This window comes from Anarhichas minor, unplaced genomic scaffold, assembly GCF_050575085.1.
Source record: "Anarhichas minor isolate MPS153535 unplaced genomic scaffold, ASM5057508v1 ptg000018l, whole genome shotgun sequence".
Classification (NCBI taxonomy): domain Eukaryota; kingdom Metazoa; phylum Chordata; class Actinopteri; order Perciformes; family Anarhichadidae; genus Anarhichas; species Anarhichas minor.
This window is the reverse complement of record NW_027466464.1, coordinates 8,685,750-8,757,073: the sequence shown is the minus strand read 5'-3', so window position 1 is coordinate 8,757,073 and position 71,324 is coordinate 8,685,750. Positions and strand designations below refer to the sequence as shown.

Genomic DNA, 71,324 nt, shown 5'->3' with positions numbered 1-71,324 from the left:
TTCGCCTGTTTTCCCCCCTACCGCACTTGAGAAATCACTTGAACTACTCACTCAAGAACGACAATCAGCACCCAATCAGCTATTTTGAATATGATTGGTTACTATATTAAATTACATTACATTACATCTACTGAAGGATTGTAACATGTATACTCTACTGCTCTATGAAAGAAAGACACACTTCTATAAAAGCCATCCTATGAAGGGTTAGACATGTTGGTTTGCCATTTAATCTGGCAGACTTTGGCCTTTTATTAAATATCAGATGTCAGTATCACATATATGATGGATGCTCTTCCCTAACCACAGCCGCATTAGAAGAGTCTGTAAAAACCTGCAGTGCAGGTGTATTTTCATTGTGAGTCCATATCAGTTCAACCGTCTGGATTTTTGCTCATTTTCGTCTTCATTTAAAAAGGGTAGACGGCGTGCGTGGCGGGTCACCTTGGCTGATGCAACTGCAAAGCTATCAAACATGAAACGCATTAGCTCGTGTCGAACTGAATGAATGAGGAGTTGCTGTAAATGTTCATGTTTTCAAGACTTTCCCGCCCAAATATATCCCCATCTACACGAGACTATAAAAAGGCTAAGTAGACTAAGCGTCCAAACAGGATGTGATGATTGAGGTCTGGTAACTTAGTACTGTGCCAAACGGAGAATCGCTGACAATGTTTGCTGTGTTTGAACACATTGTAGGAGGCCAAACAACTCCAGGAACAGAAGTTTACGACAACAGTCAAATGCGAGAGTTTGTGAAAGCTGCGATAGCGTGCGTTTGACCCAAAATACAGTCCACTGCTCATCTTTTACCAGATTTTGTTTGTGGACGAGGCTGCTACAATCACCAGCTCCTTCTGCTCTGAACAAGCCCTGCCTTTGGTCAGCCCTGCAAACACACACACACACACACACACACAAGCCTGGCCAGGGCACGTGCACACCTGCAGATGCACGCATCTGCACGCCTGAGGTGCGCTAATAAGCACTAGTCACACGCACACACACGCGCACAGCTGATGCCATTTGGGAGCAGCGGCCTTGAGACGCCCAGCGCTCTAATTAAGTAAATGAGAGAATCGGAGGGGCAGATGGTGGGAGAAGAAGAAAAGGCAAATAGCCACACTTCCTCCTCTTTCTGTCTGGGTTGCCCACAGGGCTGCAACGGTTTCCCTTCCTCTCACCTCTGACTTTTTTTTTTTATATATACACTTCTGCTCGCCTGCCTTTCTCCAGTGATTCACTCCAGAGGAACACACTCGCTTTCTTGCTGTTGAGATCTCTCCATCTGCCATCTCTGTTTCTCGCCCTCTCCGTTTGTTTCCCCGCCTTCGTCAGTGTGCGCGCGTGCTTACTGTACCTCCAAGTCACATGGCCCTGAAGGTAGATACGGCGTCCCAGGGGAAGGAAATGAAAACTCCCCCGTACATGCAGGGAAATGAAATATGACTGCCTGCGCGTGTGTCCGTGTATCTAATATGTTCCCATGTAGGACAGAATATCTTTCCCCCTTCCACTATTTCATGTCTGCAGTCATTTATGTGCCGCTTAACCCGACGGTGTGTGTGTAGGTGTGTGTGTGTGTCTCTGTCTGGCGCTACGACAACGTCTCATCTTCACTTAGAAAGAGAAATGTCTCTGCACAGACTCTGCTTGCTGGCTTCACTTTGAGTGGAGCATAAAACCGCTTGGTGCTCTGGGCATCCTGAAGGCCAGTGAAACATTTGAAATGATAAAGTTATAATCAAACATGAGGAAACAAAAAAGATGTGATGCATAGGTGTCTCCTATCACCTAATAGGATTTACAGTGTTTCCTTGACTGGAAACCCCTCTAACAGCAGCATATAATCCACCACAGAAGAAGAGAAGCTATGACAGACCACAACAATGAGTTTTGTGAGTGAACCTGTTTGTATGCCCCGCTGCCCCGCGGTTGAAACACCATTTCAAGGGAGCGCAGGCCTTTTCAGAATTTCATTTTCGAGCGGGAACACGGGGGGGCTCGCAGAGGGCAGCAGCATGACGGTACGAAGCGCCGTCTGGACCGCCGGGTGTGTTTCGACTCTATCCGTCCCTGCATTTATCTCCGGCTCTTCTAAATGTCTCGCTGTCCGTCCGTCTCTCACGCTCGCTCCGTCTCTCCTCTCAGGATTTCTCTCACGGCGCTTATCTGCAGGGAAACACATGAATGCACGCGGCCGCTCAGGAATTCAATGGACTCGGAATGAACCTGGGACGGAGCATTTCTTAGTGTCAGTTTGTTTTTGTTTTTGTATTCGGATGAATCTCAATCGCGATGGTCTTCATTTGCTGGAATAATTAATGTATTTCAAGTCGTTTATCCGGCATGTGAGCAGCTTTCCTCTGTAAATCTCTGTTTTTTTTAGACTGCTGGGCGGAAGAGACGAGCAATTCCAGGCCTTTGACGTTCCCTCTGGGGGATCGATTAGCAGAAAAATCAAGATTGTGACTCATTTCTTTTGATTAACAACCCTGTCAGCTACGAAACTCATCTATGTATGCGAGGATTTATTCTTTGTTTTGGAGGAAATAGCGTGACGTTGTTATAGAGTCACGAAGTCCACAGAGGGGGGACATGACGGGGGACAGATGGGTCAAACAAACGTCTTAAACCGCTGTTTGCTTCCTGTTTCCTCGCCGGTTTTAAACCAAACCAAACAGTGATTTGTGATGAGTTTGTTGGTCCTGACCACTATTTTCTTTCCAACCTGAAACAAGGTTATGTTATTCCTACCTTAGTTGTCATGGGCAGACAGTATATTCCACGGGAAATAAATGAATTATGTTGACAGTTAATGAGCATTTTGTTTTGGCAGTGAATGGTTTGCAGATTTGTGCAGAATCCAAGTTGGCACTAACCAACAAAGCTAAATATATTTGCCAATGCAAATGAGTTGTGTATGATTTCATTTAGAGGACGCGTGGTTGTGAATAGACAAACATATGCACATCCAGTATTTGTTCTCCATCGTTCTCTCTCCCCTTCAGGTAGAACCAACACACGTGACCCCATTAGCATTACCCATGGAGACAAGACAATGTGTGTGTGTGATGATGATGATGATGATGATGCATCCCACTGATGCAAATATAGATCTTGACACACTTCGAATATCACACAATAGATACTCTCACATAAGCACACACACACACACACACACACAAAGTGAGAGCCTGCATGGCCCGGGCTGATTAATTGGAGCGTTTATCGGCGGTGATAGCTGTGCTCCTCCGAGACAACACACTGTCTCTCTCACTCCACCTTAACCTCTGCCACACACACACACACACACACACACACACACACACACACACACACACACACACACACACACACACACACACACACACACACACACACACACACACACACACACACACACACACACACACACACACACACACACACACACACACACACGCACACGCACACACACCTCTTCCTTTCTCAGCTGAAATTAGAGCACCTCCCTCGCTTTTCTATGTCTCCCGTCTTGCAAAAACAACCCACCGGCAGCTCGCTTTCACCTTGCCGAGAGCAACTGGGTACGACGCAGGGGGAGCACTCAGGTGTGTGTGTGTGTGTGCGCGTGTGTGTGTGTGTGTGTGTGTGTGTGAGTGCCTGAGAGTGTGTGTTTAGGCCTCTCGACCAGTTAATGGGCCGACGCACAGATTCTTGTTTGGGGTGCCCTCTCTCGTCTTTCTTGGCGCTGAGGGTGGCTCACGTTCACGAACACACACACACACACACTTCTAGCAAAGCCGTAGAGAGGCCAGCAAAATAGCAGGGAGGACAGGGTTATTTAGGATAAGAAGAACAAGTGGCGGAAGAGAAAGAGTCCCCACCTCTAGTTAAGGTATTGTTCCACAATCTCCTCTCCCTCTCCTCTCCATTGTCTTCCCCTCATCCTCTCATGCTCGCCCCTTATCTACCCTCAGAGACTTTCCATCTCTTTTACCTCCGCTTTGTCCCGCTTTTGTCTTTCCTCTCTCCCTGACACACACACACACACACACACCTCCACCTTTTCTCCCCCTCTCTCTCTCTCACTATTCCCTCCCTCCCCAGTCAGCTGTCACAGCTGCCACTTTCTCGCGCCCACTCATTTATTACAGGTCGCCATCGCAGGAAGGGGGCCGTTTAAAAAGGACAACGCGGCCCCATCTAAACACACACACACGCACACACACGCACACACACTCGCAGCCTGGAACTCGTATGCATGGATGTGCAACTGTACACAAACACAAGCTCTACGAGCTCTTCACACTCATCGGTTCTGTAATGTATTGAGCCTGCTTTCTGCTCTACACACCATGAAAGGAAGCACTCGGGTTATAGACGTCATTCGGGATAACAAAAAAAAAAAAAAACAGGCTATCTGCCACAATATATCACAAGAAAACCCCAAAATGATTGCAAAGAATTGCATTTTCTTGAATAAGCCAGTACAAACACACACAAAACAAATGCAGAGACGCTAAAAGGCATTGCATGTAATTTAGAAACACACGCACACGCTGCACTGTATGTGCACAAACGTGCTTTGGCTGCAGACTGCTGCCATTATTTTGCCTCGACAGAGAACGCAGCGTGTTTCCATGGCTGGAACACGGTTTTAATCTTGTAGAATTAGCTGAACATGAGTCTGAGTCAAGGAGACTGATGCTCGTCGGTCCGGGTTTGCGTCCTTTAAACTCTGTAGCAACATCTCGCTGATGTTACAATTTAATCCTTGTGAAGTTTGCCTTTCTCTGTCACCATACGGCACAACTGGAAAAAACACAACAATCTCTTGTCTTTTTTTTTTCTTTATTATTGTGGGCAAATATTCAGAAAAGAATTAAAGCCGAGCGATACAAACAGACTGGCGGAAATAGCCTGTGCACAAAGGCGCACATGCCGAAGCATACAGAGTATCAATCATACACTCACACACACACACACACACACACACACACACACACACAGAGTGAGACATGCTCACACAGTGCCAGACAGATTAAGGCCCTGATTAAGGCGGGTGTCGCATAAAAGTCTTGGAACAGTAAATATCCTTAATTTGTAGTGTAATTAAACAGATTAGCTGCCGTGAATATCTCAACAGGGATTAGCTGACACACAATACACCAGGCGGGCTCGACTACAAACACATGGAGGCGCACACACACACACACACACACACACAAACACAGAGGGAGTAAACTCATGAAAAACATCCAAAATAGCTAGGTTTATAACGACCGTAAGATGCAACTGCAAGACAGGCGAGTTGGTGTCTGTGTGTGTGTGTGTGTGTGTGTGTGTGTGTGTGTGTGTGTGTACATCACATAAGAATGAGAGAGGATGCAGTGAAGGTAATGACACAAATCTACAGGTTGTGGTTGAATTGCCGGATCAACACACGCACAGATGGGGGATTAGAGATCGTTCCTCCTTTAGCAGACTTTCATTAAAAACGCCAGACTTTGTCAAGGTTACAGGGGAAAAAAAAAAATTGTTATTCTAATGCTCCTCTATTGTGCTGCGCCGAGAGCCAGAATAGAAAGCAAGGGAAGCAAGTGAAAGAAGGCAAAGGAAACTCAAAAAGGGAAAAAATACCAGACTGGTTGTGAAAGACGGAGTCGATGGCACTTGATCCTGCTTCGCCAAGGAAGTGCTGCCAATCAAAGGAAGCGGAAAACACTGTCCCACTTCCTGTGTTGGCCTCGTGCCCGAGCACAGCGCTGCAAATGTGAATCCAAAGCCAACGCTTATGCACAACGAGCACAGATACACAAATGGATGCACATGCACTGATATATTTGAACAGTTTACTCCAGTTATGTTTAGATGCAGCTTTAACGATCTATGATTTGAAACTGCCGATTTTCGCCATTTAATTAAAGACAAATTTGTACTTAGCAACATATCTTCTCACTTTTGAGGTCATCCAAGTATCCTTCTTTTTTTTTAAATGATGCACCAAAGGACACGTGTAGGATTTTGATCTGTTCCCTAACAGCCTTAACAGCTAACTTGACCCATGTGGATGCTGTGAATCTAAACCTCCATCCAAAAGGATTTAAAGAGGACATATCACACTCATTTTCAGGTTCATCATTGTATTTCGGGTTTCTACTAGAACATGTTTACATAGTTTAATGTTAAAAAAAACACTTTGTTTTCCTCATAGTGTCTGTCTGAATATACCTGTATTCACCCTCTGTCTGAAACGCTCCGTTTCAGCGACTGTCGCTTTAAGGCCTCATCCCGAAAAGCCCAGTCTGCTCTGAGTGTGAGAATAATATGGCGAACCTTTGCAAAGGTATGTTCTCAAGTCTTGAAAAAGGAATGGGAACCAGATCTAAACAGATTGTTCATCACATATTTTCTGATCAAGGCAGCTCTAAAAAAAGCTAAGTAGGTTGTCTTGTTTCATAATTTGCGGATTGGCAGACACTCCAGACGGTGAAGAAATGAGTATTTCATGATGTCCCCTTCAAAGCTCACCAGCTTGACAGTACACACACACACACACACACACAGAAACACATACATGTGTGGAAGCACGTGTATGACAGTCGGAGTAGTGTATGAAGGAGCCGCCGACAGTGTTGTCCACGAAAACAAATTGGGTGTCGCAATTAAAGAGGGAGAAATGAGCTGCTTTCCATTCGCCCTGTGTGCTCGGTGACAGCCTCACACACACACACACACACACACACACACGGCTAATGAAAGACAGAGGGGGGGAGTGTGCGCGAGCAGATATGCGTGTGTGAGAAGGAAGGGAAGGAGAGAGGCGAGGAAATAAAACGCCGTTAAAAAGAGGGAAGAAAAGCAGACGTGCAGTGAAAGATGAAAGAGAGCAGGGAAGTGAAACCAAGGCACAATGGAGATGTTAATGGGTGAGAGCGGGAGGGAGGGAGAGGCAGAGATAAGGAACGAGATGGAGTGGGGGGGGGGGGGGGGGGAGAGACGACGAATGTGCGAGAGAGAAAGTGAAAGAGAGCTAATGAAAGAGGAGTCAAATAAAAGAAGAGAAGTGGTGCGAGCTGACCGGCACTGCAACATTGTGTGAGAGTGTGTGCGTGTGTGTGTGTGTGTGTGTGTGTGTGTGTGTGGGACGCCCCTCAGTCGCAGGATGGAGGCATTTGTCTCTGAGTGGAATCACAAGTGGCGGGCCGAACAAACCCTCCAGTGGTCTAGAAGAAACAGAAGAGGGAGAGAAAAAAAAAAAAAGATGCCTCTGTCTTTCCTGTCCTTTCTTCTCCTGGGTCATGCCTCGCTCACGCTGTGCGTGTGTGTGTGTGTGTGTGCGTGTGTGTGTGTGTGTGTGTGTGTGAGAGAGAAAGAAAGAAAGAAAGAGAGTTGAGAACAACCATGAAAAGTAGATTCAAGACTTGTGCTTAAAGCAAACAACGAGGAAGCCGCCTCACACTTAAAAGACATAAGGCATTAACTTCCATGAGTGTGTGTGTGTGTTTGCATGTGTGCACGTAGGAGAAAAATAAAGACAAAATTAGACTAAGAGACAATGCAGAATCACCATGCAATTAGGAATTAAAAGGGAGCCTGCAGATTCGGGGGTGTTTACAGTAAATCCCCGTGCATGGGTGAACTGTGTTTCCTGTGTGGGAGTGAGATCTCAGTCCTCCCTGAAAGGCGGCATCTGTGCCAGGCTCCAAACGTCCGACCGGCCAATCTAACTCGCACTAGGAGTTGGCACCTGACGCCTCGGCACAACCGAAGCCAAACCCTGCTCATCATTAGGCAGCACGAAAGGCACGCGGGGTTTCGAAAGTCTGTTCCTGCCAACACAGCGCCGGAGACGGAGAAGGGACGAAGAAGCAAACGGAGGCCAACAAAGCCGCTATTTTGCGCCCGGGCCTTGGCCGTGTTCCTCCCCCATGGTGTGCAGTTGTGATTCCGCATGTAAATATTTGGGTGGTTTCGCAAACTGGAGGAACAGAAGCCCCTCTGTACAGCCGGCGGCGAGCGAAATGTCAGCAAACAGGCTCGTGACGTCGCCGGATCGCTTCGGAATGCCTGGGAAGAGGAAAAAGCCGGAGACAAAAAAAAAAGACACTGCTTTTTTTTCCCTTTATGTGAACAGCGTCATCTTTGTTTGCTTGGCCTGTGCGGATGATAATCCGAAACGCTGATTCAGACGGCGAGAGGTATAGCGCACTGCTGTCTCAGGCCTCGGAGAAGCTTTCCATCACCCCCGCGCGGCAGGCGGCCATTTGTAAGGCTTTCCCTTACGGCCCGCTGAGACTGTCCAGTTGAGACAGAGGAAGCAAATAACACTTCTATGTCGCCCTCACTGAACTGCAATTATTACTCTTTTGTGCAAGCGGCCATATTTGATCTCCCCCCCCCCTGCTTGTCTCTTTCACCGGAAGACACCGACAGATGCACAGGAAGCACGCAGATCTCCATCAGCCCGTCAGAAACGATACAGATCCCAAGTTATGATAGCGCTGTTGACTAATTTAGAGCAAGATTGAATTCCTTCACCTCCCTCATCTCTCATGCTGTCACATAAAGGGCTCGCGGTCTAGACCGATGCTATCAAAAAATAAAAGAGAGAGAGAAAAAAAAAAAGCTTAATTAGCTTGTAATAAATTCTCATTTCCGCCAGCCTTCTACAAAGCCCAGGCCGGCTCCGTGGCTCCGCGTGTGCCAGCTGATGGACGGCCAGTAATTTGATACTGGCATTCAGCGGGTTCCCCTTTTCCACTCCCCCCCCCCCCCCCCCGGCTATTTCACTGGAGAGCACGTCTTTAAATGTCACCCAAAAACACACACACACACACACACACACAAGTGAATGCAGCATTTGTCGTACACACAGAGCTGCGGCGATTGACATGTTTGAGTCGTTTGTTTCGGTAAGCAGACACACAGACAGCTCGACAGAGGAACGGTGGAACTACTGGCGTGCAGCTTCATTTAACGGGTTAGCATTTCAAGCTAAAGGTTGTCGTCCATGAGAACACCAATCACCTTTGACCTGAGACAGCAGCTTGAACCTAAAGAGCAAAATCAGCTGACTCACAAACAACTGGAACACTGCACAAAGAAAGCTGGATTTAAAGGCATTCAGCACTACAGGGACGATATAGACTGAGCACGAAAGTTCCTCATTGACTTTTTTGAACAGTAGCTTTGACAGTAAATAGCTTTCAACCACACTGCATGGTCTTCCTCATGGGGATTGGAGGATCTAGGGCTGAGGAATGTTGTAGGATGCAGTAACCCCGAGATCTGCAAAGACCAAAACGAATACATCCAATGTGTCATGGAAGTAAATTTACTTCCCTCAGCTTCCCATTGAGTTTCCCTATTAACGAACCCTTGAACGCATCGGCAGGGTCAATCCTCAGCTCTGAATCACTTCTTGTTTTTAATGTTTTTTTTAAATTAATACGAGTCTGCGGACGGACACAGAAACACGAACATCTTCTCGCTCTGCCGGCAGTCAGTCAGACAAGTCATCAATCAAGTTCATGGTGCGAACATCTCCTTTTTTGGCATGTGGTCGCACTGTACACAACACACTATACACACACACACACACACACACAGAAAGTAGTGCATACAGCTCCACAGACCGGCTGACTGGCAGGAATGCAGCAGACATTTGTCTCGCAGGAGCGCACAGACAGATTCGATCACCATGTTAAACGCCACTGAAGCGAACATTTTGACTCATTCCAACCTGATATGACTTGATGGATGGTGCTGGGTGGGACTTTTTAAAGCCACAATAATGCGGGGGGGGGGGGGGGGGGGGGGTCGGGGTTAAAAGCCAAAAAGAGTGGACGGATAGCATACAAATATGTACTCAGCATACACCCACACGCACCATGAACGTCCCCGGGAGGCATAGCTCGGATTCTTGGGCTGAATTTGCATCACAAATGTCTTGGATGGGAGTGTGTGCATATAGTGAATAAATAAACCACTTTTCTTCACTCATTCATCCCCGCCTGACACCCGAGACCCACGCCACAGCCAGCCGGCGGTGTTTGTTTCTTCAGCTCTGCCTCAGAACCACAAACCCCCTCTGGGAGGTTGGGCGATGGCCAAGTTCACCTCTGAACATCAATCCACAAACTCTCCACTATCCCACTTCCTGAGTCTGCTACTATTTGGCTTCCCCCCCGGTTTGGCATCCCTTGCCAAAGCTTGATATCAATTATCAATTAAGACAGGAGATTCATGGCATCATGAAGTGCTCATCGGCCCAAAATGCAAACACAAAAAATATGACTCTGCATCTCACAGTCTGACATTATTCCAAAGCAGACATTACACCGGGAGCACATTAAAAGTCCTTATTGATCAGTGAGTCTGTGAACAAAGTTCAACAGCACAATCTCTCATCATCAAAGCCAATCATTTGCTCAGATGTGTTGCAAAAAATCATGAACAAAACGTCACACAGCAAACGTGGCATGTTGCAGCAGCGAATATACCTACAGGGGTGCCAGAGGAAAGCACAGCACATGGAACTCCATGCATCAACAATTGCATTACAGTATAGGAATATTGCAGGATCATTGAAGTGATTTTCGACCCCACAGGGGTCCCAATGAGGAAAGCGAGATGTGTCGTGCTACATCTAAATTATTCAAAGACAGTTAGGAGGAATAGAAACTGCACCGACCAAGCTCAATTCATATGAATCAGTCCTCGGTCTATCAATGCCCCGCTTAGGGGAATTCAATTAAAACGTTGGCGCATTTATTCATATTAATGGCACAATATGAAGCGGCAGGCTCATCTGAGCTGCGCTATCGTCACAGACTCGCTCTCTTCACTGGATTTTGAAAAGAAATGTCTTCACCTAAAGATAGATCCAGGGCACACACACGAAAATGTGTGAATTTTTTTTTTTTTTTTAATCTGATGAGCGAAATAAAAGGTTAAACCACACGGAGAGGAGCTTGGAGAGATTTTTACGCAGAGCCCGACACGGGCTGCTGAGTCCCACAGCTTAGGCGATATACTGCAGGTGTGACTCTCGGTGCGACGACTCAAAACAGCATCAGCGCGCTCGGATATGAAGTTGTGTTAAGTTTGTGACAGCGTGATGTAGAGCTAACAACACGGGGTGTTTCAAAACATGTCCATTCATTATCATTCGGCACACAAGTACAGCAGATTCGCCGGTTGCGCGTGAAGGAGTTCGGACCCTCACTGAACCCCCCCCACCTCGCTTTTCAAGTCTGACCTGACAGGGAGAACCCAGGTGCAGAGAGACGCGCATCCAAGCAACTCACCTGACTGTGCCGCACTCGATCGGATCACCAGCAAAGTGACGAGGAGGCAAGCGAGGAACTTCATCTTGGAAAAGGGTCTGCTTGTCTTGTTAACTCCCGTAACTCACATGTCCAATCAAGATATCCCCATTCTTTTTTTCTTGCGCACAGAAATAAACAACCACAACGAAAAGGAAGGAAAAAAAACCCCAAAAAACCAAACAAACACGTCGGAGTCTTCTTTGGCTTCCTGGACCGCTGAGACGGTGTCCGTGCGCACCCGCAACCAGCGCCGTGGAGAGCTTTTTACGCACCGCGTTATTTGTTGTGTTTGTTTATCAGTTCCCAGGCCAGTGTTTAGGTCGGTTTCCGCCGCGGATACTCAGAGCCATTCACTCCTCACGCTGCCATAGCGCCGGTGGCTGGGGGGGGGGGAGTAGGGGGGTGGGAGGGGGGGTGGAGGGTGAGTGGAGTAAGTGTACAGGGCTCGGGGGTGGGTGGGGGGGGTCTGAACACGCCTCCTTGCTGTGATTGACACCTCCTTCAGCCTATTAAATAGGCTATCCGAAAAGATTAGGAGCGTTTTGTCTTCTGTCTTTTTTTTTTTTTGGAAGTCCGCCCACCTCACTTATCGCCTCTTCTGATTGGCTTACTCGGCGTCATCGCTGCTGTCAACACACCTGTCAGGAGCATATACTCTCTTTTGGTTTCCGAAACAACCCAGGAATTCTTCTTTTATTGTCACGCAATGATCATAATTTAAAGTCATATTTCATTAGTTGCTTTAGAGCCTATTGGTTAACATGGCAGAGATATATCCTGTCTTTAAAGATAAAAAGGATACTATCACAAATTACATTGACTTTTTTTTGTTACAGACTATTTTACAACTATCGAACTACATAATTGGTGCTGGTATATTGAATGGAGACTTGCAGAAAGTTCCCTGCGGTGCCAGCAGGGCCATCCTCTGCAAATATCCACCTCCAGCAGATCTATAAATTGTGGATGATGCCGGTGTAAAGGGGCTGGCTCCGGCACTAAACCATTTTCAGGGCCGCTCGTCTTACAAGCCAGCGTGGCCCATTCCGCCCCCGTGGCTTCGTTTGTGGACTGATGTCAAAGTGTGAAACCATCCGGAAGAGAAAAAAAAATGAGCGAGGACGAAAATATATTGATTTGTGATGCATGTAAAGCAGAAAATCGGGCATGAACTGGCTCTATTACCAAGTGGCTCCACAACTTTAGGCAGCAAGGACCGTAAGGATCCCTCATAAATCCCCACAGCGCCTAAATAGAGGCTCCATTCAGCGTCCTCTGCTGCTCTCTAGGGGAATTTAGAGAGAATTACTCGGTTTCAAGCCCCTGCACCTTGCATGAATCTGTTTTTTTTTTGAAATACAATTACATTTGGTTGTATTTTTCACAAACATTGTGCTCACAGCACTGGGGATTCAACCCAAAGGCCAAATGATCACCTCAAAACCTAGTTATCATCATGCTGTGTCCAATAATCAACAATCGCTTGCTGAGACACTTTATATTTGAATAGATTCTTTCTCTAACTCATGTATTATCCTCTTTAGTATCAACACAGAATGACCAGAGCAGGGTTTGTCTTCGCACCAAATCTGTTAGTTAAACTGAAAAGTGTCGCAATCCCAAATCACACTGATGCATGGACAGTAAAGCATTTATTGGAGCTCTGGGACCAGTCTCACACCAGCACAGACAGCCACACTGGGTGGCAGCACAACGCAGAGCAGCCTGGAGAATACTAATGAACGTCACTCTGTTCCTGTACAAAAGAAAAGAAAATCTGCAGATAAAACATTCAATTAATGACATTTCTGAGCTGCAGGAGATGCGAGCAGATATGAATGTGACACGGAAATGTGAGCTCTGTCTAATGGGTCCCTGTGTGAGTCCAGAGAGACATTTGATTGGAGGGCTGCAGTCCATTACAAATGATCAATAAGTGATGGGGGGTGACTTGACTAATTAAAAACCCATGATGAGTCTAATGATGTGTTATCTCACAGCAGGCCTCTGCACTGATGATGGTGCAAATTAGAGCAAGTGGCATTCAATTCATAGGTTATGAGTTGTGGTAATTGTGTGTTTAAAGGCCTCTCCTGTAGAATACCATGTTCAGTTCTAAATAAATAAGAGATATTATTGGTATGAATCTAAATGAACTCATACTTCAAGTTCATTTCATTTTAGCTTTGTTTATATTTGTGTAACATGAGTGTGCATCAGAGGCTGTATGACTCCCGGGTTCGTCATGACTGGCACTAATTTGGGTGTCTGACTTTGTTGCGTCCCCTGTGAGCGGCTCCACGCAGGATCAGATGACAGGCAGAGCTTCTAGGATTAGGGCTGCGCTCCGAGGGGGAGGGAGGTAGCCTGCCCACTGCGCCAGGTCAATGGGACCTTTTTCTTTTTTTTTTTACGCGCAGTTGGCGCCTTCTCGTTGCGCTGCGGTTCATTTATCTGTAACGTTGTTGTGCGTGGGTCAGTGGCTTTGGTACATGGAGGAAGAAGGGAAAAGCTACCGTTGACCCCCAGGGGAGTGAGCGGAGTGCGCAAAACAAACGTCCTGGAGGTATTCGGCATGGCTCTGGAGAGCCTCCTGAAAGTGGGGCTTGTGTTGTTGGTGGCAGGTGAGTGTTTGTGGGAAGAAGTTTCTAAGTGGCTTCAACACAAAATAGTTTGATCCACTTGATTTTGGTGTATTTTAGTTGTTTGGAATGGTGTGTGTGAGCATTGCATTTGGTGGAGTGGAAGCTATTTTACAAGTACAAGTACATCATTGTACTTAATTACACTTCTTGAGTGGATGTACTTGAGTGACATTGATTCTGTTTGAGTGGCGTATACACAGTAAGTCATCAGATGCATCCCTCAGCTCTGCACAGGTTTTACAGCAGCAATGCGGCAGTTCAACAGAGACGGCTTCCATTGATAACATGTGGAGAAACATATCAATATCTTTCCTGGGTAGCATTACTCTAGATGACATGTCTGATCGAGAAAAACATGAAGACTCGGCAGCTGGCTAAACATGCAAGATGGATGGATCCTCATTCATGAGCATCATTTGTTTTTTTAAATCCATAAATATTGAGTCCTGGGGCGGCGGGCAGAATTCATGATTCCTGTTAGACTGATGTGTGTTTCCTCTGGGTTATACCCAAAATATGGGGAAAAAAACACTTGAGGGCAGGAAGTCGATGGAGTGAAATCTTCCAGCGATGCAGCATCTGTCATGGTTTGGCCGTGATTAGCAGCCAAGTTAGCAGGCACCTTTCAAACGCCTGGATGTCCGATTTCTCCAACAAAAAGACAGACAGGCGAAACACAACATCCTTTTAGCGGAAGGGCATTTCATTTTCTTTACAAAATGTTTAGGTTTTTTTGCGTGTGTTTGGTGCCTCTTCTCCGGCGGGGTATCCATCATTTTTCACATTCTCCTTTTCGGTATAGCATCTCTTTCAAAAATCCCACTGTCAACACATTCGGTCTTCCTTTGAGTCTTTTCAGAGCCAGCTGGGACAGAGCAAACACAATGGGCCCACTGTCGGCCCTTATCAGGCCGCGCGCAGACCGAGATCCGCCATGTTTTCTTTCCCGATCGTGACAAGAAACCTGTTCGTTCCACGCGGGTCTTTTTTTTTTCTTCCCGCCAGCTTAAGCTCCCACTCCCACTGTACTGCTCGGGGCGGCGTCACACTCAGCTCCGAGGCCTGCGTGACGAGCAGCGGTCTGCCTCCACGCTGTGAAGCCTGTTAGCACGCATCTCTGAAGTAAACAAACAGGATTGGGACTCCGAGTGAAAGTAAAGGCCTACTGTAGGGAAGAAATGGTCCAACAGAGATAACCGATGCCAGAACACGACATTGTTTGTTACACCAACATATTCCTAATTATCAAGAAGTGAACACAACAAGAGAACCTCTGCAGTGCTTTAAAGTCCTTCCTGAGCTGCAATCACCCACATCCATTCTCATATTCACGCCTCGATTAATACGTTTATTTTGATTCTTTCTTTTGCCTCTCTTCCTCTTCTGCGCTCTAGCTCAGGTCCTTCCGTCAGTGTCCGGCTGCAACGGGGGTTTCTACGAGAGGATGATCGGCGATCTCTGCTCCGCCAAGTTCAAATTCGACATGGGAGGGCTGGACCGAGGCCTGTGGTGCAGCTGGCCGGACACCATGGAGTGAGTCCGCCCGCCGAGTCGTGCAGAAAGAGAGTTGGATTTGGTGTAAAGAGGCCTCATTCTTTGAGGTAGCTCTCAAAGAATGAGAATCTTCTTTCAGTAAACACTTGTAAATGTAGTATATTATACTATTAATATGCAAGCCTGTAGTCTTTCTTATGGTAACAAGGCCATCTTCTGAGCTTAATGGTGTAAATGCAGCACATATCATCACATATGTAAGCTGTTCTCCCTAGAGGACTTGTTTGCCTTGACTTAAGCCGGCCTCGATATGTTGCTGTGACTTTAGCTCATCGTCTGATCCGGATGAACGACATCCTCGACCTGCTTTCGTGGTTGTTTGCCTTGACGGCCAACAACTCCAGCCTGTGTCTCCACTCACCATCACATCGCTTGGTCGCGCCCTCTTTACTGTATCTGCTGCACATTAACTCTCTCTCTCTCTCTCTCTCTCTCTCTCTCTCTCTCTCTCTCTCTCTCTCTCTCTCTCTCTCTATATATATATATATATATATATATATATATATATATATATATATATATATATATATATATATATATATATATATATATATATATATATATATATATATATATATATAGTGTGTGTTTTCAGTGTTTTTCAGTCAGGGGATGAGTCAGACAGGAGGGTGAAAGGAGCTGGGAGGCCCACAGGAGAAGCTGCTGTCAAAACTGTGATTTCCCTCCTGGCTCACTGTCCTCTCCTGGTCCAGCACATAATTAGTGGCGGTGTTCTTTGTGTGTGTGTGTGTGTGTGTGTGTGTGCAGTTGTAACACAACATAAAAGATGTGTACAGGCACATAGGGGGTTTGCAGTTGCGTCACAAAACTCCTGGCAGTTTGACGCCGTCGCCGATGTCCTTTGGAGAGCTGGCTGTGCAGCAGATTAATAAAACATATACGACAAAAGGAAATTAGGAATATACAAATTATATAAATTATTTGTATATGCTGATAAAGGCATATACAAATGCCTTTATCAGGGTCAAAAACTTTTTGCAAAAATAATTCTGTTTTTAGTAAGAGCCAGATGGCGTCATTCACACACCGCACATCCCAGAGCTATAAAAAACACTCCAGTCTCTCCTGACTTGTGTTTTTATTTTTAGACCAAAACAATTTCACTGAGTGGCAGCTCAGCACACATTTTCTTCGTCCAGTTCTCAGACACATAGGGCTCCACAGGGTTTGGAAAAAGCTGCGCTGTGGCTCCGCTGCGTTCTGGCTGATAGATGCAACTGTCATTTTTGGGTGGTGGGCGTATTTTGAAGTGTCCTCGTGTTGTTTGCCCTGTTATTTAAAAAATAATAATAAAGCGAAACGACACTCTGAACAATAAATTGCAGCCATCTGAAAAAAAAAACCAGGATGAACGTTAGAGTTGTGTGGACTTTTCCTTTTAAGGGACTTTGCTTTTTCTGCCCACTTGCCCACTCGGCCTCCGGCTGTGCAGTTAAAGTCAGCGGCCAGCCGGAATGGTGCAATGCTCCACTGAGGGTGCTATATCCCGTTGGTATGCATCTCCATTTCCCCTGCTCTCTACCTAGCAGCTATATTTAGCGGTGTTGAGGCCGACTGGTAATTCTAGACACTCATTTCGCCTCGTCTTTCCTACCAACAGGAGTCCCTCCTCTGGTTCCACTCTGAAAGAACGTTTCAAGGACAAACCCAGAGACTAATTATACCTGTGCAGTGTATTTCTAAAGTTCTGTAACTCATGGGAGCTATAGGAGGGACCACCTTAAGATCATCGTGGAAATACGGCTACTAACCTTCCTGACACAAGCTGCACATTCCAATACTCGTACCACCATACTATGTAGTGTGCCAGGAAAAGCTTTAGTATGCCACATGCAACGTGCCAAAAATGCCAGGATGTCCTCCTGCATCTGGTCGCATTTTGCCGTATACAAGCCTGCGTGCTTTTCTGCAGACGCACAATACTCTGCGTAGCGGATATGTGAACAAGAGGGTCAAAGTTCAAGGTGCAATATGATGAAAGAGGATGCATACTACAAAGTAGACTACTAAAAGTAAAAAAAAAAGTATTCAATCTGGATTGTTGTGATGGCATTTGAGAGTTGGGTCACGTTTTTTCCTCGTGTTGCTCTGCAGGATCTACGAGGGGCTAACAAACTGCACCTACCAGGTGGCCTTGAGGGTGGACTGCTTCTGGCCGAATCAGATAGTCGACCGCTTCTTCATGCAGATTCACCGGATCTACTTCCACGACTGCGCCCTGACCGGCCGGCTCCTCCACGACCCGCCGACCAGCATCCTCGCCCCCTTCATCGGCGTGCCGGTGCTGGTCACCCTGCTCATGACTGCCCTCGTGGTGTGGAGGAGTAAACGCACGGAGGGGGTTTTATAGGGACTCGGCCCCTTAAGGCTTGTGAATACACGTGGACTCCTGAGGGGCAATGATGGAGCATGTGGTAAAAGATGTCTTTACTCATTTTAGTATGAATATCTAATGAAAAACAGCAGACTTTAACACCATATTATGTTATAAATGCTGTTTGGTTAGATATAGAGAGTGTCCGAGTTTGGGAAAAGTAATAAAGGTGTTTGGGATTCAGGGGAATTGGAGGCCACGCATGTTAATTACCATCTGCTGTCTTGGCCCTAAACAATCTGTGAGCACGTTAATAACTGAAGAGAGGATGACACTCAGGGAGACACCAACGACTTGAATGATTGTTATACATTTGATTAGAGAAGAAAGGAACAGAAAACGGAGGAAATTCGACTAAAGCAGAAAAAGGACAAGGAGGTTTTGCACAAAGACATCAAACATGATGACTTATTCATATTCAACGCATCTACAGTGCAAGCATTGGCTGTCTCCTTTTGATGCAAGTGGATTTCTCTCACCCCGGTGATGAAATAGGGAGTTCCTTTAAGAAAAGTGTAATTTTAGGACCGTAAAACCTGTCCATCACGTGTGTGACAGGGCTCCATCTAGTGTTCACTCTGGAAGGCTCTGACTTTACACATGTTAAGATCCGTAGGCCTGGAGTTGATTTAAATGTTTGTTCATAACGTAATTGTGTCGAAATATCTTTATATAAAAATAAACTAAACATGACTCCCGACAAGAAGAAACAGGTCAACTCTGTCCAGAGACAGAGAGCAGCACACTGTGTGTAGTAATTAAATACTATGCCGTGATAATTAAATACAATGTCATACTTTCTTATCCATGTAAAAGTTATGGCTCAGCACTTCCCGCTCATATATTCTGCTTGCTGGGCTCTTCTGTCCTGTCGGTGGGGAATTAATGGTGGCTGTACTATCAACGCAGTTAAAGCCTTCAACAGTTAAGCTTAGTCGAGCAATGTTTGGCTTCTCTGATTAATGCTCAAGACTGTGACAGGATTCAAAGAAGAATTAAAGCCGGTTCCGAGCGTGAACAATGAATTTAGGTGGAGATTAAGAGATCAAGCTTCAGTGGCAGGCAGGTGGAGGTGAAAGCTCAGAGCCAGAAGTTAAAGATTAGACTTATTGATGAGATGGAGGTTAGTATCTCACTTGTTCCTCGTGTCACTAGAAAGACGTTCAGCCTCAGCTGGATCCTTTTGTAGCAGGTTCTGGTAGCTGGAAAAGGTCTCCACCATGCCGATGTATCCGTTCAGTGGCAAGATCCTCTTTACCCTCAGACACTCATTCCTGGACACAACGGAGGGAAAGATTGGGGAAAACTAGGCTGAATAGTGGTTCAGAAACACTCTCCTCTCCCTTGACTATAAACTGAGATGCCCCCGAGCAAGACATTTGACCGCCAACTGCTCAAGTTCAAGCTGCTCTGTGCCAGTTAACTCCCAGCTGTCAGAGTGTGTATATGAACCAGATGTAAGATAAGTAAACTGGAACACTCACCACTCTTTGTCTAAAAAAGCACACAAAGTGCTGCCACTATGAGTAGCCCTCGGAAAATGAAATGTTTCTTCCGAATACCGCCAAGAGAAATGCGGTGATTTTCCAAAATCTCGATTTTTGAACATGCACTTGGTTTCAAACAGCAGCAGATGGCAGTAAATGCACATATATGATGCTCTGTGCGGAGCAGGAGAGAGCTGCCCAGTGTCTCAATGCTTGGATGTCACATGTTAGTTGTAATTCGTTAACCCTCAGTGCAGTAAAATGTGATAAATGCTCTAATTGGTATGAATATGGAATGTATCCGTACAATCGTTTTAGTGGATAATGTCACCAATACGAGGGTGTCAAACACTTGGCAGGGCAAGGTAACAAAGTGTTTGAGATTCAGGGGATTTGGAGGCCGTGCATGTTAATTAGCATCTGTTCTCACGGCCCTAAACAATCTGTGAGCACATAAATATAAGTAGAGAGGAGGACACTCAGGGAGACACCGACGGCTTGAATAGATCATTCGGAAGAGCGGTGAAGGAAGAGAGGAAAGGAGTGCAGTAAATGTACTTTTATTGTGTAACGGAGACAAATCACTTTATACTGAAGGAGAACCAGCTGCATCTGTGCTCTATAAAACAGGACGAGGCAGTCAAACGTCAGTAGAGTCAACAAGCTCATCAGGAAGGCTGGCTCCGTCCTGATGGTGGAGATATGGTCTTTGGTGGTGGTGTCAGAGAGGAGGAGGAGGGAGCTGCGGAGCATCATGGGAAGTGACTCTCACCCTCTCCACGATGTGCTGGTCACACACACTCTCTTTTTCTCTCTGGATTACTCTCCCTCCGTAGACTACAACCACAACAACTCTCTGATTTATGGGACATTTCGTGCAATATCACGATCCTAATCATGAACATTCTGGATGAACCGTATACTTCAGATTTGTATATACAGAGCTATGACACCATGTCGTTCATATCTGGGATCATTGCTGAAACCTTAAATTAGACACTTATCCATCATTGTGCGACAGGGCTCCATCTAGTGTTCACTCTGGAAGGTACTGTCTTTATATATGTCAATATTCATAAGCCTAGTGTTGATTGAACAGCAGGTTCACTATATTATCTTATTTAAAAATTAAATATCTTCATAGAAAAACGAACAAAGGACGAGCATCCGATTTTTATTTTTCGAGCGATTAACAGAATTGAGTCACTTTTGATGACACTTTGGGAAACCTACAGCTGTGGTTTCCAACCCGGGGGTCTGGATCTGCGTGTCCAGGATTCAGCCGGTCAGAGTGGTTTGCGGGCCAGCCAATAGAAATACTTCACAACCACCGTGACTTCTGTGTCAGGAGAGGACACCTTCATGGCAGACATCAACCTGTTGGAGGACAAGAAGGGACAGAGAGCTTTAATAGGATCATTTAAGTGAAACCTTAAATGACTCCCGACAAGAAGAAACAGGTCAACTCTGTCCAGAGACAGAGAGCAGCACACTGTGTGTAGTAATTAAATACTATGCCGTGATAATTAAATACAATGTCATACTTTCTTATCCATGTGAAAGTTATGGCTCAGCACTTCCCGCTCATATATTCTGCTTGCTGGGCTCTTCTGTCCTGTCGGTGGGGAATTAATGGTGGCTGTACTATCAACGCAGTTAAAGCCTTCAACAGTTAAGCTTAGTCGAGCAATGTTTGGCTTCTCTGATTAATGCTCAAGACTGTGACAGGATTCAAAAAAGAATTAAAGGCGTTTTGGAGCGTGAACAATGAATTTAAGTGGAGATTAAGAGATCAAGCTTCAGTGGCAGGCAGGTGGAGGTGAAAGCTCAGAGCCAGAAGTTAAAGATTAGACTTATTGATGAGATGGAGGTTAGTATCTCACTTGTTCCTTGTGTCATTAGAAAGACGTTCAGCCTCAGCAGGATCCTTTTGTAGCAATTTCTGGTAGCTGGAAAAGGTCTCCACCATGCCGATGTATCCTCTCAGTGGCAAGATCCTCTTTACCCTCAGACACTCATTCCTGGACACAACGGAGGGAAAGATTGGGGAAAACTAGGCTGAATAGTGATTCAGAAACATCTCCTCTCCCTTGACTATAAACTGAGATGCCCCCGATAAACACATTTGACTGCCAACTGCTCAAGTTTAAGCTGCTCTGTGCCAGTTAACTCCCAGACGCTACCGCCTGTATATGTCTGACTTAATATGACCGTGTTCAGAGCATTTACGCTCCTTGTTTTGCAGGGACTACTTTAAGAACGAGATGCAAGATAAGTAAACTGGAACACTCACCACTCTTTGTCTGGGTACGAGCAGGAGTCAAACATGTCTGAGTAGATCTTCGCAGAGCTTTTTCCAATATAGGGATTTCGGTAGGGAAGCAGGGCAGCGTAAAACTGATCGAAAAACAAAAAGAATCATTACCAACTAACCTCGCATAGGCCAATGGAATTTCAAAAATAGTGGGCAGGGTTGTGCCTTGTCAGCAATGTTATTTTAAACCCAGAACATGCTGGAGAAATGATATATCTCGTCTGCCCTGGGAGTACCTCAGGGTCCCCCAGTGAGAATGCCCTGCTTAGCCTGCTGCCCCTGACACCTGACCCCACATGAGCGGGAGAGAATGGCTGGATTTTGACATGTTTACAGTCATCCATACTTTTGAAATTCTAAATAACACGTTCCAAGAATGAAGTTTTTTGATTTGCGATGAACCTCATTACAGATGTCGTTGAGTGTCCCGTTGGAGACGTCCCCATACTCCAGCTCCATCTCCATGGTGTAGCTCAGCAGAGCCAGGCAGCCTCCAGGCCTCAGCACCCGGTCAGCTTCCAGGAGGAACTTCTCACGGTCGAACCAGTGAGCCGCCGTCATGGCCGTCACAAGGTCCACCTCACCACAAGCAGACGGTAGCTTCTCTGCCGGACACTCCCTGGGGCCCGAAGGAAAACACATTACAAAACTCGCAGCTTTTTGTACAGAAGATGTGGGAAATGTATATCACGATATATTGGTAACTTTACTCACATTCTTGATATAGTTGGAAGATACCCTGGAAGATATTTTGAACCACCATTGCAGATAGACAAACAAAAAAAAACCCAACCTTCCCTCCAACTCACCTGTATGATACATTTGGAGGGTTTTTTTTATTGGTCAGAGCCATCTCCAGCTGAGCCGGGCTGACGTCCGTTCCAACAACCTTGGTGAAGTACGGAGCCAAAAGGATCGTCCCTTGGCCTGAACCGCAGCCCACATCCACAGCAAGATTGACCTGGTTCGGTGTCTAAAAGCAATGGAGTCAAACCTTTTATAAACTTTGTTTGCTTCTGAATCTATACATGGTTCTGCAGCTCTTCTATTACAATAACATTCATCTCAGGTATTTCAACATGCAAAATGGCCCTTTTTTTCTGTGCATGAATGAACCATATTTAGAGGCATTCGATGGTGCATAAAACTTGGTCAAACACACTTCACCTTTTTCTCCATGTAGCTCATAATCCTGTTGATCAATTCATCAGGAGCCACTCTGTACTGCAGGTAAGCGGCTGCATGATCTCTACCCTCAAAGGCGCGTACAGCCATGTCTCTGTGCAAGGTGCTCCTGTCTGACAAAGCGGCTGACTAATACTATGACTCTGCACTATGCGCTTGTCCTTCTTCAACCCCCCGAGTTACACATTAACTCCCGGAATTAAAAGTGTCCCGCCCTCGTGAGCTGCAGGCCCATAAAAGCATAGTTCACACTGTATTGCTTGGAATTAATGGTAACGGTAGGATTTAGGTGGATATATATATATTTATATGTGTGTATATATCACCAAAAGAAATCCTGCGATCCAGATTCCTGCACATGCACTTGGTTTCAAGCAGCAGCAGATGGCAGTAAAGGCACACGCATGATGATCTGTGCTGAGGAGGAACACGTGGGAATGCTTGGGGGTCACATGTTAGCTGTAATTCCTCATCATCCTGACCATCGCCCTTATTTAATCTGCAATATCATTGTTTCTTTGGCATACCCATGAATCAGACATGGCCTAAAATGATCATGTTAGTATCTAGAGAAAAGGAACATGTGGCTAAAGATCTCACCAACTATACTCTATCTAGAAAAGCCAATTCTTATAATTGTGAAACTTGTCTTTTTCTGTAAGCACTCTGACCTCACACTTTTGTTCTAAGTATATTTAGATGGTATCACCCAAACAGGCCTGAATCTGCTCCGGGCGGCTGGTCTTGTTCTTGTATTTTCTTCCCAATCAACAACATTGATCCTTCCCGTTCACCTGATCAATATCCATTGTCAGATATGATTTGCAATAGGGCTTGTGTTAACAAAGGTGGGTGGGGGTGCAGGGTGCCCAGGAGCCCCACCCCTTAACCCCAGCATGTTGCGCCATGCGCGGGCCTTGCCTCGCGTCCTCCAATCAATCAGCTTTGATCAAACCTGTCAACGGCGCTCGGTTCACACCGCCGACCTCTGCTGCAGTGTGTGCAGCTGAGAGCGTGATAAACACATTGTCATCCACGCAGATGATGTGACTACCCAGACGTAGCCGCTTTATCGCCCAGTCTTTACCGCCAAGTCTTATTACAGTGTCCTCACACGTTTCCACAGACGCCATTAAAAACACAAAGTCAATGGACTCAGACAAGCGGCCTCGTGTATTGCTTTAATATCTGTAGGCATTCCCGACACGGTAAAAAGAGCTATGGGAGTACTTCCATTGACTGTGACGACCAGTGTCGCTAAAGCCGCGTGGGGAATTCTCCTGAAAGGCAATCACACAGGTAATCCATGCTAGGAGAGGAGAAATATGAGAAATATTGCATTTTAAACCTGGTTGGGTGCATGTGAAATCCTTGATTTGGGGTTTTCCAAACTGGTTGAAGAAGATTTTGTGTGAAAGCGAGTCTGGAATTGTGGAAAAGGGGATAAAACACGTCAGACCGGGGCTATTTCGTGCACCGGCTGTATACAGTTTAAGATGCATTTCAGCCTAAAGTAGGCACACGCTAGTAAATACCTGTGCATCATTTTCTTCGCTCCTCTGTCAGTGTGAGTGCAGACACATGCAGGGAAGGGGGATGGATAGATGGGTATTGAGGATAAAATCCCACTTCCCTGCGGAAATCTCAGCAGGTAAAAGCAGATTGCAGCTGTTGGATGAAATCCGTGATTTTAGAAAATAGTCCTGTTGCCACATTTAGAGCCATGCAATTTCTTTTTTTGGGGGGGGGGGGGGATAAATTCATCATGGCTTCCCCTGGGTCCTTAAACACACCTTTATTTTTAACAAAGTAGCACGAAAACCTTTAAATGAAAAAAAACAACAACCGTGCACTCAATAAGTTTGAGTGCACGGCTTTTTCTTTCCGTTGTGAAAATCAACTCGGCAACCTTTGAGGAGAAAGGGAAAGGGAGAGGCAAATCCTCCCTGTCTTTTTATCGCGCCACTGGTGCATTGTGCCAAACAGCGTTTGCAATCTCTGGTAGGATATGAAGATCTTAAATCTTTACCCATTAAAACTTCACTTGAGACACTCTGTGTTCTCCACAGCCAGTTGTAAAAGTACAAATATGGAGGAGATCTTAGTGACTCCGCTGCGTTTTTATAGCCGAGATGCTCGCTCGGAGATACACTCGGAGGGCTAATCCCACTCTCCGAGGAGAGAGGTAGGTATTGGCTTTGATGCTAGAAATGGATTAAACAGATTACATTAAAGGCCAGTCTAATTGAACCAATCTATCCTGATTCTGCCGCTGTAAGATAAATGATGAGAGGGCCAGATAGTATATATAGGTCGAGTGTTTGGCTCGGGGTTTCGTCTGTAGACATTTACAGGCTCGCGTTATATAGACAAAGGTCCATATCAAAGAATGAGTGAACTGAACAAACAATGAGATTCTGCTGTGAATGTCTGGACTATCCCACATCCTGAATAACGTTTAACTATGTCTGTATTTGGCCTGTATTGTCACTGTTATTAAAGAGTTGCCTTTTTGCTGCATTCAGGTGCTTTAGGGAAACTTAAAACTGACCCTAGTGATGGTAATATTACTAAGAAGTAAAGGTGAGGCTATAACCACACTGATGCCAGTCTAAATCAAGTCTTTGCCAGTTGGTGTTGATGCGTTTTTAAAAACTAAATGTCTGCTTGGTTATGGGTAATTTAATAGTTAATGGCCTGAAACATGTAAAACCAGCAGCACCCTTGAAGTGCTGCTAATACACACAAACTGAATTTGGTTTAAGTGAAGAATATTAGTGTTTTCAATGAATGTGGTCTTATAGGATTAAAATTCAAAGGCATCTAATTGAAGGAGAAACGCAGAAAACGTAACATAAGTGAACTGAATAGTTTTGCTACTGCTCTCCCAAAAGTGACGCTTCAAACAAATCTCATCCTGAAAGCTGTAAAAGCGACAAAACAAGTGAAATCTTCCCCCAGCACATTCCGATTCATCTTTCTTTCTCAATACGAACGCTTCGGGTCTTTCTTTTTGGGTAATTACCTCTGTGTGTGTGTGTGTGTGTGTGTGTGTGTACCTGTCCTCCCAGACAGGGTCGTTATTGACGGTGTCCATAGTTGAAGTGAGCGTGATGGGGTGACCTTTACTTCCAACCTTGTTATCAACGGGAACTCGTTAAGCCGGACTGTTTAATTAGCAGCGGAATGACAATCAGGGAGGAGCCGGAGACCTCTGTGCTCATAGACACGGATCAATGGTCTTCAGGGAGCCTTTGCACTCAGCAACAAGGCTCCTTTGCACATGTGTGCGTGCAGTGTGCTCATGCATACATACACATGCAATTACACACAATTTACTTCTTCAAAGTTGGTCTCAACATTTTGGATTTGGTGGATTTCCTTGTTAAGAGCCCCTAACAGGCCCGTCCAAGTAAGGCCTGTCCACATGCTTTAGGCCCTTTAGTGTAGATTTTATTCCAGGTTTTACAAACAACATGGAAACCCTGATATCCCACTTTTAAAACTGATAAAACAGTCCAACCCTGGTTGACGTGCACACATGCTTCAGCACACGAGCATATGCACCCGCTCTCGGAAGTGTGCGTGTGTGTGTGTGTGTGTGTGTGTGCAAAGCGGGAGCCAACAGCCGCTGCAGCTGGTGAGATCCAAGTGAAAGTGAGAAGCATAAAAACAAAAAAGAGCTGAACGCTCAGGTCTGTTGATCTATTTTTACCGCAGAGCAGGGGGCAGAGGGGGAGAGAAGGAGAGAGAGAGAGAGAGAGAGAGATTCCTGCATAATACATGGCCCTGTAGAGCAGCAGTGGCTTTTACACTGCTGCTCTCTCACTGGGCTTCCAGGTGTCTGTGCTGTCTGTCAAGCAGGCAGCATATAGGAGAGCCAGGTGCTCTCACACGGCGCTCCGGTTGATCTTTCTCAAAGCACAAGACCACCAGCCTATCCGGCTGCTCGCTCTCTCCCCGAGCACAAGATCTCGCCTGTAGTCAAAGCCATCTCTGAAGCGTAGGAGCACTCAGGAGCTGGTGGGGGGGGGGGAGTACAGATACATCGCCCCAGTTGGAGTGGGAAACCGCTTTTTGTTCTTTAGGATCTGTGGCAACGACGAGTGGCAACTCATGAATTGAGTTCACTACAGTTTGGATCCAAATTTAGCTCAGAGGATGTTTCTTTAAGGAGATAAACACAAAGCAGCATCCACAGTGTGCTCTTCTATTCTTCTCTTGTGAAATAACATTTTAAAAGCCACTTTATCTGCTCATTGTGTCTATTGTCGTGTCCCAAATGTACTGTTTGAGTGCAATTTTCTGTTCTATTTCATTTTTTTCTTTTGTTTTCCTGCTGTTGAATTTGGAAAATAACTTTTAATGGAACACTCTCACACCACTAAATGATTGGATTTGGTTTTGGGAACAGGCGATCTGAGCATTCCCTGAGGGGGTCGGGTTGCTGCTGGGCATCACAAGGAGGGAGACTAATGAAAGCTTGATGAGGATGCTTCTCTGAATCCACCAGCATGATTAGGCTTTAATTACCGAGGGCCACCTCGACATATTCCCTATAATTGGAAATACCTAAGCACTTGGCCGCTCATGGCATAAAACCAAAGAAATCCGTGGTTCGCAACCCTTCGTCGGACAATCCTCACTCTCACTCTCAACAGCGGGCGTCTCAGATTGAAGCTCGTCTCCATGCAGATGACTTGCTAAATTGTTCTATGTGATGTCAGTGAGGAGTTGGTGACAGAGTTCGCTGACAGTCTAGGCATGGAATAAGATATTGCGATGGAGGCTTTCAACTTGTAGCTTTGCTTCCCAGAATGCTGGCATCGCCACGTTGCCAGATGTGACACTAACATCCATATATGGCTGCCAAACGCCTACAAGACACCCACCGGCTTTGGCAGCTCCCCTGGTGAAATCTTCTGTTGCACAACCACATGAAAAAAAAAAAAAAAGGAGGCCTTATGTTCTGCCGGTTAAGTGAATCGCTGCCTCGCCTGAAGAATCGTCCTTTCTTTCATTTACAGTCGCTTCGATTCAGCGCGCCGTCACACCATTTGTACCCTCCGTCAATGGCGTTAGCTACGGCTGAATCATTGTGCGAAAAACAAAGACAACATTTCTGAAATGTGCTCAGGTGTTGCGGCGGTGAATAGCTGAGTGGAGACAGTAGACGATTCAAGGGCAAGCTGATAAGCCTGCAGGATACCGAACAATGAGACAGTATCTTTGAAAAGTCGATGTGGGGGGGGGGGTTGGACTGTCCTGTGGTCTTAATTGTTCTGACCATTAAATATTCAATTTCGTAGGACCATCATTTGTCGCTTTCCTGATTCCTACAGATACATCCCAGTGCTTGAATAGTGTTGTCACACGTGCAAGGTGTTAATATCATGTACACACAATGAGGTCAAGTCCTTCTGAATGCTATAAATGCATGTGTAGAATACCATAACAAGATAATATCACAGGATGTTTTAATCCTATTGTCCTAGCAGATTTACATAGACGCTATCATTTGACGCAGATTAATGGAAACAACAGAGGAGGACAGGGTGACTGAGCACATGTAACCAAGCATGCAACAGCCGTGTTTATCAACTCAGCTTTTCTATTATTCAGATTATTCTGCTTGGGATCCCCGGTGTAATTAGCCGGATAACAAATCCGCCGCTTTCCACAGCGTGTCTGTGCTTTGATTCTATCGCATTCACCAGCTGCCAAGTGCTGTTTGAAAAGAAGAACGTGTGTGTTTTCATTTTGTGTTTCAATCCTGTCAGACTTGGTTCAGAGACATATTACGTTCTGCGATGTAAGAAGTGAACGTAGTCACTGTCATGTCACCCATTGGGTTGATGTCTGCGGTTCTGAAGCGCTAAATTCGGCATTTTGGCCGTCGCCATCTTGTTTTTTTGCAACCCAGAGGTGACAGGAGTGGGTGGAGCTAAGTAAAAACAAACTTTTAAGAACTGAAAACACCATATGAAAGGGTTAAAGTTATTGGACGAAAACACGGACAACTCCCAGACCGGAAAACGCTGTGGAAACGACCCGCCAACCGCAAGGTAGACGGCTTTGGCTTTAGCCTTAAAGGGACTGCTGCTGCTGCTGCAAAAATAAATAAATTGCCTGCAGACGTACATGCACGACACTGCATTTGTGAATGTGTGTTAACCTTTGTGTGTTGATGTGGATGTGCTCCCCTTCTCTGCTGAAACACATTAACGGCGACTCGTTCCGCTGTGAACTCACATACAAACTCATCTCCATCACATGGAATGGAAACGACGATCGGAAAGCGCTCATGGGACGCGCGACCTTTACTGACAAATGGCTCCATCGTTTCTAATTTCATAATGTGTCTCTGTGACTGACGTAGTAGGTGTAGTTAGGTGGATAATGTGGGGCTGTCTGTAATTACAGATAAAAGAACATTAAGTTCGACAGATACATGTAAGCTTCTTGATGAGGGTGCCCATTTCAATTAGGGAGCATTAAATGAAACAAAAACCCTTATGGGAGTTTCTCACTGCCAGACCCAAGGAGAATTAATACACTGCATAGGGCCATTTACCAGGGAGTAATTACTCCCTAATTAGCCATTAGTTATTCGATTACCCTTTTATCAGCTAGTCATGGTCAAAAGGCAGGAATAGCGGATAAGTCATCACCTTGGTTGGTAACAGATGTAATTAACATGCCGTAGCTCCCTGAGAGGGAGACAACGAGGGAGTGCATCCAAGCAAAGTGAAGGCATTCTGGCCTATTTCCTCCGTTTGATCAGCAGGAGCGATAAATCAGAGGCTTTTTTTCATCCAATTCATCCAAGGGTGGGTTGCTGCAAATAGCAGAAACAGGAGGATGTTAATTCATTATCCTGCCCACTTTAACCCAAGAAGGTTTGCACATTTAACTCTAAAAAATGCAGTAGAGCTAAACCAGCCCGTCCTTTAAGGTTGTCTGGTCAGTGGGAATAAAAGCAAAAGGGTATGTGGACGTACTCTGGGCCGCTCATTGTTTGCAAACTGAATGGCTCTGTGATTGAGACCGGATAAGAAATATTCCGTGAGAGGACCGACGATTAGGTGCATATTGTTGCCGGATGAAACCGCCGTTAACAGACGAGAACAAGAACCGTGAATACTCCATGCCAAACTGCTTCTACCATTTATTACACATAATTACATTCTTAAATAAAAACGATTCACCGAACAGTTCCTTGCATAGAGATATTACAATACCAATTTAAAAAAAGGAATTATGAAACAAACCGGTAACAAAAATAAATCTTTCTCATTTTTCCATAATAAAGAACATTATCGTACCCATACATCATAATATACAAATGATAAATTTGAAACACTTTGTACAGCGAAATAAAAAGGAGAAAGACAACGGAGGAAAAAGGTGGAGGGCGGGGAGGAGGAAGGGAAGGGGGAGTCGGACAAGGGGGGAGGGGGCGATGAGGGAATGCTGGTAGAAAAAGGGGGTTCGTTTGATTTGAAATTCAGACCTGGTGGAAACAGAGGTGGTGTCACACATAGTAATGAGTGTCGTCCCCCCCCCCCCCCCCCCCTCTGCTGAGAGCAAGAGCTGCAGTCTGGATCTCTGACTCCCACAAGGTGGCATGAAAAACGGTGAAATACACATAAGAAGGATGGACAGAGTGTGTGTGTGAGTACGTTCAGAATGTGCTTGTGCGTGTAGGTGTGTGTGTGTGTGTGTGTGTGCGTGTTTGTATGAATCTGTGTGTTCAGGGAGTGTCTGCATGCATGTAGTTTGGTGTGTGAATCCGTGTAGCATGAATGTGTACATTTGTGCTAAAAAAACAGCTACTATACAGACTTCGTGATCAGTGTTTCATCACCCGGGGTCGTTGGCGTGAAGTGTTGCGCACAAGCGGACAGAAAACATCAGATATGCAAGTGATCTTTCCAAAAAATTGCAGAGTGCAAATACAAACAGACGAAGAACACACAGGCACAGCAGAATTGACAATCATTCATTAAGATGACACCGAACTGAACCGCATCCTCTGGGACGACATGAAACAACCTTTTTTTTTCCAGAAAAAACACGTTCACATTAGAAATCCCAGTCTTTGAGCTTGAGAAAGTCCAAATTTTGAAATTGTCCCGTCACTTGAATATTTCCCATGAACTTGGCTCCTTAAAAGTCTCAACGAACATGAAGAACACATTCAGTGTTTCCAGTCCAAAAATCCTTTTTCATACAGAACATGAACAAAAACGAAACAGTTCTGCACATTCCCACACATTCGCAAACATTCAGTCCAACAGGAGAGCGCCCCGTTCAAATACTGAAACACACAAGTAGAGCTGCCATTGATGATGCAAATTTTACCCCCTGGGTTAATTAAACTGCTTATTCCTCATTTTCTCCTCCACGTGGAGAGTCGGGGCTGAGCAAGAGAACCACAAACCTGCACAGACATCCCCACCTGAACCCTTCTGCAAACCAAATGTTTGTCACTTTCTACGATTTTTATGAAACGCAAAGAATGGTAGCACTGATGTGTGTTGTAGCTGCAACCCGGATGGCCAGTGAGAATTTTTGGTCTCCTTGAAAATAAACCAGCAGTTCAAACTTGTACCCGTGGCTTTCTATTGTGGCCCCTCCCTCCCCGTCTTTGCAAGTGGAGGCCTGTCACCTCGGTGTTCAATATAAAAGCCAGCCTGGCATATTTGCACGTTTGGACAGAGAGAGTTCAATATTTATGCGAAGCGGGAGCTTCTACTTCCAGAGCCACAGACAGATCATGTCTAGATATGATTGAGCTGGAATGCATTCATACCCTAAATTGAAATGCGCCTCTGGTATACAGAGTGAAATCAATTTACTGCCTCCCTTGCCAAAAGGCAGACTGCTGTGTGCCTCACTGCGAGTATTACAAGTCTTGTAAAATAAAGAATAAACACCTTGACATAGTTTTTTCCAATCACGTTCGTAAGAATCCAACTGCCTGTTTGTTTCATGTGCGCTTGAGTTGAGTCGAGGATCATCCAAAATCCATTTGTGGATTAAAGACGAGACACAGGGCCAAAGCTAGATGTGATGCGTCTCTGTTCTGTCGGGCAAGAGTCAGACCGCCAAGGACAAATGTTGATTCCCAGTTTTCTGGGAGTGTATGTATGTGTCTCGTGTGTGGGTTTCACTCCGCTGCAGTTTCATGAGCTGATGGGGCAGTTATCGTTTGCTGACGGAGCAGACTGTTCCTCCGCTTACCCATTACAGCTGCCCACTGGAAACCTGCACTCGATGACCTCCCCGCTGGTCCAGTGCGACCAGTAAAATGCCAGAAGCTCCCAGCCGTGACTAGCTAGTTATTCCAAGTCAAGCCATTCATATCCTAATGTGAAAAAGAGAATCTACCCTATCAACACAAATGGTCTTTTCATGGGCCTAGCAACATGTACAGACTTACAACAGATACATTCACATCGATTTGCTCGGAGAAGAGACACCCAATTGATTGAAGTTGTGTCTTCCTACGAGTCCTTCCGCGCCCATCCATCTGCATTCAGACATACATGTGTGGTCAGGAAGTCAGCAGGATGCTCTTGGATATGCATAGGGGTCCGATTAGGAGAGCTGAATGCTGCTTTTCTTTTCTGAAAATTGGAAGAGTTCTGCATGGGTGCTGCGGACAGGACAAAAAAACCTCCTCAGCCCGGTGGCTAGTTGGGTGCCAATCACTCTCAAAGGCCAAAGAGATCATTTCAGGCATCAACAGTAGACACTTCTTTTTTTGGCTGAATCCGTTTCCAATGTGTTCTTCAAAATGGTCTTTTAAATTGTCAGCTTTGAACAAAAAGGAGAATCTTTTCATAGAAACAATACAGCCTTTATTATACATAGTGATCTTGTTTGTGTTCGGTGTGCTATCGCAGTCAGCTAGCTGCTTTTTCGACTTGTGCATGTGGCTGTCCGCACTTCCGACGGCATGTGGAAGCCAGCGTTTGGTGAGTACCGAATTGTCCAAGAGTCCAAGACCGTGAGGGCATTTTTACAAAACGTTTGCAAAGAGTCAATTGTGCAACAGTTCCTGACAACAATTCGTAAGGAGCCGAGATGTTGGAGAAGAAAAAAACGCTCGTAGGAGCCATCCAGCACCTCTCGAGACGCTCGGTGTCAGATGACATTCTCGGAGATGAACAGCCTTACCCAGAGTAGATTAGTTAGCCTCATCCTGTGGAAACGCTCAATGGATGATGTTCATAAAGCAAGCCGGTCCTCTGGATGACCTCAATCTGTCTTCACAGCACATCAGTGCGACACAGTCCCGTCTCGAGTCTTTGAGAAATCTAACGCTCCGTTCAAACAAGTGCTCCGATGCCATTGGACCAGAAGGATTTATAAATGGATCCAGTTGGCAGATGTGACAAAGGTCGGATGAAAAATTGACAAATTATTATCCGTCCTATAGATAAAATGATCAACCCTTTGGCGATTTGTAAAGGCTGTGGCAGGTTTTGAGGGAGAGAAAGTCTGCTTTCTTGCTCGCTTACCCTGTGAGATGATGCCGTTTAGCTGCTGTTAGGAAAGTAACTGCTCTCCTCAGCTCAAGGTTCATTCTAAGAAGAGGAAATATACAAAACAGCAGTTCTGCTGTCAGCGCACGGGGAAATGACTGTACAACTGGTCCAGTGGTGAGCTCGCTGGGGCGTGGTGCGCTGCCGCATGAACAGGGCCGACATTTTAGAAGCGCTTTCGACCAAGGGACGACCGCAAAGGCCGCGAGGACGACTGCGACAAAGAGCTGCCAACTACAGGCACGTGGTCCACCATTCATCGCGTGACATCCCCTCTGAGACGCACACGATGGGGTGGGATGGAGCGTCTGTGTCGCCCATGCGAGACATTTACGAGGTGACTGTGGAATCATGGACCAACTGGCTGAGCACAGATTGACAGGGCCGCTTGGCGTGCGTCCGTCTGCCCGTCTGTGTTTCTGTCTGTAGTCAGCGTCCCTGTGTGCTGCCTCTCCCTCAAGTCCAGAATGACCAAATCTGGTGTTCTTTTGAGTCCATCCCGTCGTCTCTCTCTCTTACATCCATGGTGTTATTTTTCTGCAGATGATGCTCCCTCTCATTCCTCCACTCCGCCTCCATCCCCTTTCTCCCGCTGACCTCTCTCAGATGTGCCTCTTCATGTGTAGCGCCAAGTGATCCGACCGCGAGAAACACCTGCAACCAAAGAGAGGGAAACAGAGAACAGCCGGTTAGGTTGTTACCAATGCGAGGGGGGGAGCAGTTTGTTCTGTCGATTGAGCTAAATGTTGTTGTTAGCTAGTGAGCGCTGAGCCACCAATGCACACGCAATTAGTATATGTGTAACTAATTCATAATCAGCATTTTTCAGCAGCACTCCTAATGACTTCAGCTGCTCCATGAATAACTAGAGAGCCCGCAGATGGATATGGTAAAACAGCGAGGGGGGGGGGGGGGGGGGGGGGGGGCAAAACATGTTCTGCAAAACGTTAGCTGTATTAGATGAATCGAAGCCTCTCTTCTGAAATCAGGCAGCATTGCCAGCGCAGAGCTGCACAGTGAGACGTTGAATTGCTCTGGAAGTGCACTGGCCTATTTCTCTTCCATGAAGGGCTTTCAAAAAACGTTTGATTATTTCAACCTGATTGCCACAAATTGGCATAATGTATGCCTTCAGCTGGTGTTCTGTTTATTCGACGCGTGCGTACATAAAGATGCAGCCTTCATAGGAGACCTAGCTCAACAGTGTTTCTGTTGCACGCTTGCTGAACAAATACTACAGCTCCATTTCCCCAGACGAGTGCTTTCTCAAAAAGGCAAGTGTTGCTTTCTTTTAGGTAATTGGGAGCCGCAAGTTCTGGTGATTAGCGCGTTAAGAAGTATTTGAGATGGAGACTTGTTTTTGAGAGTTTACTAAAGTGGTTCAGTTTAATAATGTTTGGGAGGGGGAAAAAAAGAAACAAGACTCAACAAAATTGCCCCCAAATTGCTGCAGGAAATGTGTTTGAAATTAAGGTAAGTGCAGAATATATTGTGTCTGTTTATGCCAAAATGAAAAACCACTACAAATTGCAGAATTAGTGTTAGATTGCCATTTATTTAAATGGCCCTTTGTGAATACTCCTAACACAAAATTTGGTAACCATTCCTCAGATAAAATAACATTTAAAACGAGTAAAAACGTGCATTAAATCCAAAGCATTTACTTATGAAACCCGTTTGGGGGTCAGACTCCCTTTCACAGCTCTGCAACTGTTGATTTTCATGTTCTTTTTGACACCAGTTTCAGATTGGCTCTTTCCACTGAGACAGAGGCAACTGTCTGAGATGTCTAGATGAATCAGTGTTTGGCCAAGAGGGGGGGTTACACTGTGATGAGCCACCAGTCATCTGTCTTACTGTCACACCTGCATATGTGTCCCTGTTTTCTGCGTCCACGAATTGCGTGCACGCTAACAAACACATGTGAGATCAATGGATGGCTCAGGAGACGAGCAGGGCTGTTTGTGTGTGTGTGTGTGTGTGTGTGTGTGTGCGCTCGGAGAGACAGATGGTAAAGTATGAGTCACGACTCGGGGGCACGACACCAGCTGGCACACCGTGGGTCTGTCCCCTCCTCCCCTCCCCTCCTCCCACCTCATCCTCAATCTTCCACCCTGTCTTCTCCGTCTCCCCTGTTTCCCCTCTTTCTTCATCTCAGCAGGGTGTGTGTGTGTGTGTGTGTGTGTGTGCGTTGGGCTGGAGGGGTTGGGCGCCTTGTGACACATGACAGAGGTGGGCCCGAATTAAGGATGTGCCTGCAGGGGGGTGGTGGTGGTGGTGGTGGGAGGGGAGGTGGGAAATCAGGGGTGAGAGGTACTGTATTTACAGTCTGTCCAGCTGAGACCCGATTAAGTTGACACTGCCTGGCTCTCTGCTGCCACACACACACACACACACACACACACACATGCACGGATGACTCACACTCTCACATACACATGAGGGCAAAGTACCCCAGGTGACGACTCCTTTCTTTTTGTCCTCTCATAATGAAGCTACACATGATTCAGGAGGTCACATATTCAATAACGTGCTGCCAAAGAGGCTGCACACGCATATAGCACATTGCTGAAGCCTTTTTTTCACATTGCATGTCATCTTTGTTAATTTTAAGCTTCATTAATACCTAAATACTGTTGTATGTAATGCACTGTTTGACTTATATTGACAAAACTGCATGCAATGTGGCATAATACAAATATTAAATGAAATAAATGAAAATGCAATCATTATCTTTCATGGACATGAAATGGCAAAATCTACCATAAAAGCCTCTGTAAATGATGAGGTGTTCGGGTTTGGGCTTTATTTAGTAAAAGCACTTAGTGCAACATGAACACCGATGTAGCATATACTAATAGTTTATAAAACTAAAGATGTGTATTAGCTTGAAATGACTCATTCGCCCACGTCTTCACCCGGGCTTCCTTGCCTCAAACACTGAGGTGTCCCAGAGGTGTCAGCGAGGGCCGGATCACAGACAGAAGGGGCGTAATTAAAATCGGAGTAAAGATTTTTGTGTCTGAGTCAAGCTGATCTTTTCATAATGGCCGTTGAATGTTTGATGATTTTTGCCACCGGAGCCCTGCAAATTAACATTTTGCTGTGGTTCATAATTAAACATGGAGCCAGGGTGACTAATTAGGACGCAGAGTTGCGGGCACATTGCGTCCGATCAGCTTTTCAAAGTGACAAAGCCGTGCACTTTTAAACCTCCGCTAAAGATTACGGGGGGGGGGGGGGGGGGGGTGTTTTCTCCTGTGTAAGGCTATAAACAGGAAGTGGAATAGTTAACGAGCTAGAGATGCATTCTTGAAAGCCCTTTATAAAACCATCAACCCCATCCACTGAACGATTACATTTCCCGAGAATGTTTTTTTTAAACGGATATCGTGTGTGTGGCTCTGCTCAAGGACACTCGGTGCTTAGGGTCACAGGGATCAGACCAGGAATCATCCGGTTTACAGGATAGTCCCTCCAATCACCGGGCCAGCTGAGGCTTTATTTACAGTAACACACACACACACACACACACACACCTGTATTCTGGCTCATGGTGGCTTCGGAAAATCCCCAAAAAATACATTTCTCTTCGCACAAGCACTGAAAAGGTGAGTTTTTAAATGATAAGTCCCCTTCAAATTAATATTCTATACCAGTGATGTGTGATAATGGGTTCTACAGCCTCCAAATCAAGGCCATGTAGCATGATGTGTGGAGGAGCACTATTAATATGCTGCACAGGGCCTAATGTGGGTAGAGAGCAGAATAAGCAACCTTCGGATTCCCATTGAACGACTGAGCAGGTTGAGTCTGGCGCGAGTTGCAGAGGAGCACACATTAGTAATCCTGCCAGCACACTTTGAAACTGGGTCAGTACCAAACACATTTGGGTGTGTTACCAGCGTCTTGTAGCGCTGCTTTACTAAACCAAACTGTGTACAAATCACAACGGGAAAACAACCCGCTGTGCAGGTGGAAGTACTTCAAATGACACTTGGAAAACACATACAAGGGAAAAGGAAAGAAGGAAGAGTTGTGTTTTGACAGACCTGTCACAGTGGTTGCACTTAAAAGGCTTAGCGCCGGTGTGTTTGCGGTAGTGCCTCGTCAGCTCGTCGCTCCGGGCGAATCGCCACTCGCAGCCCTCCCACGAGCACTTGTACGGCTTCTCACCTGGGGGAGTGAAAAAAAAAAAACCATGCATGAACACCTGTTTCATCGCTCATCCACCAATCACACGCGTATTTGTCATGCAAAAACCCCTCTGTGGTTCTGTTGTGGACTCATGAATCCAAATATAAGTTGTCTTCAAAGTGATGTTTGATACATTATGCTAAATATACGTGCAGAGATTCTTATTTAAAAGATTATTTCCTGTATATTTTTGAGTTTGCGTTCTATTTAACCGATAAAGATCCCATATCTCCTTTTTTTGGGGGGGCTGAAAAATGAGCAAGGCGATGTTTAACAGTGAGCTGGAGAAGCTCCCACTGGTCTCCAGTCTTGCTGAACACGCAGAAGAGGAGTAGAGGGTAGAGAGAAGTGGAGCGGGATGAAGAAGTGGAGAGGGAGAGGATGAGGGATTAGAGGCAAGGTGGATGAGAGAGTGAGAAGAGGAGGTGAGATGAGACCAGGAGGGAAAAGAGGAGTAGGAGAGGAAGTGCTGCAGAAGTGGATTAAGGCAGAAGAGGCTGCAGATATGCCGGCAGGGGAGCGGGGTGGTGATAATTAGACCGGTCATACGGCATAATGGCAAAGGAACCCGCAATCTGCCAGCTGCGTCCAGCTCCGAAGATGTCACCTGCATCAGTCATATCCCATCTGGACCGGTGGCTCGGCGTGGCTGAACGCAGACACGCTGGCACACTGACCGGCTCTGCTTGACTGGCTTCGGCACAAAAACAGGCTTAATTTGTTGAACGTGATTAGCGAAAAGGGACACAATCAACGGAGCAACTGCTTTGTGGAGACAGTCAAGATTGAGAGGAGCGAGACTGAAATTCACCCGTCGTGCACAGATTCGTTCGTGAGGCAGAAGGTGAAAAAAAATCAATAATGTATACTGTATGAATGGACTGCAATTTCATGGCAAATTTGTCCTAAAATGCAAAGATGAACGCGTGACCTGCTCAAGCCCTTTCTATCAGACATACTGAGCGAGCAGCCATGTTGCCTGTTAACAGGAATCTTGCACGGTTTGATGGTGAGAAACAGAGGTGCATTAGGTGGCATCCGAGATGACGCACTAAATGAATAAGTGAGAAAAGAATGTCCTCCAGGAGGCAATCTTGAAATGGCAAAAAACACCAGTGATGAATACAAATTGATAACACGTGTAAGTCATTTTGACTTTTTTACACCGTTAACTACATCATTTTAGTATCATTTGCATCAATTTGACACAAAAAACCTCAACTATGATGTATAAAATGAATTTGTTCCAGGTATAATATGTTGATGGCAGGTAAACACTGCCCAGTAAACTCATTGCTGGAGTAAAATTTAAGTGCTTTTGGTTTGGAGACCCAGAAATGAGCCATCTATGCATTTCCACATTGTGAACACGTATCCCTTCATACTGCCTCACTTCCCAAAAAACACACAGAGCAGCAGGTCTGGGCCATCCCGCTCTGGCCAATGAAATTCCCGAGAGGCAGGGATGCCTGAATGTGTTTCCTAGCAACGGGAGTGAGGGGGCGGGGTGTATATGTGTGGGTGTGTGAGGAGGTGGAGGGGGGGGGGGGGGTGTACACTGAAAACATGAGGAGGCAGTAGTCGGTGCAGCTGGCTGGATCTGGCAACGGCACGCCGCCATGCCACCGGCCAATTACTGAGCACGCTGGCAGAGCACGGAGGCAGTTGCCTAGCGACGATAACCGTAGAGCTGTACGGGGCAAGATGGGGGGGAGGTGCTGGTAGTAGTAGTAGTGGTGGTAGTAGTGGTGGTGGTGGTGTAGGAGGAGGAAAGGGAATCGGGGGGGGGTGGGCACTAACAGACCAGAGCCTGCAGCGGTACATAACCACTCAGCTACCGACTCCTCCAACGATACGCTGCCCCCCGTTGCCTAGCAACAGAGCCCCCCCCCCCCTTCCTCCTCTCTCCTCAAGATGCCCTCCTGCAAACAGGCAAGTAGAGCAGGTGCACACACACACACACACACACACACACACACACTCACACAAAAAAATGTTTTTAAATGTTTCACATGGAGTCCGACTGATTGGCAGATTGAAAAGGCAATCAGCAACCTAATCCACCGGATTAGCCCCAACTCAGCAACATAATCTGATTATGCTCTGTTACTTTGGGATTACTTTGCCTGTAAAACATATAATGTAGATTATGAACCTATAAGTGGATTATTTCTTCTGATTTTTAAAGAATCAGGATTGTGGACAGTGCTGTTGTTTATTCTGCGTTATTTGATCAAATCCCCATCAGCTGACACCACTCACTCATTTCAGGCAAAGATGTTGCACAATCACAATGCTTTTCTCCCCTTGAAAATGTTTTTCTTTTCTTTTTTAGTAATCAAATAAGCAATCACATATTTCTCACTTGTAATCTGATAACTGGGTGTTTCCTGAGTCACTGTAATCCCATTATGTGTAATCTGTTACTTCCGAATGCTCTCTCTCTCACACACACACACACACACGTGCGCGCGCACACGCACGTGCACACACTCACTCACTCCAGCCTCTCAGGTGCCAGTGTTGAAGTTAATTGCATTCCCTCCATTAGCTGGAGCTGAGGCAGGGCATGCGGGTCTCAGAGGTCATTAGAGAGGCTCTCGGAGAACGCTTTTCAAGGCTCCTGCCCACAACTACAGAACCGCTGCATCAGAGACGAGAGAAAGGGGGAGGAGGAGCGAAACGGGTTTAGAGAGAAGGGTGATAGATGGGCTAGCTGATGCAGGAATAAAGAATGTTGGGCGAGAGACATGAAGATGATGGAGAACTGGAGCTGAAAGACGAAGGCTTCATCATTGTTACCATCAACTATGTATCAATAAACTCTAATTGCACTCGTGAATGTCATGATTCAAATTGAATAAGACTGAGTGAAGTCAAGTATCCCATTAGGAGAATACAGCATCTTTGTAAATGGGGGAGAAGTTGGTTCATTTGTAGAGAAAACCAGCCAAGTGTACTTAAAAGTTGTATTTTATCTGACATTATTTGTGCAGAAGAAAACATAAAAGACAGGGCCTTAATGGATGTCTGAACATTATATCGCAGTTTGATATTTTCCTCATTGGCCTCGGTCCTAAAATAGAGAGAGCGAGAGAGGCCAAAGAGCAGAGCAATATAATAAGAGCGTGAGAGAGAAGCACATACAGAGGGATGTTACGAGAAGACTGATATAAGGAGAGAACTAGAGAGAGAGAGAGTCGGACTGAGAGAGAAGAGCAGAAGAACCCAACAGTGCTTTACCCGTTCCCTCACCCTTCCCAAAATCTAATTGTACCATTCTCTTATCTGCCATAAGCCTATTCACAAAAAGCTCTACAGGGCACTGTCATTTCAACTCAGCCCGTCTAATTCCAGATTAAATCGTAGCCTTTTCTCCGTCGGTAATTTATGGAAATAACAACTAAGAAGAAGAGGATTTGAGTAATGACATCTTTAAACTTGTCAGGATAATGGCTCAGTGAATGGGGGAGCCTGTGGCACTGCTGTCTCTTTCTGAAGAGGGTCGCTCTACTGTACCTCCCCCATTCCTGTCTTCTGTCTTCATCTCCTCTTTGTTTCACCCCACGTCACTATCTCCCCTTCTCCTGCCTTTTCTTTAGCTTCTGCGCTTTCTTTGTGGCATCTTATGTCGACATTTCCCCCCCCGTCATCATTCTGCTTTCCTAGTTGGAATAACAAGACAGATGGCCTTTGGGTGGCTGCTTTTAACAAAAAGCACCTTCAGTGACAAGGATGAGCTCGCGGGTGGGGGGGGGGGGGGGGAGCAGGGGTTCCTCGAGAAACTGAGCCCCTTACGGTGCTATATGTAATATTGTGTCATTAAAACATATTAATATCTAAACAATTTGGTGGAAAGAGAGAGAAAGAAAACTGCATAAAATACGTACATAAACAACGTAACATAAATACGGAAACCATGTCACAAACTGAGTTTGTGCAATATAATGACTTATGACAAATATGGGACGCTTCAGATGATCGGCAAATTTCTGATTCACTTGTTTCAGCCTTCTGGTCCATCCCCCTTGGCTTGTGTGCGCATTGTGACTGGACAGCATCAGTGGCACTGGTCTCCCAGAGCTGGCCCAGTTGGCATAGAGTCCAAGCACAGACATGCCACACTGGAGAAATCAATGATCGCGTGTCTGTGCCCGTTGTGCTGATGGCGAAACCTGTGGTGATGCGCCACCGAGGGTGTGATCACACATACGGAGTGTTTTCTTCATTCCCGACATATAGGCGTTGACAAGTTGGATTTATTTATATTCACACCCTCCCACCCCCCCGAAAGATACGAGCGAGCCACAGCTTGTAAACAAGCCGTGGTGTGGCCTCTAAATTGGACTTCTTTGGTGATCCGTCAACCTTTAAGTTTAGATGGTGGGGAGCAAGACAATTTAATAACAGTCCCTGTAACCTCATTTAGCATGATGGACGCTCTCTGCTGTACCTCCACGGGTTGAAACACGTTAAAAACAGCTATATATTAGCATCCAGATGGCAGTCCACCACACATTGAATGTGTTATTCTAAGCATTTCATACCCTTGAACACCTCTCTTAGGAGGACGGGTACAGACCTACACTCTTTAGCCATTGCAGCCCAATTATTTCCACCAGACTCCATTGTCTTCACCTTCCCAATGAAAACACTCAAACAAACACCTCTGATGTGTTTGGTGCGATCGAGACCTGAAGGCAGAAGGGCGCTGAACCCTAACCCTGCTAGTTAAAAAACGGCAAACGGCTATTATTGTTTCCCTTTTCTTTCGTTATCGGAATAAGCACACAGACGGAATCCCTCATCCCCTGCCTACTTAGATAATACTACACCATTACATTTGACACATATTTTCCTGGACCCTATTGCTGCCCCTGTGAAATCGGACAACCCCAGACCAAGGACCACTGACCTAGACTTACAGTACAGAACGCATAGAGGACGGGGAGGGCCTGAAATAAAGCGGGGAAACGGCAGCCTATCCAGGTCAATCCATCCATCACTGTGCAGTTACTCACACGGAGGACAGCTCCCCGACAGGGGTCTGAGTGGTTTGGGATTGAGATGGAAGAGCGGGAGAGTTATAGCTCCTGAACCCTACCCCCCCTTCATTCTTGAGAAGAACCTTGACTAGGAAGACCCGTCCTGGTTTGGCACAGAAGTACTTTGAGAGGTTTCTCTGAAATCATCGCATTTTTATCTTACATGCTGATATTTTTATCTGGCGACACGGCGGCCAGGTTTTAAGCCTGTTCTATGATTTACTTGGCTGTTTTTTTTTTTTCCTCTCTTTACATTTCTTATCACTTTATGTGCATTTTGTACTTGTTCCAAAAATGTGAAGCAGGGAGATTTTCCTCAATTATCTCAAGTCAGGTTATCTAGGAATTCAGGGATTTGGCTGGCAGGCTGAAAGGGTGAATAAATGAATGACTGAATGAATGTAGTGCTCACATAAACAGATAGATGTAGGTAGATGTAAATGTCAGCGTTTTAGAAAAGTGCCAACAGTTTATTTCCCCTCACAGACCAAAGAAATTAAGCAGAAGCAAATTGTCCCACATAGTATTCGTGTGTGACGGAGAGGCTGAGACTTCAAGGAAACACCACAGCAACACACTCCGGCTGTGTCTCCGTCAGTGTGCAAGAGCCATTTAGCTGCAGGATTGAGTCTTTTCAGTCTTGTCGCCAACAATGAGTGTCAATCAGTTTTATTACCCGCAGGTGTATCAAGTGGCTACCTCTGGTAAGAGAGGCGTCCTCAGAGCTGCCTGGCTGAAAGTCTCATAGGGGCACTCATACGGACATTATACGGAAATGTGCACCAATTAAAGTGTTCATATTCACAAACTATACACAGAGTGTGCAACCTTGTGTCTCTGTTCAACTCCTACCCATATAAAAACATACACATTTACACTTAAGGAGCGTGTGAGCTGTGTGGCCAATTCCAAATCGTTTTATTGAACCAATCTTGAAGTTAATGAGTATTACACATTGGAATGTGCGTTTCACTCCCTTGTGCAAACTGAAAAAATAGAATTATTGATTGAGTTGATGAACTCTTATTGTGCTTGCAAACCCAAAATAGCTGCACAATATTCCATCTAGTGCTGCTTTTTTTCTTCCGGTTATAGCACAATGTTGATTATAATCTAAACGTTGTGAATAATTCTCACCTGTGTGTGTCCTCTGATGGGCCTTGAGGTGGGAGCTCTTGGTGTACACCTTCCTGCAGCCGTTGAACTGGCAGCGGTGGATCCTCTTCTTGTTCTCCGGCAGCTCCCCCACTCCGATAACACACGCCGCCCCCTCATCTTCGTCCTTCATCCGGACGGGGAGTGTGTGCGTCGCCACCAGCCGCGCCGCGCTGAGCCCCACCTTCCTGGCCACCAGCTTCAGGGTAAGCGTCCCGTCCGCCGAGGCCGTCAGTGTCTGGTTGGATTTGACGAGGTGCCGGCCCAGCTCCGGCGACGACGGGGGCGTCAGGGAGGTGACGGCGCTCAGCTGGGCCTGGTGGACCCCTTCCATCACTTCTACGTTTTCCAGCCCCTGGCCCTTGAGTTTGAGGTCTCTTTTCATTGCACCGGTGGAGGGGAAATTCTTCCGCGTTGGGCAGAGGATGAGTGGAGGTGGGCTCAGGGGCTCCGGGAGGATGGGCAGGCTGGGGAGCAGGGCATCTGTCAGCTCCTCATCGCCGTCCTCCTTCAGGTAGGCCGGAGTCAGGAGGCCATCCAGGTCTTTGTCGAAGAGCTCTGACAGACGCTTGGGCTCCGTCTGCAGATAACGCTCCAATTCTAGGCAGGTCTACGGGAGAGAAAAGGGGAAAGGAAAGGCTTATTTTAGACACATTTGGGCATCAGCTCTGAAAATGCCCTTCCTCACTCTCATAAATCCCACTTGACAATCTCAACAGCCACCAGATCCTCTGATGTGCGGAGAGAGAATCTGCATGGTGCCATCCACTCACCCACAGACAGGCAACTTAGCAGCTCTGCCAGCTGTCACATGCGCGCATGCACAGATAGCCACCAAGACAGCCAGGATTACCTGGCAGCTCCAGCTAGACGGCTGATTACACACTGATTGATTGCAACCCGCTGCAGCGCGGAACGAAAGCGAGCCGCCCGGATAGCAGGAGGAGAAGTCCTAAACTGAACAGAACTCCTATCAAACAACATTTTATAGAGCTTTGACAAGCCATGTGTGCACCGGCTTCCACTGAGCCAAGATAGGAAGATTTATTCAGCTGTAGTTATGGTCTGTTTCATCCCTATTACACCTCTCCCCTCGGAGGGCAAATAAAAGGCTACATCCCCGATTTGTGTGAACTGGCATCCCGAGAAGTCTATTACTTTACAGCAAGCTGGCAAGGTTCGAAGAGGAGGGCCGGCGAGGGAAAGAAGACGCTCCGTGTCCATGGATGAAGCTATTATGTTTGAATGGACGGCGCCAGTTTGATCCCAGGGATCGTTGTGTTTCGCTTGTAGCCACTAACACATTTTGACAGCTGGAGATGGAGGCTAGCAGCTCCACTGGGCGCGCGCTACTCGCCACTTCATTTGTGTGTAAATAGGCGCTGACACACAGAGCAGCTCCTTCCATTATCAGGAATAGGGTTGTACAGACTGAACACATCAGAGACATTTACACACACACACACACACACACACACACACACACACACACACACGTTGCTTGTTTGCACCTTCTAAAAATAAACCCGCCACATTTTTTTTTCTTTCTTTTTTGGAGGGGGGGGGGTGACTGTTGCCAAGGGAGTGTAATTTCTCCTCTAAGTCGTCTTCTTCCAGGAACAAAAAGGGATTTGGAGTTGTTGTATTTTTTGTTGTTTTTTGACTGTTCACAGTATTTGCATACCAGATATCAAATTAAAAAGCTGCTCCAGACCACATCTACAGCGTGAAAGTGACGATAATGTCCTCCACTGCACGCCTACAAGCTTTCTTTTTTTGTTGTTTTTGACTGTGATGGCTTTCAAAAAAAAATAACTTCTTTCATGCGCTATGCGAGAGGTCTCTACTGTCTCCTTGATGGCTGAGGCCAGTAAATCGTGAATTGAATTCTTTATTTCAGAACGCAATTAAATATCGAAGGCGTTGAGAAAAATACAAGAATTTTATCTTTCAACCCCTCAACCTGCCCACATCGCTCCCTTTCTCACTCATCCTTCTACTTCAGTCTCACCCCCTATCAATTCCCCCAAATCACCCTTTTCTCTCTCCCTTTTCTTCTCATTGTCATCGCCTCCTCTCCCAAGGTGAGGACTAATTATCCGCTAAAACCAGCCAGTTAAAGGGGACTTTATTCAGCAAAACGCTGAGGACTGCAGACCAAGGTGAGTGTGTGTGAGGTAGAGATAGTTCAAGGGAGCGGAAAAGAGGATAGAAACGGATAAGTGAGAGGGGGGCTGAGTGGAAGGTGAAGAAGAAGAGGGAGGAGGAGGAGGAGAGTGGTGGAGGGACAAGGTGAAGGAGGCAGGAGAGGAGAGAGGAGGCTTGGTAGAAAGAGCGAAGGAAGGCGTCGACTCCGTTTTCTCCGTGGGGGGTAAATCCTTTTTTGGAAGTGTGACATTTGGCATAACAGGATCCTGTCGGCGGGCAAGCCACAGGCCTCACGCGCAGAAAAGGGGTTCATGCACACCGAATGTTAGGCTGCGACCCGAGGCCGTGCTCGGATGCATGCTGTACTTATAAGTGTGCGAGTGTGCATGCAGAAGGGAGTGTTTGACAAGGTAAGAGTGCTGAAGAGGCTGCAGGTGAGGGAGGAGGGGGGAGGCGCTCTTTCTTTGCACCCATCTCCCCCCCCTCCCCTTCTTTTCTCCCATCACTCCATCCTCCCCCCTCCCCTCCTCCACCCTCCTCCCCCAGGTGGTGACATTAACATCGTAAGAGAGAAGGTCACGCAGTTGATCAGCGGCTCCTGTGTGTGTGCAGTGCGGAGCAGTGTGGGTGTACGCACACTTAATGTGGCTGCATGTGATTATGGTAGTTTGTGTGTGTGTGTGTGTGTGTGTGCGCACATAATTTTGCAAGCGCCCGCGTATATGTGAGTAGCATAATTATGCGTAATTACGCGGCTCTTGTGTGTGTGTTTGTGCGAACACCTACGCGCAAGCATAAACTCTCTTGGCTGATCCCGTGGTCTATAGTGAATGTGTGTGTGTGTGTGTGTGTGTGTGTGTGTGTGTGTGTGTGTGTGTGTGTGTGTGTGTGTGTGTGCAGGCAAGGAATCAAGAGCCAAAAGCATCGCACGAGATAAAGGAGCGCTCATGGCTCGCCCAAGCTCTGTTTGGACAAACGCCGATCTGGAGAGCCAACATGAATTGGCTCCGCATAAAGCCAGCGTCCGTTTCCTCAAAGGCTTTCGGGATGATGCCTTCACGTGTGCCAGGATAAACTCAGACAGTCCAATGGATGCTCCAGCAGCCCCACCTCCACCTCCAAACCCGCTTGGGTGGGGTGACTTGGAGCCAGATTCCATGTTGTCAAGCATCTCCGTAGGACAAGACAGTCATCGCCGGGAGCGGGGCCACGAGGACTGGGTATCGAAACCAGTACCCTTAAAGTGATACAGAGTGCTTCGATACCCGTCAGAGCTGTGTGCAAGCAGGCAAATATTTTTCTTTACAAAGTGAAGTGATTACACAATTATTAAAATAGTTGACTCATATTGGCGTTTCTTCTAGTTTTCTTGCCATAACTTATGTCATTTCCAAGACAGGTCGATGAGTTGAGCACAGCAGCCCTTAATTGCTCCGCTAATTACCTTGATGATTGTCAGCTGTGGCTTCAGTCACTGTCAGCTTTCAAGAATGTCAAAGGAATGCAAGCTTTTTGAAGAGTTTGGGGATTTGTATTGAATATAACAGTACTGGATAGGGTCGGGGTCACTGCACAGTTCTACGTCAACTTTCCTTTTCACTCGGGTAAAAAGCACATTTAAACTTAAAATGCTCAGAGGAAAAAGGGACCCATCTTCAGATGCACTTTGTTTTCTGCACACACACACACACACACACACACACTGAGTCACACATGCAGAACACACCTGACGTTAGCGAGGCTTAAAATACAGAAGGTGTGACAAATACTCGCTGATCACAAGACACACTTCTCACAAAGTCAAGCGGGCTGAGAGCTGTGAACCAGCCCCGATTCACCAACTTCTGCTTCTCGTTCTCTGGCTCTTGAGTTATAAAAATAAAAGTCTCTCTCTCCTCCTCCTCTCCTCACTTCTCCTCCTCTCTGCCTCACCCTGTCCTCCCCTCGTCCACGGGGCCCTTGGCCTGGCAGCTGATCCTCTCTCCTCCCTTCACATTTGGCCTGCGCCGCGCCGCCTGCCATCAGCATCAAAGCGCGGGCTGCCTCCCAACTGTTAGCACCCCGCTAGGTCGCTAATAAAAAGCCTGGGTTATAAATATGAACAGAAGAGCATGCATAATGCCCCAAAGGAAGCCCCCAAACACCACTAAACAGATAAATGTAATGGGGTGGATATGGCTCATTAATTTTAGGATAATCATGTTCAGTTTTTACAGATGCCGTGATAGAGACAAGGTGCTATGAATAATAATATCCAGCGCTGACGCTAGCAGGGTTGAAAAGGGCAGGACTTTGAGGGGGGCCCTGAGCTGGAGGGGGTGAGGCAACACTATTGTTGAATGCACTGAGTTTTGGAGGGGGGGGGGGGGGTGCTGTCGCATCTTTTCAAAGATGATTCCCTGCAGCCTCCATCATTCTGGAATATTTCGATTTTTTTTTTCCTGCTTAGAATATAGATCTTACACAACTTTCATTATAGAGGCTATGTATTTCCCCCTGTTTCCACTCATTATGCTAAGCTAAGCTAGCCGGCTGCTGGCATATTTCCTGTGCATAAGTGAAAGCGTTTTCTCTTTAAAATCTCAATAAAGAAAGTGAATGAGCGTTTTGTTGTTGAGCATATTTTTATACTTTGAACTCTCTCTTATGTCATATTTGTATTGTGGGCTTCTGAGGCCGTAAACATTTGTGCTGTCAACACATTCCCACTGTCAGTTTTGGACGTTGCATGGACGGAGCGTCAGCTTTCGGTGAGGTGTCAGACGGTGAGGGGCACTGACCAGGCATCGGCCTTTGACGAGTTGGGAGACCGGGTCTGCAAAACAGTCTTTTTCACAGAATGTGCTTTTAATTGTCATCATCATTTTAACACAAATTGGAAAACGATTCCTTCTCATCACAAACATGACATTTTGATTATTTGGTTCGGCCATGTTTGTATCCAGCCGTGGTTTGATTAGTCGTATAAAAGTGAGTAATATTCAGGTTCACAGGTTGTGGATGCAATACCACTGCTCTGAATAAAACCCCTTTTGAGAATTGAATCAGTTTCACCCTTCAGGTGACGCTGCACCACAATCCCATCAATGGGAAAATCTGGCCTGCAATGAACCGAGTAACCAAATTGTCTTCTCCTTTTTTTTGTTATTGTCTTGATTTCATTTTTACGACTCCCTGTTTAACTGACTGTGTTTACAGCCGTCTTTGTTATTGCAGTTTGTAATTCAGAATAAACGCTTGGCACTTTTATCGAAAGAAAAGTTTGCGCAGGCACGTAATCCGGAGACACAGTGTGTGAGTGCGTCTGTGCACGTGTGTGTGTCTCATCCTGCCATAGTGTGTTATAGGGCCTGTGTCTCCCATTGATCTGGCGAGCCGGGGCCAAGCCATCACTTTGAGGTGACAGCTAAATGACCAGTAGCCAGAGGCGCTGGCCAGCTCGCCAACAGCCTTTGTGTGTTTGCGTCGCAGTGCCTAATCGATACGGAATGATACCGCGCGGGAGCTCATCAGCGGTGGCCGTGACGGTAATCTATAGCTTCACTGAGCAATACTTACACAGAACCACCCCACCCACCCTCACCCACACAAAATCTTAGAAAAGCAGCCCCCTCCCCGCTAAGCTGCCCTTCGGGGTTTTTGCTCCTTCCCGTGCAAGAGCCACCAGATTTCAGACTCCTCGGAGAGCAGCATGGCATCATCGGTGGATCCCAGCCGAGCGGGGAAGCTGCCTACGGGGCTAGGAGGAGGTGAGGGTGGGGGGGGGCGGGTAACAGAGTAGCGGAGTAGCGGAGCGCTCTCTCTTCATCCTGTTATTCTCAATGGAGAGCGCGGCAGAGGGGGTGCAGTGTTTGGCCGGAGGGATCTTCCTGATGCCCCGATGGGGCTCCGCAGCGACGAGAGCATAAGGAGAGACTGAGGGAGCAGAGACACAAAGAGACAGAGCCAGAGGGGGGGGGAGACAGAGCCAATTTATCTGCGAGACAGACGGGTTAAAGAGGCCTCTATGCGAGCTGTGCAAAAGAATGGGGGACAGTGAAGGGAGTGTGAGGGCTGAAGGGTGAAGCCACGGCGTCTTCTACAGGTGCATAAGCAAAAAAGCTACTTTGCAGATTAGAGGGGGGGGGGAGAGGGAGAGATATGAAGTCTGCAACGGCGCAGACAGGAGGCAGGAGTCCTCCTCCACACTGACTAACAGCTCCATCTCTCCAGCCAGCCGAGCCTCACCTAGCTCCAGATAACGCGGCACGGAAACAGCTTAATTACACACACGGCCTTATCAGGCGACATTAGCCTCGCAGCAATAATCAGGGCCGCCGTCAGCCTCTCCGTCAAAGCCTGGCAACGCAGCACCTTGAGGCGGTTTTACACAGCGCAGGCTCCGGGCTGATAACAGACACTGCCAGTTGTTAAATCACAATTTGCTGACGGAGTTTGAGGGAATAATGCACATATGGTTGTAAACCTGACACCTCCTTTGCACACAGTCAATTTTTGTTTGGACGGATGCGCTAATAGACACTTGAAATGCTTCTCAGGCAGCAGTTTTCAATTGTGTTATGTTGGGCTAAATGCTTGGATTTACATTTTAACGCGCTTAGGTTCAGTCTTTAGCGCGTCGCTCCTGGACATGGGAATTGAACCTGCGATTGTTTCTTTTGCAGAGCAGCATGAGGATCAGTTTTGCTCATTTCGAAGGCAAGACGCCTCCCCGCTAAGCCCTCAGCTGCTGGAGGTTCGCGACGCGCACATGTACGTGTGTTGGCGCATGATGGGAAAATCATCAAAGCACCTTTCATCTAGCAGGAAAGCCACAATGATGGAGCACTCAGAGTGCAAAAAAAAAACCTGTGACCTCTGCTTAATGGAGCAGAGAGATGTTTTCCCAACCGCTTGCTCCACAACACAAACCACACATCCGCATCATCCCAGACGCAAGGGACCTCCTCTCTGTATTCCCATTAAACAACATGGACGCCAATATGAAGAGCCCCGCTGTAAAATGATGTTCAAAGAAATGGTTGCGAGTCATTGGCTTCCCAAATGAGCGGACATGCTGCTTTTTCTCTCCTGCTGTCACGTCTGAATAATTTATCTCTCCACACAGACAAAGCAACGCGTGTATCCTGCTGAACGTGGCTCGACAAGTAAACAGATTTGTGAGGATCTGGCGACATTATTAGGCTCTGGATACAACAAGTGCACTATAAAGACCTCTGCTGCTCCACCTAAATGGCTTGTGACAAAGTGTGGAAAGCCTCTTTGTTCTGGTATTAAGTCGAGGACCGGAGAGGTGAGGGTGAAATAGGATAGAGGAGGGAAGAGGAGAGAACAGAGGAGTTTTGGCGAAGAAGCATCTCGAGACTGAATACCATGAATGATGGAGAGGAGGATGGCAGGGCAAGGAGGACGGGGAGGAGGAAAGGGTGGGGGTATAATCCCAACGAGTGGAGCCGTGTTGCACTCGCTGGGGAGGGGAACTCTGTCTCACTTTAACTGGATTTGGGTGAGCTGCTGTTTATCGGCACATGAGTCGCCAAGCGCTCCCTCTCAGCTGTCAAAACCGTCCTAATCTAATCAGGGGACATTTTAGCCATTTGCTTTCAGCACGGCAAAGTGGACATGTTTGTGAACCAACCTCAATGTCTGTATGTGTGCATGCGTGTGGGTGCATGGTTAGGAGGGGGGTCGGCGACAACAGTGGTTTTACACCGGGGTTAGCAGCTTGCGGCAGGATTTGGGGAGTCGGCGCTCCGGATGTGGGGACCCCATTGTGTGTGGCAGGCTGGCTAATCTTCATTACCCCACACAATGACGGGGCGAGAGAATGGGGCCTTGGCTGGAAAAAGGCAAGGAGAGACAAAAGAGCGGCGAGCAGCGAAAGAGAAAGAGAGCGAGAGAGAGAGAGAGGGGAGGAGGGCCGAGAATAACAGAGGGGGGGAGATAAAGGGAACAGTGAAGCGGAAAAACTCTTCTTCCTCCTCATAGTGTGCCAGTCGGAGAGGGCCGCTCGGTACCCCAATCACATCCACAAGCCGCTAAGTGCAACTGTGGCGCCGTGCCCGCACTGATAAGAGCCAACATAGTTCATTCTTACGCGCTTCTCTGCGGCTAAATAGGAAGTCGTCTGGCCTGTGTTTACCCCGCTTTTGCCATGCAAGTGCTGTGTAACACTTAGCCACCGTTTCAGGCTTTGTCCCTCATTACAGCATCAAAACTCAGGGTTAGCTAAGAAGCAGGGGGGGGGGGGGGGGGGGGGGGGTGTTGCGATCAAGCGGCAAAGAAAAAGAGCAGCGAAAGCAGGTCAGTGGCACAGTCTAGCAAGGCCAAGGTGGATTAGCTCAGGGTCGCAGACGTGCTGGTGTGTGTTTACGTGGGGGTGGTGGGGGGGGACTGTGCAGTTACGCAAGAACGTGTACATCCCGGTGACTTTATGTGTATCCGAGGCCGTGCAAACAGGGGGTGGGGCGCTGTCGCTCCGTCTTTATTCCCGCGGCAGTGCTTTCAAAACAAACCTGAGCGACAAAGATTAGCCCAAGCCGCTTAAAATATTGAAAGACGTCGCCACCGCCACTGCTGTGGGCTCTCCTCCAGGAGATAGAGGATAGAGACAGAGAGAGACAGAGAGAGAGAGTTTAGGTTGGACGAGGATGGGCGGAGGCAGCGCGGCAGGCTGAACCTGTTCACCCCTCTGTGCCGAGCAGCATGGCTTTTCAGCGGGAAAGCGCAAGCGGAGTGCGAGGACTTTTCACCCCAATTTCATCCTGACAATGCACGCCGGCTCAGCGGAGAGGGGCGGAGAGCGGTTAGATGCGCTGAGAAAGGTGTTAGGAACTCATTGACTTTGGCCTTTAGCTCTATGTGTGTTGGCGTGTGCGTGTGTGCGCTTTGACGGCTGCCCCACAAGTAGAGCGTTCAGCTGGTGATTGCAGGGCGAAGGCTAAAGCCCGGAGTAAGAGCTGCGTTAAGATTTGGGGGTTAAAGGTTAAAGGCTGGCGAATTAATGTGTGTCAAGTTAATGGGAGGTCGTGACAGTTACAGTGAAACATGCGGCACACAAGAAACAAGTGCATGTGTTTGTGTGCACGTGACAAACACACACGTACAGCTGCTCTGCTGAATATTCAGGAGAAAACACTTCACTTTCTGATGCACGCACACACACATAAACCCAATAAACTCACTGCCTGTGAAGTGCTCTCTTTCTCCCTGTCTCGCTTATACACACACACATACACCAATGAAAATTATTGATGTGCTCTCTTATAAAACAGTGGCTGCTCCCTGAAGTATTCCTGGCAACATCACAGGCTGAAAATAGCTGCCGACCCAAATATCTTTCCCCGCCGGAGCGAAGACGGAGCCAGACCACAGCCACCGGCGACTGGCTTTACTAATTGGCATCATTTTACAATGAAATAATATCTGGGGCAAAAGACCGAATAACACGTAGCAGTAAAGCGGAGAGCAGGAGGACGGGCTGTCTAGCCACACAAGCGCTAGCAGAGACAAGCGGGGAGTGATTTGAGGAGGGGAGGGTCGAGAGAAAGGGGGGGGGACGGGGGATGCCTTCGTTCTTGTTAGCATAAGTTATCAAATTATCTTTCCTGAAAATACGCACGAGGGAGGAGTGAAACATTAATGTGACACCATCAGTTTAGTTGAAAAGATCGGGGGGGGGGGGACATTTACAGCAGGGGCTCTTAAATGTTTTTAAGTCATAAACTGGTGTTTGTATCACAGATCCCCATGTGGATAGTTTGTTTTTTTATTGATTTAGCATTGAATAATAGAAGTTATCGCTCCGCTTTGAGATGATGCAGCCACAAGCAAAGAAATCTGCCTGTCAAGTCATTCGTGTCCATCAATGAAAGGTTATTTCTATAATTTATTTGGCAAATAAATTGAAATATTTGCAATTCTGCATTTTAACTGCTTTTTACTTGCTAGTTCTTTTTGTTTTTAAAAGACATGACGAGGATATTTTACGCACAGATGACCATCTTTTACCTCCAGAGAATGAATTCTCTTTGTGCAAGGACCTGCGCTCATGTCAGCCCACAAGATTACGCCAAAATATGCTGTAAAGCACATCCTGTTAACTTCCCACACACAACCACGTGCAAAGTACTGTACATGCAGGGAGAGATAGATGGAGGCAGGCTTAAACACACATGTCTTTTGGCAGCCCAAATCTTAATTAGCACCGGGAGATTCATCTAATCAAAGGGTTGCCAGCCCATCATTAGGGCTAAAACACACACTGCTCTCCTCACATACCAGAACAGAACAATGGGAAACAGAGGTACGCTGTCACGCTGATGAATGGCTCTTCCCGCTGGTCTCATTAAATCACAGAAGGGCACTTCCCGGGCCGTTCGAGGAGTTAAGCAGGGTGCAAAATCGTCTCACCCTCTCAGTCCCTCTACTTTGACACTTATACAGCCTTTTTTTTTTTTCAAGGCTGCATGTCAAACTAATATTTTTTCCACGTGAAAAATTGTGCTTTCAGGCTTTGACATATAGGCTAATCCCAATTCAAGCTGAATCTGCCTGGTTTTGAGGATACAAGTCGTATCATATTCAGACAACTCAGCCCTGCAGGGGTTTGGAATGACTGAAACGACATGATGTACCCAGTTGGCTGGAGATACCAGTGTCTTTAGGGTAATTTGGGACCCAGTTTAATCTTCCAGTGAATTGAGCATCAGCTGCTGACAATAGAAAACATCCTTTATCCGAGTCCTGACCTCTGGGTAAGATCCAGATTAAAGCTTGTTTTTATAAGATAAGAAAAAAAGAAAAGGAGGAGACAGAAACTCAGAGATTGAACGCAGGAAAAGAGTGATGATGAGGAAGGATCTTTGGAGAACAGACAGCCGGACGGAGGGAGATGCTGACACCAGACCGACAGCTTTTGGAGCGGCGAGCCACAGCAGGTGGAAAAACACCACTGGCTTTGCATGTCGGACGACCGCAGCGACCCAGAGTTGGGTCAGGCATGCAAAGCACGCGCGCACACACACACACAGGACTGACACTTAGAGAGACAAGCTTTGCTTACATAATACAGCTAAAAGTCAAATCTCTCCTCAAAGCCGACGACAGGCATTGTTGCGTCTTTTGCTGGACTCCCAATGGAACCGAAGCTCACGCTCCTAAAGGTCAACGAGGCCCTGCGTTGGCGACTCAGCTGTGATCTTCGCCAATGACTGTCTTGCATTATAAACTATCCAACCGGTTCCAGAGCGTGCCGGCGTCCTTGCGGCTGTCACCACCAAGAGCTTAGGGCCGTGATTGATGACTGGGCTTCGGATGACAACAACAAGCAGCGGTGTTTACTCAGGGCAAATTGCCCTTGTCTCTCTCTCTCCACCTTCCGTCCCTTTTGCCCCCCCCCCCCTTCCTCCCACTCAGTTTTTGGAGAGAGGTGGTCCACATGGCTAGATCTCCGGTTTCTGGATGGCTTCGAGTCCCTCGGGGAGGGATTAGCCTCCCAGAATGACAGCTAAACAAACAAACAGGCCAAAGCTGGTCTTCCTGCTTGCCAATGCTGCCTAGCAACAGGTAGGCAGTAAGATGGGATGTAACGCCTGGTATGTCACAGCCAGGGATGGCTATAACATGCCTGGGCGTGGTGTGAATTTGTGGCTATTATCAAAGCAAATGGATGTTCAAATATGTGAGCAGGCAGATTAAACACACTGCGGTCCAAGTGGGACGATAGGGAGGGGGTAACCACAGCGACCGACTATCACTCGAAGCCCTCGCATCCTTAAGGCGTTGATTCATGGCAATTATTTCATTTAAAATGTATCACTGAAGTGTCACCCTGATGGCATTCAGCCATTACAACGAGCAATGCCGACAGCTTGGCTGCAACGTCGGCAACAATGAGTAATCTTATTGTTTCCCTCTAACGGGTCTCTGATGAGGCCCGTGAAAAACAGACCCTTCAGACCCGGCTAGCAGGTCAAATCAGAGCACATGCTCTCATCATCAGATACTTAGGCATCAAAGGAAGCTCATAGCTGATGACATCAAGTTTAAATCTTTATAGGCCGCACATTAACAGGAAATCACTGCGCCCTGTCCCCTCACATGATTAAAAAGTCAAACGTGTTGGTTTCTCCGTCTGGACTTTGTGACTGCAGACTAGATTCATCCAGGCACAACGTTCTCACAATGAGTCTCTGTCCACGGACACATAATACACACTTCCTCCCAAATGCAAGGCTCCATTTGGTCCGCTGTGATGGATGCAAATACCTTTGATGCAACGACTCCACCAGCAGCCTGGTGCCGTTTATTTGTGACACAAATTTTGAGTTCAACGTCTTTTTTTTTTATTTTTTTTTTTTGCAGAGAGGCTGACTCTAAATAGGGGTCAGAGCAGGGCAAATCAAACAAGTCAGCTGAGACTTTGTCTTCTCAGAATTTGAGAAAGAGAGAGTCATGAGAGAGAGAGAGAGAGAGAGAGAGAGAGAGAGAGAGAGAGAGAGAGAGAGAGAGAGAGAGAGAGAGAGAGAGAGAGAGAGAGAGAGAGAGAGAGAGAGAGAGAAAAGAGAGTCCGTGGTGATTCCAGAGCTTAAAACGAATGCCTGAGACTCTTCTCTCCCTTTCTGTTTTCAGCCTGCGGTTGCCAAGCCGGATGGCAGCGGCGAAGCATGTCGGATCACTGTAAGGTGCTGTAACGGCTTCCCGATTTCGCCTCAAATGATGTGAAAGTCATTGCCAAGCCATGTGTGCTGGTGTGAGGCGAAAAAAAATGACTGGCTCCTCTCCTCACTGTTAATCAAACCTGGGGGTGGCAGAGCGCTTTGCAGACGGAAGCCATACATAAAGATGTGCTTGTTCACCACCCTCCCCTCCTCTCCTCTCGCCTCCCCCTTTGCTGCCTTTTTTTCCCTTCTACACCACCTCCTCTGCCTGTCACCCCTCTCCCTCTCCCTCTGACGGACCAGTCGCCAGAGCATCAGACAAATGAATGCTTCCTCCGCGTCCTCTCTTTCATCAGCGCCACCAACCTTTTCATCAACGCCCATAAAGCAGTGGAAGGCACCCATCACCGGCAATCGCCTCTCAGCCGTCTGAGTGATGAGACAGAGGTGGCGGAGTTCAGTAAGCGCTCTTATGGCATGAATGGATGTTACTGGGTCAGGGGGTCGCCGGCATATCTCGTTACACAACACACACAAAATACACACAGACCTGTGCACCTGCGCGTGGGCAAAACCGGGATGTTCCAGTCTCTGGAGACTAAACTAAAGGTAAAACAGCAAACCCAATTCATGCAAAAGCAAAAACAAAATAGTGTCAGTAGCAACGGGAGAACAGCGAGCACTGTCTTGTTAACATAACTGCTGCTGCTCAGGAGCCAAATTGGGTTTTTCGCTGTTGCAGCTCATTTATCTGTTTATACTAATTAGATGAACTCATAGCTCTTTTATTACAGTCTCTCCTCCCTTTCCTCGTCAACAGACGTGCAATCCTCTCCTCAAATCGATGCATTGAGTAATAACCTCGTGGCTGCAAAACACTTAGAAAGCATCCAGCGGAGATGCCGCATGGCGCACAAAGGCTTTCCTTTCATGCCTCGGTGCGTCGCGGGCAGGGGCCATGTCAAATAGATTCTGCGTGGCATCCGTCTTCAAGATCTTCTGACTGTTACCGGGTTAGAGGCGAGCAAAGCAACGCTGCGAGGAATCAATTTCATATTCGACACGTGAGCGTCATGAGGCAGCGCGGACTCGTCTGAATACTTTGAGGATGTCTGGAAATTAAGTGCAGCTATAAAAGGTTGTTGTGTGTAACATGAATAGCTATTAGGAGCGACTCTGCTGTGATACCGCAACGTGACTTGTCAACCTTCCATCACATCGGCAGGCTTTTGTGCAAACGGGACCACACGTCAGTTAAACTAAAAGGGAATTAACAAAATTTTTCTTTGGAGAGGGTCCAAACTTGATTCCGGGAACCCCACATCTCATACTTACAGTTGATGTGACATTTTAATAAAGCCACGGGTGCGGAACGACGACACCACCATGAGCTCTTTTGAGACAAATAAGATTAAGTCCCAGTTTGTCCTTCCTCCTCCTGCTCGCAGAATACAGAGCTGTGCCCCTTACAGGATTGATTTAATTTCAATTTGCATAAAATTACACCAAACAGCAGCGAGTGAAAGGTCACAGGGAAGAGACGGGGCGTGTGCTTTCACCGGTTGGTTTAGCTTGATACACGACTCAGACGCCTGAACTCGTTGATTCTCGTTCACTCAAGAGAGGAGTGACTTGGGGGGACATTGTTACCCGGCAGACGTACGGCGTGGGGGGGGGGGGGGGGTAGACACAAGTCCTGAGCTTACACAACAGCCCTGCAGAGATCAAAAATCCATACTGTGCTAATTCTATAAGAGGAAAAAAAAGAGAGAATGGAGGAACAAGGCACGGAGGAGGACGAAGACAGGAAGGAGGGGGGGGGGGGCGGTTGGCTGCGCTCCCCAGCAAGTCTGCTGTGTGTGAGAAAGCAGATGTGGCCTACTGAGGATTACATAACACACTGAGACACGCACGCATGCCGCGTGCACGTACGTGCGCGTGCACACGGCGCCGGTACGGATGCGTATGGACATTCACAGTTCTCTTTTGTGGCTTCTTCTTACTCCTCTTGCTTACTTCCCATCCTCATCGCTCTGGAGGCCAACAGGAGGGGTCGCCGTGCTGTCCCTCTGACCCGGACAGCAGCTTTAACGGCCCGACTTTTCCTTCAGAGGCCTAAAACCAAATAACTCCATCTATGTGCATCCCTACTTCTCCGTCCCGTTCCCTAGTGGTGTCCATTGTGCCTGTATCCTCTTCTCCGACTGTCTTTCCGAGTGTGTTTTGTCCCTCCTGGGGGGGGGGGGGGGGGGGGGTTTCGAGCCCACCCGACTGTGAAATGCGAAACCCTGCAGCGGGGAGAATGTGCGTGCTCTGCAACTTCCTCCACCTCTACATTCGCCCCCCCCCCCACCCCCCTCACACACAGACGGTGCTGCTGCTGCTGCTGTGCGTGTTGTGGAGTCGCGGGCATGAGGTGTAAGTGGATGCATCTGAGCACGCTGCCTTGCATATGGAGGTCGCGCCGGAGCGCCCCGCTGCTCCTTCCACATTTAGAAGTGCCGAAGCCATGTGAAATTTGTCCGGGATCCACATATAGAAGCCCATAATGCACCGCGCAGCTACGTACAGACGTTTCGCTTTGGTAGGCATCAGACACTCAGTCTACATGTGTGTACGTGTGTGTGTGTGTTTCTGTTGAGCCCCTGAGGAATAATATATGTGTTGGATGGTATGGCGTGTGTGCTGAGGTCAATGACAGACAGCCATTTGTGGTGTCCCGTTACATCCTATCCATCAGGGTCAAGTGCTGTGGATGAGGACACAGATCCTCGAATCCCGATGTTTAGTCTTTACATTTTGGCATCTGCTCAGAAGATGCTGATAAATGTTTAACAGTGAAGCTAAGTGAGGCTTCATCGCCGCGCATGCCAGTTTACAAAATAGCACAACAAAGCACTGGAAACAGCAGCCAAGACAGACAGCAATTCATGTCGGTATAAAGACGCAAAATTACACGTGTACACTTCGCTTTTAGGGAAACTGGGTTCCACATGAAGAGTAAATTATGACCAGCCATGCTTGTTCCAAATCCAGCTCTGCCCGGCTGTTTGTTCCCTCTGAACAACCAACTGTACTGGGATTTGGAAGCGAGACAGCACAGTTCAGTTTGGCACTATTTAGTTCAATAATGGAACAAATAGCAGCCTCAGATGTACCATCTGCAGACCTCCAAAACACTTTCCTCCTTTTCTGCTCCCCATCCCCCTATAACCGCCTGAATCATGCCTCGCAGACACCAACAGGGGACACAGTCATCATTCTTGCCATGGCGTCTCAGGGAGCCATTTAGGGTCCGACTACAACGGCCTCCTATCTCACCATCACGCCCCATAAAAGCATCAGATTCTAAATTGTGCCTGGAACACAGAGGGGGGATTGCTCCGAGCGCGGGTCTCGTTCGGAGGCAGAGCTTTTAAGGCGAGCCACAGCTCATAATTCGTGTATTCAGGAGGGCTCGGTGGCGTCTTCAGAACATCTCTGTGCTGTGTGGGGGGGGGGGAGGGGGGGCAAGTCATAATAATCCTTGTGCTCACAAGGACACAATACACTCTTCTTATTCCAAATAAGGGTTGTTTTCCAAGAACTTTGATATTCACTCCAATGATTCGTTAGGGGACACAGCTTTCAGTAAAAGTCTACAAATTGGAGAGACTGTATAAGTGATATAAGTGATATATTTCCTCCTTCTTCGTGTTTTCTTTCTTTAATTAAGCTTGGTAACAGCATGGTAAAAAAAAAAAAAACATTTATGCTGTGAAAATGAAACTGGATGTGAACTTTTTAAGCATCAAAAGTGGCTAAAGGTGCAAGAAGCGTGTCGGCTTCCATCTCAGGTGATGCAGATCTGCAGATGCGATCAGGAAAGCAACCTGTGACATTTCATATTTTAAAAGTCTGTGTGTCCTGTAGACCAAAGCCAGGTTCAATAGAAGAGTTGTACCTCTAAAATCAGATACCTGTCCATTTAAAAATGGCATCGTCCCACACCAGACAAAAGCTGAATGAGAGCAGATATCTGCTTGGTTAAAAAAAAGTACATTCTCTACATTTATTAAGAGACTTGATGATCTTTAATTCCAAAATGGACGTTGTCTCGGGGAGAAGAAGCTGCAGACATCCCAGTGAGAGGCATCTCCAGCCTCCACAGAGAAGAGCTCTCCCAGCCTTTTGCCTATACACACAGCTGGCTCTCTCTCCCATTTGCATTATATGGATTTTGATATGCGTGGCTGTGGGTGAGAAACGGGGAGAGACATGCGCTGCACATATGGTAGACGCAGGCCCGTGCAATTTAAAAACCATCTGACAGTGAAGCTGGGAGTTGGAGACTTGTTATGAAAAGATGCGTCGGTGGGTAACAGTAGGATGCCAATTAGACTGCTTGGCCACAACGAATGGATCCGCGGTCACGCACCGGTTTCTCCCTCTCCCTCCCTCCATCCTCCCCTCTCACGCATGGAGCAGAGAAGTGTGTGTGTGTGTGTGTGTGGGGGGGGGGGGGGCTGAAGCTCCTATTGCCTGAACAATACCAGCATCAAATTTCCACGCAATGATTTATTTTTTTCCTTTGCTCGGTCAGTCGAGTGCAGCATGGAAAGCATCATCACCAGCAGCAGCAGCAATGCAGGTGGGCCGACGGATGCATGGCCCTTATTTTGACTTATATGGAAAATGAAGGGGTTCTTTGGTAAAAGACGGTGCACATATGCATGAAAGGTGCAGCTAAATTGAGTTTTGTGTAACAAATAAATGGGAAACAGGCTGAGAAAGACATATTGGCTGTTTAAAAAGTAGATATTTTAAGCAATTTTACACCAGGAAATCAGTCACATGACACACACGGGTATAATAAAACACATCTGGGCTGACATCAACAGAACAGATCCGTGTGATATGATGTGTGAGGACCAGTAATGGTCAGTGCGTGCCAGTGCGTCTCCCCACGCATCCATCACCATGTGGCAGCGTGCAGCCGCGTGCTTATCTCTCCACATCCATTCACTTTACTTGGATGGAGGAAGTGTGTGAGGGGGTCAAAAATGTGCGACGCGCAGATGACAGTTATTCTTTTTCCTGCACTGCCCTCGCACATTTTTCCACCACTGCATTTAAAGAGGGAACAAAGCCAGACATGTTAGGGTATCTATTATGAATACGCGAGGGGACTTCTCTCCATGCAGGGGGGGGGGGTCACAACTCAGTAATCTGAGGGATGCAGATGTATTATTCACGACCAATTCGCTCCCTGTTATGGGATTCGGATCTACAATTTTCCCAAATCGCATTTGACAGCTTTATTACGCGCCCGCGTGCGTTCGCATCTTATCCACTTTGCCATCTCTGGGACAATTGTCAGCTGTGTGAGTGATGGAGAGCATTTCCTCTGAACTACACACATTTCACGCTTTTTTTTTTGATGGAGGGAGGGGGGGGGGGGGGGGGGGGGGAGAGAGAAAGTTGACGCCTGCGTCCCGAGCGCATGCAAACCCACCGGCGAGCGCACTGCGCGGTTCGAGCTCCGCGATGAGGATGAAAGTTGAGACATACCTGCTGCCAGTTTTCCTCCAGCGACGGCATGGCGGAGAAGTAGCCGGTGTCGTGGACGAGCTGAAGTTCCTGAAAGATACTGTGGTTCGCTAAGACATCCATGCTGACGCTCGGTGATGGAAAACAAGAACGATGCACAAGAAATATGCCTCCTGCCTTGGCTGTGTCAGACCTCTGCATCCACTTCTTTCATATTAGTCCATGAGAGGAGATTAATTGCTCAGTGCGGCGTCTCGAGATGTGGCGATTAGGGCCCCTGTACCTGCGCGCATAATCGGACTCGGTGCGTAAAAGAGACAGGGGGTGATGGAGGCTCCATGCGTATCCGTGTTGCCAAACTAGACACTGATAGGGAGCCAAAGGAGGGGAGGGGCTTCTAAACGAAGGGGAGTTGTTCGGTTCGTCAATCAACTCCTCTGCCTGTCCATTTAAGGCGAAGGGGCGGTGGAGCATTCGTCGGAGCCGCGGCGGAGCGTGGAGGGGCGGGGTTAGGCAGATTCAGCGGGCGGGATTGGACCCGGAGCCACGTCACTCAAGTCGAATATGGGCTCGATAGGTGAGCTATTTATGGATGGGTATATTAGATTTGGAAGAAGGTCTGAAAGGCTAGTCTGAGAGGAGAAGCCGTGGTGTAAACATCATGTGCTCACAAACAGGAGCTGGAAACAGTATTAATAGGCTGCTATATTGTTCCACTGTGTAAATGTGGAATCATAATGAGATGCAGGATGGGGCATTAGACTGTAGGGGAAATGTATAGAGTGTATAGAGACTCTATGCTTTGATAATGAATTTAAACTTATCATACGTGCTGATATTTATCTCCATAATGCTGTTTTGCAGTGTTCCTGCAGACTGTATTATTGGTTTGAACTATAAATAATAAAGATTTAGTTTGTTCATTCTATATTTTGAATGTCATGGTAACACAACAGAGACTTCCTCACAAGCCGTTCACTGAGGTTGAAAGTCATATGGAGTGTTCATCAGGCTGGAGGCTTCTTACACTGACCCACATTGATCAAGATCAGCCGCTGCACTTCTATTTACGCAGCACCCGTGTGCTGTCAGTAAAAGAGGGGTGAACACAAGTCCACCGTGTGTGTGCGTGTGCGTGTGTGTGGAATGATAGATAAGTAGCCAAATCTTCCTCGATGCGTCTTGTTTGGTGGTGTGAGTAATGCCGCTTATTCGCTCGCCCCATGTAAGCCATCGGAATTCTACACTTCCACGCTGGCTTAATAGTATTCTCTCTGTCTCTCTCTCTCTCACACACACACACACACACACACACACACACACACACACACAGAGTGCTGTAGAGGTCTATAATCTCATTACAGTACAGGGAAAGGCTGGCCGAGGGCCCCGGCTACGCGATTCACACATGGCATTTTTGGGAGGGAGAGCTCACATCAGACAGACGATGAAGCTCCCGCTGACATTTATCCATTTGACACAACTCACTCTGTCTGTCTGGTCTTTCCTTCCCTGTCTCTCTCTCCTTTTCTATGTTTTTGTCCTGCCCCTTGCTCTTTAAGTCTGCCCCCTTTTATTTCTCCCAGTTTGATTCCTTTCCTCTCTTTCAGACAGTCTCCATCATCTTTCTCCTCATAAGCCTGTACCACACTCACTATCGGTTTCAGCAGGAATGGATGGGCTACAGAAAGATATGACATACATGCTGACGTCAACAGTCTAGCATGGCTGCGTTCTGTGTAGCCGATCTCCGCACGGCTGACTGAAGTGTAAAATATTTAGCAGACAAATCCGGTTATTTTTATGCATTGTTTAGCTCCTCAGCCTGGTCTCCTCTAGTTCCATTGAAACAAAACTGCATTATTAATTACGCTCCCAGAGAAATGTGTTTTTGACGTATCACAAATAGGTTTCTAATCAAAGTCTAAAAAAGTCCAAAAAGGGAGGATGGACAGGAACCACCTATAGAGTGCACATTAGTTCATTAGGGTCGTGTGCAAACATCTTCATGGAGACGCACTGCTGCAACCCCCACGTCCACGTTTGTCTGGCCACAGAAAAAGGCCACATTTCCAGTTCCAGTCCTGAAAATTCTCAACATATAAAGTTTATATATCTTCTTCTTGAACATAGAACAATATAACCGAATGACCTGAAACTATTTCTGACTATATTTCTGTTTTAAGCAGCTTACAAATGTCACAGCAAAACTATAAATTACGCTCCATCTCATTGAATAATACTGCAAGAGATAAAATGTCAACTATAAAGTATGTCCATACAACACTTTATATTATTAATTAAGGTCTCAATGAACTTTATTGCAGACTTTAAGACACTTTATGTCTTCATATGTGGCAGTATTATGGGTACTATATTTTGCCACATTGTGCCATATAATCTTCCTATTTAAATTAATCTTCGGATTGATGTTATCAGCCTGTCATGAAGAGGCATTGACAAAAAGAATGCAGTTGTTTCACACTTGTTTTAAGTTACAGTTTGCTTTGCAGTGTCCCAACATCACCAGGAATTAGCAAAACTGAAAGCCTAGTCATGGTGCCCCTTTTCAGCCGTGTACCCCCACCACCATCACCACCTCCTCCTCCTCCTCCTCCTCCCCAACCTCTTCCTCGGCCTGAAGCCCATGCATATCATAGATAAAAAGTAAGTGCTCACCATTATCTGCGGGCACACCGCGTTATATTGTGGATGCTGACATTGCTCTTACCTGGCAGTTGGTGCTTTTACTATATTAATAATGGAGCAGGCGCCATCCATCATGAGGATATGACGCTGCTAATCATGTCAGTTCCCTGCATATTCACTCCTTTCATCGAAAGAGGAGGAGAGGTAGTGGGAGAGAGGCGGGGGGGGGGGGGGGGGGGGGAGGAGGAAGAGCGGAAGAGTGACGGTGAGAAAGCAGAGATAAACAAAGAGAGGGGAGATGATGAGGAAGAAGAGGGGAAGAGAGGGCGAAAGAGGGAGATGGAAGGGGACAATACCAATGTGCTGATCACATGACAGATGCCCTTGGCCTTTTGCTGAATGGCTTCCCTGTTGGCAGGAGTTAACCAGTGTATTTAAACAGGACAAGACAAATGGGACCTCTACTCCCGCTGCTTACTGAACCAGCCCATTTCTATTCCAACTCACAGCCTTCCCCCATGTGGGAATGCTAATATGGTTAGCTGACATTGGCAGGGTTAAAACTTCATGACAGCGTTTTATTGTAATATTGACTTTACTGTAACTTGCCTATTTTTCCTAACCTTTTACTAACTTCTGCTGGGCATTTTTTCGCAATTGCGCTGCGAAAACATGAGCCAAAAAAATGCATTTTGTTAAATGCTAAGTTGTAGAAGCTTGGTCTCATAAAAATGGATACTTACATGTTTCCAAAGCTGTTTCACCTGTTTTGAGAAGAACAGAAGACCAGTCTACTCTAACATATTGTAATTGAGCTACCAAAGACAAGTCGATTTGCATTGAAAACAGCACCTGATGTTCGCAGCAGCACACTCCCCAGCTCGCCTCCACCCATTAGTCTTCTGCAACAGAGGCACCTTGAGTGTCAGTGCTGCGCTTTGCTTCATTTGGCCTCATTTGGCGTAATATGACATCCGCATGCTCTGATGCGCTTGAACATAACATTTACACCAATATGGCGCATTCTCCTCCAGTTCAGATTGCTTCAGCATAGTATTGTGATGACCTCTATGTTTAGAGGAAATAAGGATGTATAAATGTTCCCCCGACATCTGTCCTGGAGCGAGCCTCTTGGCCGGCCTTCGACACAGAAAAGGGAATTTGCTGGTGATTGATGGGCCTGGATTAAATAAAGATAAGATTTTGAAAACGTGGCCATATGTCTGCCGTGTGCGGCGTCTCTTTTGGCTCGGAGCCCGGATGCAGAACATCTTCAATATCCTGACGTCTTCTTCATGCTGCTCCTCGATCGGGGGGAAGAGCCCGGGGGAGAAGATGGAGGTGGAGGTGGGCAACGGGTAGAGGCGAGGAGGGGTGGATTTCAGAGCGACAGGCCGACTGAGAAAAGCGATAATGAGCGCTCGGGGCTGTCTAGGGTGCAAACTGCTTTCAGCGCGAGATAGCTGTGAGGGGAAGGGGACGGAGAAGGGGGGGAGGGAGGAAAGGGTGCAGGAGAAAGTGCCCCCTCAGCTGGCTGATGTTTGATGCGGCGCTGCTGCTTCCTACGCCGGGAAGAACCAGCGGAAACACCGCCAGTGAGGAGGCCATGAGGGGCAGCTGTTAAGTGCCAATTAGGCGACGATGAGTGGGAGACGGAAATACCCGTTTGCGCACGCTCTCCCGGCGAGCGGGCGGGGAGGAGTAGTCAAAAAGTGAAACAAATAGGGCCTAATCCCTGTCAGCTCTCCCAGAGTCGCTCCCCTCCTCACCCCACTATCTCCCCTCCCGCCTGTTAGCGTCACATCAGTGTCGGATGGAAATGTGTTGCTGTTCCATTTAGTTCTGTCTCCGTCTGGCCTCGGCCTCTTCTGAGGGCCACTGAAAGGAGCGTTTTGTAAGAGTTTGTCACAAAGGACAATGCCCCGTGTCAGGCGTCCAATTAGTGAGCGAATTCACTGACGTATTTAGTCCATGACATACAGAAAATGATAAGGTAGGATCAGCCAAATGGAGCCACTTTGTTTTTAGTTTTAGATACATTTTTCAGTCTTTGGCGGTGTGTGTGTTGCTCATGTTTGAGCTTCATCTGTCTGCATATCTTTGCGTATATGTGTAAACCTTTCCACCTATGGGAGGACGTGTGTTTCAGGGGGTGACTTAGCATTAAACAGGAGCCGTGAGGTCAAGAGGGAGCCATGGCTTTAGCCAAGCGGCTGACCTTGTTTGCAGCAAAAGACGACATTTGTACAGGTGCACAGACTGACTCCGTCTGTGTCATGGTACTCAAGCCGCATGATTTTCCGTCCTTTTGTTCACATGAAACTGTACAACACTCCAAATTACCTTGGCTAGATCCATAATGGCCTCAAATTTGAATGTGCCATTCGTCATCAGGGTCGCCGACAGTGAATGAGTCTTTTCATGTCCGAGCTCCCGGTCGGTCTCGTTTCTATGCACGCCGCACATCTGAGGCCTTAGTAATTTCCCCCGGCTGCCGCCTCGGATCTGCCCGCGCCACACTGCGTTTTGTATATTCATGTGTGTACCTTCCTATCTTAATCCTAGCTATTACTCGCATGGCTGGCCATGTCAAGGGGAGATTTGCTCACTCACAGCGAATGGGCCAATATTGACAGCACGCCCACCGCATCAGCGATCAGTGTAAGGGCTTAGCGAGCACTAGATTCGCAGGTTTGAAGCTGAGTCCAATGAGGAGGGTGGTGTGTTAGAAAACAATGCTCACAGGGGATCTATGCAAATGCAAAATGTTGCTCTGATGATTTAACGGTAGGTGCTGTTGACGTATGTGGTGTCCTACTGCTTTTAATGGTACCTTATTTCCTTGAATGCATATTTGCATGGCAGTAAAAGCCACATGCCAAAAATGTCTTAATGTATTTTGACACACGTGTTGCTAACTGGAGATGGTTATCAACAAAAATACATTTAAAATCATGCAGAATGCTCGAGTTAGATTTCCGTCTTTCTGAATTCAACATGTGAAGTTAAAAGGCGTAAATAGTGCAGGGTTAGAGGATCACTTCCCACTAAGACCGCCCACGCTACAGATGTATTCACAATCTCTGCGCACATAGCAGATGGTAAGTCACACAATATGATTCATATTCGGTCTGCTAAGACGAGCCTTTAACAATATTCAAATTAAGGGAATGGGGGTTTCTGAAGGCGGATGCTCTGATTGGATGATAACATTTCCTGCAGCATATAGCGCTTCATCGCGTCTTAACCCCCTGCACAATAAAGCCCACTTCAGATGAGCTGCAGTCCATATGGACCAGCACTGACTGCTCATAGGGGTCAACCACGGTGAGGCCGGGTCAAGTGTTGGAATACATTAGAAATATTTCTTTCTTTTTGATAATTGGGATGGAATACCAAGTTCCCGCTCTGTTATCTTCATTTCAAACAGAAGATAGCACTCAATAACATGCAGGAGCTGGGTCCCTATACGAATAATCCACTTTACTGAAGTGTCCCAGAGCAAGACAAACCCTTCCTGGCTGCTGCTCTGAAGCTAACCCTCATGGTCCAGTAGAGATGAACGCCTCATTCCCCAGTAAATGGATTTTTTGTCCTGATGTGATTCAGTTCTGTTTGAGTTCAGTTCATTTGAGTTCATTTTAACTGAGTTTACTTTTCCTTTCCTCCGCAGCTCAACGCAATAAGGTAGGAGAAAACTCTCAGTGTCGTTTATCAAACAGTGCAGCAGCGTCTGGAGTAGCAGCTGGCCCAAACCCCAACTGATCTCCCCTGTATAGAGGTCAAAAGTTGACAAGGAGCTCTGACTCCCCTTTCATCCCGCAAACCGGGAGCTTCTCGCTACATTTTCCAGAGGCATGTCACCACTTCAAAGGTGTTAGCAAAATGATTTGCAGACGAAAGCGTCGCCGCTCCTCTCTCTTGGCTGGTTCACAGTTGTCGCTGTCGCACTTTGTTTTGCTTAAATGAAATGATTGAGTCCTGGCTCTGCGACGGCGTTTCAAGGGATGAAGAAGAAAAAAAAACAAAAAAACAGGCTCACATCATTACCGGTGACATTAGCAGGTGACAGCAGCAGCCACAGAGCCACCGACGAGCTGAGGTTCAAAGCCCCTTTGCTACGTAAACAGACGAGACGAAAAGGAAGTCGGAGAGAGATGGAAAGCAAGCAAAGAGTAAAGTAGCAGGCGGCTCAATACAAGTCCGGATTTTTGCTCTGAAATGAAATATTAACCAATAAATGTGGCAATTTTTTGTGCTGTCGATCAAAGCTCTTTAGCCTTTACATTAGAACTTACAAAAGAGCATCATACATTTACCCGTTTTTGTACACCAGTTTAAAGCTCTGGATGCTGAGATCAATACTGTATAAAAACCATGTAGGGTTGCATTTCCTCTGTACTTCTCCAATCCCCCAAGTGCAGAGGCCATGTAGTCAGACACTGTAAATTCCCTTAAGACTATCGATTCAGGTTGCAAGTCGCAGAGTCCAGAGCCTCGACAACAGAGCAAGCTGACCTCGGGTCAGGGAGTAAAGTAAAGCCGATGCTGCCAAGTTGGACTCGCGACGTGCCTTTAAATAGTCTCATTCATCGATGAAATGTGTCGTGGTAATTTGATTTGCTTGCGGAACAACAACATGAAGAGCTGGGGTAGAGGGTGAAGCCATGTGATGGTCATATGATAGCGAGGTTGCGTTCAAATTGTAACCCTTTGGCTGTTTGCAGCGGTGAACACTGGGTCTTTTGTGAGAGGGTGAATGGCACATTTGGGTGTTTACTGCGAACTAACTCTTTGCAGAGGAGTGAAGGAAAAGGAGGACTCACACACAAAACGAGCGCCAGATTTTATACTTCGGAGCAGGTCAAAGCCCATTCCTCCAACCGCACGGACACCATTTCATTAAAGCGTCTTTCGTCCCACCAGAGGACTGTTGTGATATCTCACTGGATGATGAGGAAGGCATGACGCTTACACAGACACAATGGATTCGTCATGAGGTTTCGGGTTGATCCAGCATCGCCGGACAAACAGTAAACAAACTCCTTGTTCAAAGAGCGGGGCGTCTATTTGTTTAGCGGGAAAGCGCTCCCCATTAGCGTTTCAATTGCTGTCGGAAATAGAGGCAGTCCACATTAACGACCTCGTCCTCTGTGCATAATGCTCGCGGCGTCAGCGTGCCTTGTCATTACGACCATTACTGCTCCATTATTTCAACACCAAACCGCCAAATCCCCCTCCTCGACTCTCCGCCCCCCTCCCGTTTGCCTCGGTACGCTGGGGCTCGCACTTCAAACTGCTCTAAAATGAGCTTGCTTTGCCGGGCCGGCAGCTAGCCAGACCAATCATCCATCTGCAATAATAGAAATCTTCTGGCTGATGATAGACTGAGGCAATCATTGGGCAGGCTGAGTGGGCTCTTCAGGCTGGCCTCTCCACCCCTGCTGCTGGTTGATAGCAAGGGAAGGCCGGGGGGAGGCTGGCACGGGGTGTCTGGTCGCACCCGGGCTGGCTGGCAGACTGGAGGGACACACATAGAGGTTAAAGGGTACGGAGAGAGAAAGAAAACAAAAATGAAAAGCAAGAAAAATATAGTCAAGGCTGGGGGGATGGAGCGCGATATGTTTATCATTTAAAGGGACAGGGGCTTTTATTCTTTCGCACAGTACTCACCTAGGGTAGATAGGCAACTGGAATGCAATCAATGCAATAATAACTGTGTTCAAAGACTTCAGAAAGGAGACTTCTTCAGAATGGATGAAGCCTAACAGAACACTCGTCTTTTCCATGCTCACACAACCAGGGCAGCTTCACCCGCAGGTCAGAGCAGCAATCTAAGCCCTGGTGTGATCGAGCATTTCACTTTCATTCAATTGGAGGACTCATAAGAAACTCTTTTAGCCTCTATATGTTCCAAAAACACTACGTCCTACAATCCCCACATCGCAGCTCAATAGCATCTTTTGCTGTTCCCAGTTTCTGTGCAGGTTTGAAGAAACGTTTCATCACTGCTACTCTGCCCCTGCGAGTGGGTTTTTTCATGACTGCTTGACTGGATGGTCATCCAACACCCATGGCTTCTTTAGATTCCACCACCCTTCTCCTCCTTCATCCCCTCATTATTTCTCTCTCAACCATCCCGCCTCCCACCGCATCTCTGCTCTCTCCACGCCCCGAGCACCCTCCAGCCCTCAATCATCCCGCGCGCCCCCGGCTCTCCACACCTCCACTTCGACCTCGCTCCAAATCCCTCCATCAATCCTTCCACCTCTCCGTCGCCTTCATCTGCATGGAGAGCGTCTCTTTCTGCCAGGGCTAATTGGCTCTAATTAGAGTCGTTCAGGAGGGGTTAATCAAGGATGACTTACGCAGATTATGACTGGTGGGGGGAGGGATCGGAGGCAACAGACAGCCTATGTGCCATGCCGGCAGGCACGTATCTCTCCTCCCAACCTGGGGACTTGTCGTAGATAAATGTGTTTCAAACCG

At 46.9% G+C, this 71,324-nt stretch overlaps 3 protein-coding genes across 3 annotated transcripts; 1 reads left to right on the top strand and 2 right to left on the bottom strand.

Annotated features, from left to right (window-relative positions):
- Nucleotides 1-12,915: 12,915 nt before the first annotated feature.
- LOC142953022 (receptor activity-modifying protein 1-like) lies at nucleotides 12,916-17,888 on the top strand. Its single transcript, XM_076095088.1, has 3 exons — nucleotides 12,916-13,942; nucleotides 15,358-15,496; nucleotides 17,633-17,888. The coding sequence occupies exons 1-3, from the start codon at nucleotides 13,894-13,896 to the stop codon at nucleotides 17,886-17,888; spliced, it is 444 nt and encodes a 147-aa protein (XP_075951203.1). The 5' UTR covers nucleotides 12,916-13,893.
- Nucleotides 17,889-20,685: 2,797 nt separating this feature from the next.
- Nucleotides 20,686-22,988, bottom strand: LOC142953105 (uncharacterized). The gene is made up of 6 exons (XM_076095173.1): nucleotides 22,881-22,988; nucleotides 22,523-22,686; nucleotides 22,116-22,332; nucleotides 21,693-21,796; nucleotides 21,283-21,420; nucleotides 20,686-20,776 (listed from the first exon to the last, which is right to left on the bottom strand). The coding sequence occupies exons 1-6, from the start codon at nucleotides 22,986-22,988 to the stop codon at nucleotides 20,686-20,688; spliced, it is 822 nt and encodes a 273-aa protein (XP_075951288.1).
- Nucleotides 22,989-33,921: 10,933 nt separating this feature from the next.
- On the bottom strand, nucleotides 33,922-62,523 carry LOC142952573 (Krueppel-like factor 7). Its single transcript, XM_076094367.1, has 4 exons — nucleotides 62,208-62,523; nucleotides 43,831-44,458; nucleotides 37,504-37,627; nucleotides 33,922-34,105 (listed from the first exon to the last, which is right to left on the bottom strand). The coding sequence occupies exons 1-4, from the start codon at nucleotides 62,385-62,387 to the stop codon at nucleotides 34,054-34,056; spliced, it is 984 nt and encodes a 327-aa protein (XP_075950482.1). The 5' UTR covers nucleotides 62,388-62,523; the 3' UTR covers nucleotides 33,922-34,053.
- Between the last annotated feature and the right edge of the window lie 8,801 nt (nucleotides 62,524-71,324).

Bases quoted from the DNA above. Each gene is read 5' to 3' on its own strand.
- LOC142953022 (XM_076095088.1), top strand. From the start codon at position 13,894: ATGGCTCTGGAGAGCCTCCTGAAAGTGGGGCTTGTGTTGTTGGTGGCA. The intron at 13,943-15,357 runs GTGAGTGTTTGT...TCTGCGCTCTAG, and splicing joins GCTTGTGTTGTTGGTGGCAG to CTCAGGTCCTTCCGTCAGTG. The intron at 15,497-17,632 runs GTGAGTCCGCCC...GTTGCTCTGCAG, and splicing joins AGCTGGCCGGACACCATGGA to GATCTACGAGGGGCTAACAA.
- LOC142953105 (XM_076095173.1), bottom strand. From the start codon at position 22,988: ATGGCTGTACGCGCCTTTGAGGGTAGAGATCATGCAGCCGCTTACCTG. The intron at 22,333-22,522 runs GTGAGTTGGAGG...TTCGGGCCCCAG, and splicing joins CCTCCAAATGTATCATACAG to GGAGTGTCCGGCAGAGAAGC. The intron at 20,777-21,282 runs GTGAGATACTAA...GTCCTCCAACAG, and splicing joins TCTAATGACACAAGGAACAA to GTTGATGTCTGCCATGAAGG.
- LOC142952573 (XM_076094367.1), bottom strand. From the start codon at position 62,387: ATGCAGAGGTCTGACACAGCCAAGGCAGGAGGCATATTTCTTGTGCAT. The intron at 44,459-62,207 runs GTATGTCTCAAC...TCTCTCCCGTAG, and splicing joins TGGAGGAAAACTGGCAGCAG to ACCTGCCTAGAATTGGAGCG. The intron at 34,106-37,503 runs GTCTGTCAAAAC...CTTTGGTTGCAG, and splicing joins AAGTGCAACCACTGTGACAG to GTGTTTCTCGCGGTCGGATC.